General features: G+C 26.4%; 3 protein-coding genes across 6 annotated transcripts; 2 read left to right on the plus strand and 1 right to left on the minus strand.

Annotated features, from left to right (window-relative positions):
* The first annotated feature begins 12,436 nt into the window (after window positions 1-12,436).
* Window positions 12,437-14,122, plus strand: LOC145831940 (uncharacterized). The gene is made up of 3 exons (XM_082939293.1): window positions 12,437-12,946; window positions 13,143-13,236; window positions 13,706-14,122. The coding sequence occupies exons 1-3, from the start codon at window positions 12,547-12,549 to the stop codon at window positions 13,905-13,907; spliced, it is 696 nt and encodes a 231-aa protein (XP_082795419.1). The 5' UTR covers window positions 12,437-12,546; the 3' UTR covers window positions 13,908-14,122.
* Window positions 14,123-27,327: 13,205 nt separating this feature from the next.
* LOC145831631 (uncharacterized) lies at window positions 27,328-43,367 on the minus strand. Its single transcript, XM_082938940.1, has 10 exons — window positions 43,241-43,367; window positions 38,522-38,707; window positions 36,799-36,949; window positions 36,352-36,438; window positions 35,689-35,807; window positions 34,032-34,140; window positions 32,658-32,791; window positions 30,864-30,940; window positions 29,362-29,553; window positions 27,328-27,604 (listed from the first exon to the last, which is right to left on the minus strand). The coding sequence occupies exons 1-10, from the start codon at window positions 43,302-43,304 to the stop codon at window positions 27,554-27,556; spliced, it is 1,170 nt and encodes a 389-aa protein (XP_082795066.1). The 5' UTR covers window positions 43,305-43,367; the 3' UTR covers window positions 27,328-27,553.
* Window positions 43,368-49,199: 5,832 nt separating this feature from the next.
* Window positions 49,200-60,678, plus strand: LOC145831361 (uncharacterized). Of its 4 annotated transcripts, none has more exons than XM_082938599.1 (18): window positions 49,200-49,302; window positions 50,843-51,443; window positions 52,555-53,019; window positions 54,144-54,836; window positions 55,129-55,212; window positions 55,739-55,804; window positions 56,051-56,140; window positions 56,295-56,331; window positions 56,867-57,024; window positions 57,597-57,627; window positions 57,747-57,786; window positions 57,854-57,897; window positions 58,112-58,181; window positions 58,609-58,754; window positions 59,130-59,158; window positions 59,426-59,501; window positions 59,730-59,794; window positions 60,371-60,678. In XM_082938599.1, exons 2-18 carry the CDS (start codon window positions 50,855-50,857, stop codon window positions 60,406-60,408), a joined length of 2,721 nt encoding a protein of 906 aa, XP_082794725.1. In that variant the 5' UTR covers window positions 49,200-49,302; window positions 50,843-50,854; the 3' UTR covers window positions 60,409-60,678. The 4 variants fall into 4 exon arrangements, with proteins under 4 accessions (XP_082794725.1, XP_082794723.1, XP_082794724.1 ...); XM_082938597.1 differs by lacking the exon at window positions 49,200-49,302 and adding an exon at window positions 50,079-50,129; XM_082938598.1 differs by lacking the exon at window positions 49,200-49,302 and adding an exon at window positions 50,079-50,129 and having other exon boundaries at window positions 57,747-57,783.
* Window positions 60,679-60,948: the final 270 nt, after the last annotated feature.

Raw genomic sequence — 60,948 nt, forward strand, 5'->3', positions numbered from 1 at the left:
CTTGTTGGTTCTTTCCGGTATGTTCGCAAACCTCCCGAAATATCTATCATTGTTTACATTGCAATAAATCGCAACAAAGTCGTATTTAATGCTTGGGTACCCGGGCGCCCATCCTTCAATCTCGAACCCGGAATCTAAACCGCTTCCGTCCGCTTTCACCCATTTTCCTCCGCACTTTTTGATTCCGGTCCAAAGATAACCAACTGTAATTTCGTATTTCTTGCACAAAACTCTGTGATAAATATTGTAACTGTTACCGCATTCAATTGATAAACTAACATTGTTAATTAAACGTTTTTTTTTTACTTTACTAAAACACTGTATTTTATGTAAATTAAAAAAAATTGTTGAAAAAGTATAAGTTGCTCAATATTAAATCAAAAAATGAAACTCATGCATAAATAAAAAGTATACTCACTTGAACCTCACATAGACTAATACCTATTTGTGGTAAAAAGTTAAAAAACTATAGTTTAAAATATTTATTTAATAGTTTGATACAACTAACTGTCTTTTCTCAACAGTCTCAATACCGTCAATCAAAAGTTTTCTTCCAAACTCTAAACACTTGTTGTTTGCTGCTTCCCAGGTGGCTCCAAGTAGCTCTGTTGTTTTTAAAAATATTATACTGTAAAGGTGGCAATCAAAGTTTTCAACTTAAAAACAAATTATTCACAATACAATGTTTCACTCGTTCTACTTGAATAAGATTTTAAACAACTGAAAATCTCGTTTTAAAACGAGTGAAATATTGTATTGTTAATAAAACTTATAATTTTTAAAAATATAGTAAAAACTTACTTGGTTTTAAAATGGGTTTTGAAATACTATCAAACAAACCAAAGCTACGTAAATAAGTATTTTGAAAATTAGTATTGATTTTGAAAACTTTTTCTTTTTGAACGTGTGCATTATCGAACTTTTGCTAACGTTCGATTATTTTATATAAGTTTATTAAAATAATTATCAGTATAGTGATTAAAATGACTTTTTAAGTTCTTTAAAAATTTATCGAGTTGCTATTAAAATATAATTTAATAAATTTATTAAAATAAAATATATTTTAGAATAAATATAAAATTATAAATTTATAAATTTTAAAAATTATGCTACAAAAACTTATTATAAACAGCTCGCAACAAGAAACAGTAAATAAGAAAAAATCTTTGAAAATTTACTTACTGATTTTAAACTAACCACACTTGAATGGGTCAGATTTGAAATTTGGAATCCAACTTCCATTCAGACAGTTTCTGCTAACTTCGCCAACCGCAGTGAATGGACCGCACGAAAGTTCAACCGACGAATTGTGGGGTATTTTAACGGGAGTTTTCGGGTGGATGTTTAAAATTGGTGGCACGTTACATTCTGTAAAGTACTTTTTATATTTCTTCAGCACTGTTAGTAAAACCATTTTGTAAAACGTCGGTTTTGAATGTAGATTTCTCAAAAGACTTCAGTAGATAAAAGTTTACTTTATTTGCGAAATTCCTCATCTATATTGAAGCACCTCTTATGCAGTACATTATAGTTTCATGCTAATTTTTTTTAAATGAAAGTTTAAGTAGAATTTCAAGGTATTAATCAAAAATTTTTAACAAACCTGAAAGGTCAGAAACCTCATTTGCTTGCTTGTCCACATTTTTCAAGTGTTTTGCAATCTTTTCTTGGCTTAGAACTGAGCTAGCTACTCGATCTAAAAACAGTTGGCAAACATATTTTGTTTAACTTTGAAAATCTTTGCGACTATTCTAATACTTAATAAAACAAAATCAAACCGTTCAATTGTCCGATGAAACTTTGCAGCTTGTTGACGTTTTCTTCCTGGTTCGACGCGGCCCGGTTAATTTCACGGACCATTTCCTTCAGCTTTGAACTTCCCATCTTCAAAACTTCCACCTGCGTCTCAATTTCGCCCAACATCTCACCCAAGCACCTTTCGCCCTTTTCTCTCTTCAGCCCCCCTGTGACCGGGTTTTTGGGGTCTTGGGGGTCATGATCCTGGTCGCCGCAAATTGAAAGCTGGTGGCAGCTGCCGGCGGAAACGTGGAAAACTTCGATTAAAAATACACAAACCAGTAAAACTACTTTCGTATTCATCGTTTCCCTCAAGTTTTTTAGTGGAGAAATTGGATTGAGCTTGTGCTTATATACTTTTTCTAAAAACTTGCTCGCACGCGATCGCGAATTCGTTAAAAAAACCTCAAAAATATTTTTTTCGGAACAAGTTTCTGTCAAGTCGAATTAGCGATGTCATCGACATTTCTTTAATGCGATGTTATCAGCGAAATTGCCCGAGGGGTTAGATAATATCAAGGACAGTAGAAGCTTTTTAGTCATGAAAAATTTTTATAGTTGAAGTAGAAACATTTCTTTCTAGTCGAAATAATGCGATTGCACTAAAGGATGCAAAAATGTAAAGCTTCTACTTGCGAGAAAGTAATTTCAATTAAATTTATGTCACAACTTGTTTTTGAAATTAGCTGCAAAATTATATACGGAAGACCGGAAACAAAGCTTTGAATAGAAAAAAAAGTTTTGAATCATAAAATAATGATTGATTATTTTTATTACAAAGCATTTGATTTTCAAGTTGTATTCTGTGTTTAAAATTATTAATTTTTAAGTTTCTATACTTATTTTGGAGAAAAAAATGATTTTGTTTAAAGTCAATTATTCACGTTATATGTATGTTAAAAACAAAAATATAATTTAAAAAGTTATGATTCGAGATAAAAACAAACGTACTAAAAAAATGTTTCCGGCAAAACAAATTTCGAAGTCTTAACCGTTTATTACTTTTGGATTTTTATGAATTTATTAAGAAGTAATTTATTTTGTAATTTTCTCTTACTATATGCTTTTCTGGTTACAAATTGTATGGGTTTTTGATTTATTTACTGGAGTATTGCTTTAGATGCTGGACATAAAATAAAACATTTTAACACTTACCAACGATACTTCTATTTTATTTTCATAAAAACAATGTAGCTTATACGACACTAATGTTTTAATTTGATACTACAAGTTATAACTTGAAGTTTGATTTATTTGCAAAGTTGTTTTGTATCAATAAAACTTAATGAAACATAATGCTTTTTAACACGAAATTACTTAATAAATTTTTGAATAATAAAAAAGAAAAATGTTAACACTATGAAATTAACATTAAACTTATCAAAATGCTTACTCACAAAATGATAAATTTGTTGTCAAAAAGTTCAAAAGCTGTAAGTCAGAACAACTCCAAAATAAGTTAATTTATTTTCTCTATAATACATATGTATCTGTTTTACACAATTACTCCTTCGGTTTAAAAACTTTAAATTAAAAAAAAGCTAGACAGTAGCAAAAACTTTTGAAAATTCCGAATTTGTTATATATTTGATTTTTTTTAAAGTAGTAAATTGTTTAACTTTGTAAAAAACTCTGTTATTTGTTTACCACTAAAGTTTTGTTATTCTTAAATAATAAAAAAATTCATTTATTTTTGTTTCAAAAATAATGTTCTTGTTTTAAAAAGCATATAAAATACTTAAACTCTTACTAATTACATTTCTATTTTAACCATTTAAAACTATAATCTACACGATATAAATGTTTTTAATGCAATACATGAAATTTTATTTTAAATATTGACTAATTAAAATGGTGGTTAAATGTTAATAAAATTGTACAATGCATACAGATGTAAACTTGTTTTTCACTATTTTTATACAAACACTTATTTTTTAATATAATTTAATAAACATTTGTCAATTTTTATTGTATTAATTAAAAACTTCTGCATTTAAGTTAAATTTAGTAGTTTTAGTAAGGTTTTGTATAACACAAAATTATACTTTTTAAATTACATAAGTACTTTTTCGTATAAATTTTCTGCCAAGAACATCAAAAACTTTGTGTCAGAAAATTTCAAAAACTATTGAAGTAAATCAAGTTTGTTTTTGCGATTGCAATGTGATTGCAGTAAATCTTGCAAAATTTAAAGCTTTAAGTACAAGAATAGTTCAATTGGAAATCATTTCTTAGCTGATTTTTTAAGTTAAATGCAAAGTTAGTTGTGCATGACCAAAGAAAGAAACTCAATTAATTTTGAAAATAATAACTTTTTTTGTTATCGGTGGACGAACAGGTTAATTGAAAAGTAGAATGTGTTTTAAAATTTTACGAAATTTCACATTTCAAATTAATAAGTTTTATGTACTTTAAAATAAACTTGGCTATATAGTATACTAAAGTAAGTTATTTGTTATTAATCATACAAGTTTTCTATTGTTTTGGCTTATTTTTATAACAACAAAATTTTTGTAAAAACAAAACTCTTTGTTTAAAAACGTTAAAAGTGTATGCAATTTTTCAGTTTAACTTAGATAGTAGTTGATTTTTATAAAAAATTAATTTGTAGTTTATTGACACCACAAAAAATACGCTCAAAATATTTTCGGTTATCGAGTCGTACAACACGGATACCTTTTAATTTCTTGTGTAGGATATAAACAATTTCTATATCTTTTTCAGGACAAAGTACTTTTTAAGTACTTAAGACTTTCAAATTTAAACACAACAGAAATTAGTTTTAGTGATATTTTAAACCGCATTACATACAATTTTTAATGTTAGTTACTTTTGTTAAGTATGTTTGAGTTCTTTTACCTTATTGTTTTATTTTCATTGTAATATTACAAACTAAAATGCAATCTTTTTACCATATTTTGTGTATATGAAGCTAATAAAAATAAACAATGTATAATTTTACTTTGGGTTTGAAAAAAAATAGTTTTTAGCCATATAAGATGAAAAAATCTTCTATAATCAAAACAGTTTACAACTTTTAAGGACTTGTATAAGAATGCAAGTAAAACTTATTTTATTTTCCAATTTTTATGTGTGGTTTTGCTCTCTTTATTTATTAATATTGATTGAATTGCTACAACAATTATCCACTATACTTTAGTTAAAACTACCCAAAAAATTATTGTGGTATAATTTTTTTTCAATGCTGTGCTGCTCGTTTTACAGTAAATCTTGATTTATTTAAAAATTGTTTTGTATTAATATAATTTTTTTTATGTAAAAATTAGTATCAAACACAAAAGTATTAATAAGATTTCAATTATATACAATAAACAAAAAGTTTAACAATAGGAAATTAACAATTATTAAGTTTTTATATACTAATGTTAATTCTTAGTGTAAAAGTAAAACTTAAAATTAAGTACAGTGAAATAATGCAGTAACGTTTCGGTTAAAAATTATATTTTTTAAACTAAGTATATTACAACTTTTTTCAAGTAGTTTTCTGTTTAATTGTATACTTAGCGAGATTCATGTTCATAAACTATAAAATTAATTGCCAAGAGAATCGAATTCTAATTGTTAAAATTTGAATTATAATTAACCTTTACCAAACACATAAACTGTACTTTTGTTTTGTATAGATTAAAAACAATTTTAAACTACAGAAAATAAAACACAATTTTTGAACTAAATATAATTTTGACTAACATTTAAAACAAAACATAAAGTATGTTGGTTGTTTTGAAGTTTTTGCTAGATTTATATTAATCTACATTAATAAAATTAGTGTTTACAATTTTCATACTCTTAATTGTTATCAATTGAATTTTTTTAATTACAAAGACTAAACAGTACATTATATTCAAAACATATTTATATTGTATATCATATATTTATAAATACAAATTTTTATTGTATACCTAAATGCATCGTTACTCAGTGTGTGCATGTATATAAATTTTTCAAAATTTTTACATGTCTCGACCTTTTTTTTTCTTGAATACTTTTAAATATAAAAACGTTTTAAACAATACGAGAACTTTAAAACATACTAAGTTGCAAACTATTAGTTAAACATAAATCATTCTGAAAAACTATACAAAAGTCTGTTGTTTTATTTCAATTTTGTCTTTTAAACATAAAAATTGAAATTTTTCTAAATTTAATTATAAAAGTACCATAAAAACCCAATAAAAGGTTATTCGGTTTTTATAATGACTAATCAAAAGTTTGTCAAAAATTGTAAATTAAGTGTATCAAATTGCTTTCAGATTAGAAACTCAAATACGAGTCACAATAAGTTTAAAACTTGATTAAATAAAATACTTTGAAAAAAAATAGTTATGAAATCATGAGTTTTTTTTTTAAGTTATTTTTAACATGTATGATGTGCTGTATTTAACAATTTAATCATTTTAGTTGTACTTATACTTTTGTAAGGCTTTTAAAACAAACTTTTATTTTATCTTTCCTTAATTTACTTATTGTTATTAAAATTTTTATAAACTTAAGTGCAAAAAACTTAAACTAAGTTAATCTTAATAAAGTTTACAATGAAGTTTAACATAATTTCTGTGAGTTAAAGTTTGACTTAAAAGTTCAACTTCAAGAAAAGTTGTATAAAAACTAAAATCCAAATTGTCAAAAATTTCTTTTAAATTAGTTACCTTGGGTATTTCCCTCATACAATAACATAGTTTTCATTAGTTAATCATCAATTACATAGTTTATAGAAACAAAAATAAAAGCTCAAAATATTCAGCCCTAACACCTTTTGAATGCATGAAGAACCTTTTAGTTATCGAGTTGTACACCGCTTCGATCCTTTTTAACGCCTTTTTTAGGACTATACTTGCGGTAATAAGTACACAATGTCATGGACAAAAATACAAGAAGATTTTTTTTATTCAACTGTGTTCATTTGTACAGGTTCAAGATCTAACAGTTAGTCTTGTCAATTAAGTTTGAATAAACTGCCAGTTTTTAATTTAATTAGAGGTTGGTAACGTAGGTCTGTTAACAATGAACACAAAGTGGAAGCTGACCCACAAAAATTAATACTGCAGCCCATAAGTGAGTAAATCCAAACCTTCTTTATTTGCAGTACATATACTGAACTGAAATAAGAGTAAAAAAGGTTTGAAATTTACCTAATTAAGACCTAATATAGTTTGTAATTTTTTAAAATGAATTGGATAAATGGGTAATTTTTGTAACTACTAAATAGATTGAAATATTTGACACCCCAACAAAATCGACATCTAGGCATGCAAAAAAAAACTGTAATACTGGAAAAAAACTGACTTTTGACAATTTAGGCAAAAAAAAACTAGTGTTTGAGAAAAAAGAAAAAAATTAAATTAAACTAAAATCACTTGTGTAGTTTTGAAAAATTTTTACATGTAAAATGATGAAATTTTGACAAGTACAAAAAATCTATCATATATGATAATTGTTGTATCTTTTATTGTTTTATTTACTATTAAACACATTTATAGTACCACAACGTTATCCTATTAATGCTTTAATAACATTTCGGACAGTTTTTATCATATACTTTATTTCATAATAAAAATGGACAAAAAATCGTGTGTTTTCAAAAACATGGAAAAATTTAGAAAACCTTGTTAAAGTTTCCAAAAACCCTCTGGCAACCCTGATCACTTGGTCTGCTGGCTAAAGTTGTTGCCCCACCCCTTAAAATATCTATTGGAAGTAAGTTATTCAGGGTTGCCAAAAAACTTAAAAGCGTGGAAAAATCTGGAATTTGAGAAATTTTGAAAAAAAAAACTCGAGTTTTGAACAAAAATTACTAAAAAACCTTAAATTTAAAACAATTTTACATGTTGCGTAGAATAATTTTGACTTGACACAAAAAATCTACCATATAGATTACTTTTTTGTCATCACCAAAAACATATTTGAAGTGGCTTTACAGTATCTTTTAAATGTTTTTATACTTTTAACTCAGTTTTTACCTTAAACTTAACTTTAAACTAAAAATAGACCCAGTATGTGTACTTTTAAAAACCTGGAGGAAATTTTGTAAATCTGGAGAAAATTTTTCAAAAACATTTCAATAGTACAATTTCATTTAAACAATTTCATTTAAAGCTAAAAAGATTTGATTTAAATATGATAAATACCCATAAAATTTACTAATTTTCCACTGTAAACAAAAGAAAAAATATTCGCTTCCCTACGCCTCCCCCCTACAAACTATTAGTTTACTTATATATTTTGTAGTTATGAATTTTGTTTTATAAGCCATGATTTTAGACAAACTTCTTTACTGTGTGTAGTAAGTGATATATAAGTTTGAAATTAGTTCATTTGTTTATCATATTGTGTTTAACTTTGTGTTTTCATTTAAATTATGTTTGTATATATATATATAATTTATCTTAAAGTTTTTAATATAAGTTTATTTTCTTTTTCTCTTTTTGTGTGTCCTGTTTAAGTGGCTCAGGTTTTGATGCTTGAGTCCAACATTGCACAATAAACAATATAATAATAATAATAATAATAATAATAAAGTAACTTTACAGTATTTTTTCAATGTTTTTATACTATTTAACACAGTTTGTTATGTATAAATTAACTTAAAACTTAAAATAGACCCAAAAATGTGTACTTTTGAAAAACCTGGAAGAAATTTGGAAAACCTGGAAAAAATTTGGAAAAAACGAGTGGCAACCCTGTTAAGAAAGTAAACATTTTACAAAATTTATCAAAGTTCACTAACAGCATTGATATTTTTTATAGTAATTAGTTTTAAGCTTAATTATAAAAATAGATTAATTATAGCATTCTTTTAAAACCATCTGACTAAGTTGTGTTCATATCTGGTTTTTGATCTTATTTTATATAGTTTTTACTAAGCTACAAGATTCTTTTTACAGATTTTAAAAATTCAAAATAGTTTTTGAGATATAGCCGGTCAAAGTCGGAGCCAACAATAGGTTCCTTATGGGAGGGGCAAAAATAGACTCTTTTACTAAAAATCTATCTTCTCCTACGTTTTTTGAGATAACTACCTCAAACTTTTAGGAAATGTTCCTTGATATATTTAAAAGATTCAGTTGAAAGGAATTTAAAAAAAAATAAAAGATTAAAATTTTATATAAATAAAAAAAAGTTTTTTTTTGTTTTTTTGTTATAAAATTTTTATTTTTTAATTTTTTAAAATTCTGTTCCAACAGAATTTTCTAAATACTGCAAAGAACATTTCCTGAAAATTTGAGGTAGTTATCTCAAAAAATGTAGGAGGAGATAGATTTTTAGTGATTTCTAGTTATTTGCTGTTTTAGTAAATATTTTCTTTTAACATAGTACAAAATTTAGTTGCTTTATTTTACTTAGCAAATAGGTGTTTAATAGCTTACAGCATAGTTGCCAGGTTTTGATTATTTTAAATTTTGAGAGTTTTTTAAGCTTCTATTGTCCAGCGTTTAGTATTGACAAACTAAGGTTTAAAAAGTAGAAGCTTTGAGAGACTATATTTAAATAAAATTTTGTATATAAAGGATGTACTTTGAAAAAAAATATGGAAGAAAATTACAAAACAAATTAAGGGCATAAATGGTCCACCTTGGTTTTTACAAGTTTATCTTATTTTATAGAGTTTTGTCTGAGCTATTATAAGTTTTTCACTGCTTAAAAAAATCAAAGTAACTTTTTAGATATAAGAGATCAAAGTTGGTGTGCTCAATAGGTTCCTAATAAAATAAACAAACAAAAAACGCTAAAAAAGACTATTTCATTGAAAATCTATCTTATACTTCATTTTTAACCAATCTTCTCCAAATTTTCACTGAACTTCCGTTACTAAAATTTAAATAGATTGAATGCAGGATTTTATTTTATTTATAAAAATAGCAAAATAGATATATAAAAATCCACCTACTTTTTTTGTTTTTTATCTATAATTTTAGTATGAGTCATTGTTTATTTTTAAATATTTCTTAATTTGCATCATTCAAAGTCACTATAAAAAAATGATTTCTGATAGTTTAAAGGTTTCTAGTTTAAAACATGAAGGAGAAGATAGATTTTTAATGAAATAGTCTTTTTTAGCGTTTTTTGTATATGTTTGTATCAGAAACTTTTTACAAAAATTAAATTATCTCAACAACTAAAAAATATTTTTTAATTCTATAAAAACTAGCTTGTAGTATGTAGTTGAAAGCTTTCATGTAAAAATTTTTTTTTTAATGTTTGATTTTCCCTATGCCCTTAAGCTTATTTTGTTATTGCAAGTTTGGTAAAAGCTTAAGTTAGATTTTCATTAAGCCTGGGTATCTTGTGTTTAAATTTATTTAAACAAACAAAAAATTGAAATTTTTAGTTCTAACAAATTTAATTTTGAAACCTTGAACTACGAAGGATCATTACTTCTGGCTTACATTTAGAGCTTAGAAAAACATTTTTAGAAAAGCAATTTGATATAGCTCAAAAATCATAAAAATCAAGAAATAACATAGAAATTTGTCTTTTTTGTAAAGTGCTGGGCCAACCTTTAAATTTATATACAATATTTACAAATATATTGGCTTAATGTTTAATAATGAATTCATTATTGTAATTATCTTAGAAGTTCAAGTGTTTGATATAATTTTCAATGAACTGGTTATCATCTTTTTTTGTCCAGTACAACAGATTGCAGTAGTTTTAGCTTTCATACATGCAGTTTTGCAACACACTCAGGATAACTCGGGCTAGTTTGATTTTTTTAACAACTCAAGTTAACTCAAGCAAGTTAAGAATTTAAAAAAAAACTCATGATTTAATTTTCTGGAAATCTTAGGTATAGATCTGAGATCTAGTTTAAGCTTAAATATGTTGATATTTTATAACTAATTTTGTTGATAATCTTGTATTTTATTATTTTTGTTTTTTATATTTGAAAACACTTAGTACGACTTCAGACAGTTTAAGGTCACAAAAGACAGTTTTTTTACTCAAAAAGTGGTAACCCCAAAAAGTGGTTGTATATGATAAAGGAATATAATGACTATGAGTCATTTTTAAACATAAAACTAAAAGTTAGTTTTTAGATCTTAGTTTTTAAATTAAGGTTGCCACACACCAAGGATACTGAGTTATACTCAAGATAACTAAGAACATTTTTTTTAAACTCATACTGACTCAGGATAACTCAGCCTAGTTTTTTATCTCAGGATAACTCATGCCAGTTTGTATTTTTTGTAAAAAACTCAAAATAGTTATAATAATTTTGAATATCTTAGTCATTTTTTAGATCTCTAATGAGATTTTGTGGTTTCAGTTTTGAAATATTTTTGATATTTTAAAATTATATAAGAAACCGCTTGGTTAATGTCATAGCAGTTTTTTGCAACTATGCCTGCATGATGAGTCCTAAAAAAGACGAAACTGGTCGTAGGTTGTCTTGGATGCTGTTATTGTTGGTCGTGCAGTGAAGTCATTGTTTATTATGATATTTTATAACAAATTTCTTATTTGGTTATGACAAGATTTATAAATAATTCTCAAATTGGTCCAGGACACAGTCAATTGTTTTTACTTGTGATTTTTTTTCCTGCGTCAATAGTTACAAAAAAATAAATAAACAATGGTTTAAAAATATTGTTTTTGAATGTTTTACTTAGGTTTTGTTAAAAAAAATAGTTATTTTTATTCATCGATAATACAATTTCTTTAAAATAATAAGTTTGTAAAATACAGTTTCTTATTAATATAGGTTTTTGTAATTACTGTAAGTATTGTTTAAAAAAGTTTTTATTCTTATTTCGCCGATAGCAGTAATAATTTATTAACAATAACTTACATCAAACAGTTCTTTACTTAGACAGTTTTTAATTTAAAGTTTATATCGGTAAAGTGTTTGTTTTTGTATTCATTTCATTTGGATTTAATTTTACATACAAAAATATCATTATAATGTAAAAAATTGTCTAGCTTTAAAAAATTTGATTTTATACACAGTTTTGAACTACTATGTCATAATATATCTTTATTTACTTAGTTGCATGAATGTGTTTTAGTTCTGCTAGTTTAAAGTTCACTTATGAAGGACTGTTGTCCGGAATCGATTTGAACTTGTATGCAATAAACTTGTGGATTTTTAAACCATCGTTTATTTATTTTTTTTGTAATTTTTTGGTTATGAAAAGTTAAATGTAATATTAAAATAATTTATTTAAGACTTTTTTCAGGATTATAAAAAACTCAGGACAACTTAGGACAGTAAAGATCTCTAAGGGTATTTTTTGCCACTTACAACAGGTTTATGCAATTATAATTTTAATTAAACTTTAATATAGTTGCTTAAAATTGGTTTTATCTTATTATTTACATTTCTATTTTCTAATTTTGTTGCACAACTTTGTAAGTATCCTAAAACTAAAGTAACAACCAGATTAACAGAATAATTTAGTAAACTTTGATTCTTACTTTTGCAATATACTTTTCTTATTAATATTAGCACAATTTTTTCAACAATAATTTATTTAAGTAGCTTATATATTTCAAACATTTAGTATATCAAACTAATTTTCTTAACATTTTGAACACATTGGTTGTTTAAAGAAATCTTATATCAAAAACCAAATGTAATTAATATTATTTAATTCTACAGAACTTATTGTTAAGAAGATCAAAAGTAAAAAAATAACTTTGATCAACTGTTGAACCTGAGACACTAACCATTGAAGCTTAAACAAAATTTAATTATCAGTTAATTACCAAACATTTAGAATTTTAAAAATGGCTGACATAAGGCTATCAACTTTTGTTGGAGAAACGCCCACAGGCGAAACTCTCCGATTGCTGACACCTGAAAAATATGCTCAACTTCAAGACCATTGTAAGGAGCTTCAGTTTCTTGTTGGAAAAACACCTCGGTCAACTTCAGGAGCAGAGACACTTCAATTCAGTGCAATTGACAAGCCAGCTCAGCCTTCAGTCCCTGGTCAACTGTTTCAAACAGGGGAATCTCCCCAACTCGCAACTGACAAACAGAACCAGATGATGGAAACAATCACCAAGTTGTCAGACATGGAGGGCCTTGCGGTTTCTGTGGGTAAAACTATGACTGGCACCGTAGTGAGCGGGCTGGGGTTCCTTGCCGGTGGTTTAGTTGGAGGGCGCTATGGAGCAATGCTAGGTTAGATATTAGGTATTGAGAATATTTATTTGAAGATATTACTACACTTTATAATATAACTTGGTTTGTCTTTTACATTATAAAACTCCTAATCTGAATTTTAGAATTAAATTTTTATTTTTGTTTCTATAAGTCTATTTACATTTAACAAAACTATTTCAAATTTTACTAACTTTAGTTTGATAAACTTTACTAGGTAGTGCAGCTGCAGGCTTGGCAATAACAGGTGTTTGGTCGCGTGAAAAACATGAATCACTGATTGATGTCATAAAGAAACTTCCCAGTAAAAAGTTTGTTATTTTACTTTTGTTTAAAATTCAAGTTTTATTAATCTAGATACTATTTGTGCAAATTTTTTAATCTACTTATTGTAAAACATTTCCTTTTTATTTGTATCAAGGCCGTAGTGGGGTCCAAATTTTTTTACATACAAAATTTAGCATTAACTTTTATTTCAAGCTTAATGTATAAGCTATAATTTACTGTTTATAAAATTCGAGATATAGTCTGTTTTGTAAACATTATCATAAACATTATAATGGAAATATCAGTACAATTGAAATAGAAAAAGCATTGTTTTTTTTTTCAAATCTAAATTTAGAAGGACTCAAGTTTAAAATAATTGTTCCTTGCATACTTATAAAAACTATAATGTATACTTTTTAAATAAAAAAGTATTTTTTTCAAAACTAAAACAGCTGTATAACAAATATTTTCTGTTATAACTAAATTCTACTTCACAAACAAACTATATAACAGAAAATCAGAGCTACTCTTCCTATTGTGGGAAGCAATCAGGCCACTGTTAGTTGAATTCGCATTTGAACAAGGAGCCAGAATTGTACATTTGCTGAGTAATTCACAATTCAAACAGAAACTTGTGAAAAGTATTAAGGCTTGTTGTAAGATAGTAGCTAATCTGACAGTTGTTAAAATTAATAACAAAATAAAAGTTTCTTAAAACTGCTGTTTGAAGTCTTTTAGTTGGACTCTAATTTAAATTTGTGTTAAAAAATATTTCTGTCTCGAAAAAATCATTACTATTTTTTCGTTAAACTATATTTTCAATGTCTTTTTTATTTGAGAGAGATTTTTCTGTACTCAAAGTGCTGTAACTTGCTATTTAGTTCCTTTTTCACGTTTTGATTATTAAAACTTTTTATTATTAAAAGTTAGCTGAGCACTTATAAATGCCAAGTTATCTGCCTTTTTTTTAATTTAAATTTTTCCAATCACTAAAAGTTATAATCATTTTAATTGTACCCATTTCTTCAATGAAGTTTGCATTGTTTTAAAAAGATAGACTTTAGATGCATTTTCTCTATATGTTGTTTTTATACTAAGTGCTCTTTGTATTTTAATGTTTTAATCAAATAATACTTTTCTGAAATTTAAGCGTTGTGTTCTGTATCAAAAAAATTGCAAAAATTTTATTTTAATTCGGTCTCATTATTTTGGTATTTTTAGGTACATAAGCTTTTTTTTTTAATTTTGCGTTCATACTAATTTTTTTTAATACCTCCAAAACTCAATGCTAGTTTTATGTAACTCAGGTTAGTTTTTGGTCACTTAGGCAGACTTTTTTGATTTGAAGAGTTGCAACCCTGTTTATCATCTTTATCTTATATTTATTATATATCTTATATTATATGTTGATCTTATATCATCTACATATACTGAATGCATTGAGATTTTTTCAAGTTTAGTTATTAACCCTTACTTTTAAAAAACTAAACATTGAAAAAAATTTAATTTGAAATGTAATATTATATTTTATTAAAATGTTCTTTTTTTTGGTAAAGTTGCAAGGGTCTATATATAAAAGTTTCCAAAAAAACTAAATGAAAATAACATTTTTACTATAAAATTAACCTCACCGTTAATAAATGTTCTATTTTTTAGAACTTTTTGTGCTCACTTTTAAAATACTTTTGTCAAATCGATTATCTAAATATACTAGGGTTGTCAAAAAACTATGTTTACATGTAAAGTAACAAAGTTCCAATTAGATACAATAAATCTATCTTAGAATTAATTGTTTTTTTGTATCACTAATTTTTTTCTTTAAAAGTACCATAAAGTATGTATTTAATGTTTAACTATTTAAGACAGTTTTTTACCTTAAATTTATACTAATAATAAAGCAAAAAATTTGTTCTTTCAAAAACCTGGAAGAAATTTTCGAAAAGTTATTGGCAAACATGATTGAGGTTAATCTGGAACCAGATAGGAACTTTTTCTAAATCAAGTTCCGGTCAGAACCGGATTCAAATATAAATTTTAATCAAAATGTGGTTAGATTCATAGGTTAAAAAATATGGCCGGATCCGGTAGAACACCACCTCAAAACCGTGTAAGCTTGAATATAAAATTTTACAAAATAAAAACTTTTAATGTGTATAGAAAAATAATGTTTTCAATGGAATATTTCCAAAGTGAAAACTGCGTAAAGTGTTACATGTTCAATTGTTTTAATAATTTAATGAAACTGTTGTAAAATATTTTAGTTAACGTGTTATAAATCTTGTTTAAATTTTCAACAAAGGTTTTTTTTGTCGTTTTAACATGCTGAGCTAGCTTTTGTTCTACCTATAATAGTAATAAAGTTTAAATATTTAAATAGTTGTTTAGTGAACGACAAAAAACGCTCGTAAAGTTTGGTCCTAGGACCTGGTGCACGAAGAACCTTTCGGTTATCGAGTCGCACACCGCTTGGATACAGTTTAACGTCTTGTCCAGGACTAAAACTTTTTCAGTGAAGCGTATTAAAGTTATCCGAATTGATACTTATAATAAAGCAGTTAATGAAAGGTAAACAGGTTTTGAAACTATAAACTTAATAGAATAAATGAAATGGTGTTTTGAATACTTTTAACTCTGACTTTATGTTTAATCCGTTTTTATTAAGTATTTATATTGCATGACATGAAAAAAATTGAAATTGTTATTCAATGAAAAGATTTAAACACCTTCAAGTTTTTACAACCAGTTTTAAACAATCTGAGCAAAATTAATTTTAACTTTATTACCGTAGCACTGAAAAAGTTATTTTTACTGACAATTCGAACAACTTCTAACCAGTATTTATAAAAGTTACAAGCAGAGTAAAAACTTTAGAACACAATTATTTTGACTCAACTTAAATTGAGCTGCTAACAACTAAAGTAGAACAGAAACTTTTTCCATCCAGTTTAATTGAGAGTTAAAAAAGTTCCGTAAGTCTTTTTACCATTATTAAAAATATTCTTATCCTGATTATAATAATTAGAATGACTTATTTTATTGTAAAACAACCGTTTTACTAAAAAATGTTATATATTAAATATTCTTACACTTTTAATTAACCTTATACTGTTTATTGAACGACAAAAAAAAATTGCTCAAAATATTTGGTCCTAGGACACGGTGCTCCAAAAATTTTTCGGTTATCGAGTCGCACACCGCTTAGATACAGTTTAACGTATTGTACAGGACAACAACTACTTTGAATTTAACATGTTAGTTTTTACATGAATATTTTTATAAATGTGATAAAAATTCTCTGATTCTCTAAACAGTAAAGGTAAAACAACTCTTTTATACAATAAATTATAACTCTTTTGTATTAGAATTTATACTTAGTATGGACTATGGAATTTATTAACAACATATATCTGTTGAACATTTTTTATTTAATTATTTTCTTTTTTTAATTGTAAAAACTACTTCATTCATTTACACTGTTATAAAAGACTCTTTTATGTACCTAAATACTTTTCATATCTTGTAACTAATTATGTTTTGGTTTGCTCTACTTTATCTTTGTATTTTGGAAAAAAGCCTGTTTTTTTTAATTGAGCTAGTGTTAACTTTTAAAATACAAGCCTTTGTTTGCCCCAGTGTAAGTAAAACAAAACTCTAAGTCAAATTTGTTTGACTTATTTTATTTTTAAAACACTTTTTCATTACTAGATGTAAGTTCACTTACTCGTTTTTTTTTACTAATAATATTGATTCTTTTTAGTTTCAGCTGAAAAAGCTTTTCATATTTTTTAAAATGTATTTCTCAGATTTAACTTACAGTCAATCTGAGTGAAACTTGGTTTTATAAAAATTTATAAATTAACAAATCTCAGATGGGTGCACGACTATTCAAATTCGGACAATTCAAATTCCGACAATTCAAATTCTTAAAAAAAAAATTGAAAGGGCCACAACTAAAAAAGTAATGTATATTTGTCAAATATAAAAAATACATATGTAAGTCCTATTAATATCTTCAAGCAATTTTTTTCTTTTTGCAAAACATTGAATACTTTTTGGTATATGGTTTAAATAAAGTAAAAAACATAGTTATTTTTAGTAGTTTTAAAATATCTTAAAAAGTATTTAAGATTTTGCAAAAAATAAAAAGTGGCTTGTAAATATTAATAAGGTCTACATAAACATTTTTTATTTTTCTCAAATTTCAATTATTTTTTGAGATATAGTCTTCTAATTGTTTTTTTTTAAGAATTTGAGTTGTCGGAATTTGAATTGTCCGAATTTGAATTGTCATGTAACCATCTCAGATTGTTCCTCGTTTACTTTTTAGATTTTATACATAACTGAAAGTTTTGTAAACTGCAACAAATTTCAAAAACTACCTAGTATACAGTTATCACTTATAACAGATTTATTATAGAAAAACAAGCTTAAACACTAAAAACTTGTTTAACTTTATTTTAATCTCTTTTTTAAATTATTTAATTTATGTTACTTAACTTTAGCAATTTCCATTACATAAATAGCTAGAGTTTTATTGTTACAACTTTTTATAATGCATTGCAAGCAGCCTCCTTTTTTTTAGCAACTTCTTTCGAAAATTAACATTAATTTGTTGTATTATTTTTAGTTGTCAAGGTTTATAAATAGTTTTTCATAAATTGTTAATTCAATAAGAGCGTGATAGTTCTTAATTATTTTTTTCTGAAAATCCGTATAACAGTAATAAAAGAACCAACTATTTTTCGTGGAAACATTTTTTCATAGCAGTTTGCCTGTCAAGTGTTTTTTATCAGATAGAGAATTTTGGTTAATTTGTAGAAATCTCATAAGAATGCTAACTGACTAATATACTACACAGTTAAGTTGAAAATATTTGAATTATGCAAAACCTAACATACTTTATTTTACGGCAGTTGATTATTAAACCTGAAAAGGTTCCTATTTGCTACAAAACTAGATTCGTGCTTTTAATTTGTTACTTTTTACAAATTACAATAAACAAAAAAGTGTTAGTTTCTACTTGTGTTTTTTAATAAAGCAGTAAAGTAGAAATCATTCAAATTCAGCACACTATATATTTTTTCAGTTCGCCTATTTACTCTATTTATTGTAGTCTTAAAGTTATTCTGCTATTCACAGCTCTAATAAAACATAAATCGCTTCCATTTCATAATAAACTTTACAATACTTTTTTCTTTGGTACTTATTGTTGAAAACAAATAAGACAGCAAAAATATATCCAAAAAAAATTTTTGTTTTATTAGAAAAAAGAATGTTAACAGAAGCAGTAAAAACAAGTTTAAGTAAGTTTTAAATTTAAACAGACAAAAAGGTATATTTTGAAAAATACAAACCTTATACACGGTTAGCTTCTATTTAAAAACATTTCATTTCGAACCTAAATTGTAAAAACTAAGACTTTTGCTTCTATGTTATTCATGCATTTTTTGAAATAATAATTTTACTTTGTAAAGTTATTTTTTGCAAAAAACTTTTACGGCTTTTATTCAGTTAATTATACTTATTGACACTCTTTTCATAAAAACAAAATCGTAGTTTATTGAAACTTTTAGTTTATAAAATGTACATTCTGTAACTTGTACGTTAATCAACGTGTATTAACAAGTTTTCCAGATCTTACTTAGTATAGCTTTTAATTTATTTTTTTATTAACTTGAATTTTTATAGAATTTAAATTTTGTTGTAATTTTTAGTAAATATTAATAAATTTTCTTTAATAGATTTTTATCAAAAGCATAATATTACAATCTAAATTTTTTTATAGTTTTAAATGTAGTATGTAAATTTAAATTAAGGCTACACTAGTGCTTTTTTAACCTCATAATATAAATAAAATTAAAGTTTTTTCATAACGGAGTATATTAAAAAGCATCTTTGATTATTTATAACTAACCAAAAATATTAAAAAGAATGATTATACGATTTATTTATCTTGCCTAGCTTACATAATGTTACTAAAATACAAAGAAATATTTTTTTTTACTTTTTTTCAGATTTAAATAAGTATAAAAAATGATAATCATTTAGAATCAACATGTTTGCTATTAATAAACTTCTATAAGTATAAACAAAGTATTTCTTTTAAAGTTTTAAATAACACTTACACAAATTAATTTAAGTTTGCCTTTAGAAAAACATTGTTTAAGTATTATTTAAAGCAAAAAGATTAGGCATTTATCCCACTAAGATCTACTTGTTGTATATCAGTCTGTACTATACACTAGGTGTCGACAAACTGTTGCCCATGAAAATATCGGGCCAACGACGTTGTTTATAGCTTGAAAGCAACTTTGGCAAAATACGCAGGTTTGAGCGGTTTTAGAACAATTACTTACAAATATATCCTAACTCAATTTTTTGTAGGTAGACAGTAATGCTTATTAAATATGATTTTTTTACAATTGTTTTTTAGTTCTGTTAGTAGTTCTAAATTGCGCTATGTCGACACACAAACACTTTTTCCAACAAAGCCTTAAAACAAAAGTTTTTTCCAGTAAATCTAGCTGGTTACTCGTTAAAGGCCGCGGACCAGAACTATCACTAACAAACATAAAACTATAAAATTTAGAGGACTTTTACAGAGTTAAACATTAAAACTTTGAAATCAGTTGTCCAATGCATACTGCTTTAAATAAAAAAAGTTCACTAAACTATACAATAACTAGTCAATATTTATAATTATTGCTCACAAAAAAATCTAAAAACACTAACAATGCTTCAATTAGTTGGCGAGTAACTTGAAATAAAAAGAAAGTTTCTAAGTTTTTTGTCGTTTAATCCACCTTTTGTGATCATTTAAGTAATGTTAACTCTAAATTATACATAACTAAGTAAGTTTTTATAAATATACAAAATACTTTATTTTGTTATTCCACAACTGATTTTTAAATTACATATGTGTTATATACAATTTATATTACTTGTTGTACGTATGACTTCGAACTGTTAACACTTTTCCTAAAAAGCTTTTGTAACGATACTTTTGAAGAACAGATACAATAAAAAAGTTTCTATGAATTATTTAAGTTTGGTTATAACATGAAAAGTAAAAGTTAATCTCAAATTAATGAAGGAAAAAGTTTTATTAAATTTAATTATTAAAATATAGTGTACTGGACAAGATGTTAAAAGGCATACAAGTGGTGTGCGACTCGATAACCGAAAGGTTTTTTCGTGCACCAGGTCCTAGGACCAAATATTTTGAGTATTTATTTTGTTGTTCAATAAACATTAGTATTAATTTGTATAAATGTCAAAAAAAAAAAAAACAAGAAAAAAAATTGTGAAAATGATCGTAAACTAGATTCTGATCTTTAAATCGTAAAAATTCAAATAATATTACATAAAATCTTTAAACAGTTTATAGGTTTTAACAATATTTGGTTAATTAAAAAGTACATTAGTTCCTAACTATTCGAATCAAGTAATTTGAAATTATATTTTAGAATATCAAAGTCAGATATTTTTCACCAAATAAGAAACTTTATAAAAAAAATATTTTGTAAGCAAGCAAATCTAAACAAAACCACGGGTACTTTTAACTTCTTATCCAGGACAAATAAATTCTTCAACACTTAGCATTCATTTAACTTTCAACTGATTGTCGAAAAGTTGTATTTTTAAAAGCTGCTATAGCGAGCAGTTATAAAACTGTACTTCTAGTACTGCATTGCTTTTACATCGTGTTAAAGAGATTTTAAATGTACACTTTTAATGTTTTTAAGCAATCAAGCGTATATATCTGTTTATAAAAATAAAACTAATTAACTGGTTTGCTTTTTTCTAATGTGCTTTTGTTCGGGAAACCTTTATTTTTTGTATTTCTCAAAGTTTTCATCTGACTTCCATAAGTCAAGTGTATGAAATTAGGTTGTTGTACGAGGAAATGAAATGAAGTTATCTTTGTGCTTCGCTTATAAACTTTAATTTTTTTATGGTTTTTTTTTCTGCTATATGTATTAACTTTTTTTTACCTGTCTATTCTTAAATTAAAAGTTGTAAGTTTACTATTTTTTAACTGAACGTACAGAGTTTGAAACATAGTTTTATCTCAAAATAAAAAGTAAAATGATAGGTTGGTAACGACGCATCTGTTTCTTTCTTTTGATTAGAATTAAAAATGCAAAAAAGAACCTTAATTTAAGCAACAAAAGAGATGTTTAAAGTTTTTTTGAAAAATAATAGTTATTGCGATTCAAATTATTAAAATTTTAAAATAACACTTTTTTTTTCGTTTTGTGTATGCGTAACAACATTTATCTCGCCATGTAAATATAAATTGTAAAAACATCAATATAAACTTAATATTTCTAAAAAGAAAAAGCTCGCTTAAATTTTTACAAACAGATGATCTTAAAGTATAAAAAGTTACACAATGTATTTATAAAAACTTTACAGATTTAAATAAGAATTCTTTTAATTTAAAAAAAAACAATAGATTAACTTAAATCTTAACATAATATGTAAAAGATCTTTAAAATGCATAAAGTATATATTACTTTATCACCATATTTCAAGTAACTTTGAAAAAAAAAACATTTTAAGGCCAGGAGAAGAAAAAAAATTCAAGTCATCCTACTCATATCTATAATGAGTTAAAATTAAAAATATCTTATGTCTGAAGCCAAAAAACATTTTTTTAATGAAAATTTACATACCATCAAGTTCTATATTGTATAATTCGTTTTGCATACTTGTAAGTAGCTTAAAGGATTAACAAAGATAAAAAATAAAACAAATTAAAGCCTTATTAATGTCAATAACTAGACAACTTTTAAAAAGTTTAATTAAAACTATTTTTTTTTTAAATTACTTCTACTTATAAAAATTTACTACAATGACGTTTTTGATATATATATAACATAAAATAAAATTAACGCTAAGTATAATAGATATAACGGTTCAAAATATAGTTTTAATTGTTTGTTAACAAAAGATCCTAGTGAGGTAACTTCACTGGAATAAAAATAAAAACAAATTATACAGTAATCTTCCTTTATTGTACCAACATATGTTTCTGTGTGTCAACGAATCAACACACTTCAACTGGGTTCTGTAAAAAATAATTACTGTAATGAGAGAATAGAAGCATAGAATAGAATATGTGTATACATATTTTCATTAAAATAAGATATTTTCTACAGATAATAGTTATTAATAGGTAAAATACTTAATATTAAATCCGACTGTTATAAAACTATATAATATTTATGATTATTAAGTCTAAAATAAGTAAAGTAAGCTAAATTAAACAACAAAACAACAAATTATAATATAAACAAACAACTCACGTTAATGGGAAAGATAACTGATTCAAAATTTATTGTCGTTAACTAATGAAAAATATATATTCATTGCAACTAATAATTACGTCACAATGTAAACGAGGTTATTTAAACTATTTAATTTGTATTGCAAAGATCATTAATTTAGTTTTTATGTAATCTATTTTGAACAAAAATAAAACATTAACCATTAGATAGTTGATCAATAAAATTTAATAAAACTTAACGACGGTGAAGGCAGTAAGAGTCACAGAAACTCGATGTAACATGTATATTATATATTGAATGTTTGTAATGATTGAATCAAAGTTATATAGAGTTAGGAAGCAGATTTAGTTCAAATGTAAAAATCAAAATGAAAAAATTAAACTTTAAGAAAAAACCAAAACACAAAAAAACAAAATTGTTATTAGGCTTACGATGTACTGACCGATAATTAATTTACAGCGACATACATAAAATCATAATGAACTAAATTTAATATATATTTTATTTTATAATTAATAAAATAATTAATTGGTAAAGTAGGAGTCGGCTGTTTAATTTAAAATATCAATATTACAATAATATAGCTGTAATAATATTACAGATATTTTAATTAATTAATAAGTAAGTTGTGTTATATATGAAAGTTGAAATGTAAAACAACAAGGTAGTCATATGCTAAGTATAAACCTGCAGTAAAAAACCTACTAGCTCTCTTGGGCGTAGTAGGTAAAAAAGCACGGTTTATCTGTGATTTGAATACAAGCTTCCAATTAAACTTGGAACTTAACATATAAAGGTGTGAAGAATTATGGTCGGAGGGTAAAGTGGATATATGAAATTTCGGAGAATAGAAAGTGACTTGTGTGAAATAGATATAAATTATAAATGAATAAAACTATATTTTACTTAGGATATATAATTATACTGTTAATATATGTTAAGTGAGTGTGTGTGTGTGTGTGTGGAAGTTGAATGAAAAGTATGGAAGGTGAGAAGGCGCCAGGTGTTATTTGAAGAAAAACCGTCGGTTGTGTGCACAGTTGTTTGAAATATCACGTCTTTTATTTAGTAATTGTTTACTATCTTCTGCTAAAATTGCCATTCGTTCAAGGTTGCATATTTGGCAGATCTTGCTTGCGCTACTGATGTTACTGTTGGCGTGGTGGAGGATGCTCCATTCCATTTCTAGATATATTCAGTTATTACTTATTAAAAAACAAAAAAATCCTCAAATTAATTGGTTCCAGGACTTGGTGTACGAAAAAACTTTCTGTTCCAAAACACATATCCTTTTGTAATAACTTTTTTTTTTGTATTAATATTACGTTCAATAAGACCTTTTTTCAAGTGAAATCTGTGATAAAAACCTACGATTTCTTACGAATTGCATTCATAGACAATCAATTTAACGTTATCAAAAAGAAAATTTAGTTTTTTCTTTGGTACAATTTTTAAGTAGAGATCAACCGGGTACATAAAAAGATCATGATAATGGAAGTTCTTTGTAATAAAAAAAGCTAAACTACACTAAGATTTTGTTAATAGTTCATTACTTGTCAATAGATTAAAGCTAATAGGTTTAAATCATACTTAAGTAATTTATCTTGTATGGTTGATTTAAATTTGTTACAAAACATTGAGTTAAGTACCAAAGAATTGGTAACTCTTAAAATTATAAATTACAGCAAAAATTAAATTTTAAGTGTTTTGAAAAAAAATTGAAGCAAAATGCTTATAACTCAATCATTAATATTCATTTATAAAAGAAAACATATTCCCATAAAATGCTTGTTGCAAACTTACCTTTTTACTTTTTATTAAACTTTGTCTAACCTCTGTAGTAACAAAAGAAATTAAAAATATTGGAAAACTTTGCAAAATGTTCCCTTACTGTACAAATGTATCTAAAAGTGTTGGTATATCTGCTCTAGATGGTTTGCTTTAAGGGTTTTTAAAAACATTTTGATTTAATTAATTAGGTTTTAATTTTAGACGCTTTGTTTCACGAAAAAAAATGGTACTTTTTTCAATTTAAAGGATTATGTTTAGGCCGTTTATCACAAATTCAGAGCATGGTCACATCACCATTTTAACTAGCTTTGATCATGGTTGCCACTGATCAAGCTGAGAAAAATTTCCTGACTTTTTATAAAAATTTTCCTGACTTTTCTAAATCAAACTCTTAAATTAAACTTATTCTAAAATACATTTCTAACAACTTGAAAACACTTGAAACTATATAAAGCTGTTCAATATGTTAACAGAAAATTTTTACAGTTTTATAAAGGATATTTTACAAATTTATACCAAATGAAGGCATTGAATAAACATTATTTTGAAAATTTCTAGGAAAATTTTGGAATTTTTTTCTGACTTTAAAGGACTTTTTATTAACATTACCATTTGAAGGCTTTGAAAAACAAGGAGTTTTGTAGATTTAAACTGACAAAATCTGACTTTTTTGTTAAATTTTAACTAATTTTTTTTTTTTTTTCAAAACTCCCCATTTTTTCTCGACTTTTGTCAATTATTTAAATTTTTCCTGACTTTTCCTGACCGAGTGGCAACCCTGTTTGATCTAATTTCTCTGAACGCATAAAAGAATTTCAAAACTGTCTTTTAGACATTTACTTCTTAAACAACTCCAGAAGTCTAAGTTAAGTGATATCATTAAAATGGTGGTAAAATACTTTTGTTAAATTAACTACTAATTTCCGCATAATCCACATTTTCTTGAGTTCGTTACTTGTATATGTTTAGTCAGAAAATCGTTTTACCACTTAATCTTCCTTCAATACTACGTTTATATAAAGTTTCACATACTTCTTTAATTTAAATTTATTTTGACAACAAAATCATGGTTACCACTGTTTTTGAGAAGTTTATTCCTGGTTTTCTAAAAGTAAACGTTTTTTTGCCTATATTTAATATAAAGTCAAGTTTAGGTAAAAATCAATGCAAAACAGTATAAAAACTTTAAAAAGATATTGAAAAGTTATATCTGTTTCTTAATAAAAAAAATCTTTGATGACAAAAACACTAAACATGTAATTTTGCTCAAAATAAGTTTTTTTGCCTAAATTATCAAATTCCAGGTTTAGTGTCCATAAAATTTCTACTAATAACACTTTTATATTTTTCAAAACGATTTGGAATATATAAAATAGGTTGCTAACTTACTTAAAAACTAAACAAGGGTTTATATACATTATGAGTAACTACATCATTGGTACTAATTTGGAAAGCATGTTTAAAATTCATCTAACTTCAGTTTACGGTTTTGAGCTATACAGTTAGTTTTATTTTACCTGCAGTTTTACAAAATTTCTAACCAGCGTTCTTCAACAATGGATATATTTCATTTCAGTCAGCATTGCATCAACTTAGCTCGGCCCAATGCCAACTCTTAATCTGGTGCAGTCAGATCTCAACATCGACAATAACTAGTTCTTGGGTTGAAAATTTATATATCATTCTGTATAGTGCCGTTATCTAATAAAGGGCTCAATCATTTATGTATCTTATGCTAGGTAGGTAGTTGGTAAAACAGTTTAAGAATGTCGTAATAAACTACATGGAACCGCTCAATTCTAAACCGACTAAATCCGAGAACCGCTTACCGAACAAGGATTAGGGGTAACACTGATAGTAAGAAATTAATAAAAACAAGTAAATTTCACACTGAAAAATTTAAACATGGACTGCATATTCAGTTACTTTGATGTTACAAAGAAACTTAATTATTAAAATTAGGCAAGTATACTCGAATTAGTAATATTAAACTTAACCAACTTACAGGATTGGAACACATCACAACATTTAGTGGCTTCTCTTTGGGATTCCGGATTCTTAAGCGCTCTTAATAAAAAAAACTGCAAGATTCTCAAGTGAATTAAAAAATAATTTGCTCTTATGACGAAATCACGCCTCGTGCCGTTAGACCTGGGTTTCCCAAAGTGGGTCATGACAAGTACTCTGGGGGCCAAAGGGGCGCCATGAGCAATAAAGGAGCCACAGGGAGCCATAATATGAAACTTAGACTAAATATTCTGGAGTCGCTGATGAAGGGCAAAAAAGGTCGTACGTTTTTTTTTAATGGTAGTGATCTTCGTACAAGGGGGTCATAGCTTTTTCAATATCTTTAAGGGTGCCAATTGAAAAAAGTTTAGGACACCCTGTGTTAGACTTTCATTAGTAGCTAGGTACTTAAGAAAGCTTCGAGGCTTGATTCTAATCAATTAACTTGTCAATTTTAGCATTACTCAGTATGACCCAGCCTTCTACTAAAGTATAACTATTTTAGTTAAAACTCAGATAAGTTTATGTATGGAAGTTGTTTAGTACCAGTTAAATTGCTTTCAAACAATAATTTTTAAGGTTAGGGTCTAATAGTTAACTTTAATCTATACTTAGATGGTTTTTACCTATGGTCCCTTAAATTTTTTCAGTAGCCCTTAATGATTTTTGTTAAGTTGAAAAATATTATTCTGTACCAATAATAAATGTATTTTCGTTTTACTTCGCGAGTAATCATTAGTTTTGTAAGAAACTAGATGTATTCCGTTCACGCGCTTTCATTTATTGAATTAAAATTTTGGCAAGATTTTGTGGTGTACGTAAACATTTGTGTTCGAAATGCGGCACATAAAGATAATTTATTCCTGGTAAAAGATCTGCAAACTACAAATTGAAAAAAGGATTATTACCTGTCGCATCAGTAAACTTAGGGTTCTACAGGTGGTGGAAACTAAAGCCAGGGAGTTGAAATGTAACTACCAATGTAAGGTCATTAATCAATACCAGGCCAAATTAATTAAATATTTTAAACAAAACAAATAGACATAAAACTCATTATTTTAATATAAGGGCGATGAAACAGAACACGCGAGTAATTTCAAACAAAATGCTTACAAGATAGTCAGGGAAAATTAATCTACATCTAAACTCGTGAAGAGAGGGGTAAGGAGAAATTCAACTACTGAAACAAAATTCTAATGTTACGTCATCGTGTGTGACGTCTTCCTGATCGCTTTCAGGGCATCTTGTGCGACGTGTTATGACGTCACAGTTAGGCGAGGGAAGGGAACTCGCGCTCGTTTCCAACATCGGGGATTTTCACCTGAAAAAAAATAAATTGATGTTGTAGGGAACTATAAAAAGAATAAAATTTATATCATTGTAAATTTAAATCATTGTTGTTAAGGTGATAAAAAATAAAAAGATTAAAAAAATAAAAAGTTATTTTAAATTAGAATACAAAAATATACAGAGGCATAAATTTGGAGTATAATTAATTAATGTATAATAAATACTTTCATTTCATAGTTCATCCGTAAATTTAGTAAAACGTTGAACCCTTATAACGCAAAACAGTCTGGATTATAAATATATATATATATATATTGGTGTTATTAAAAAGTTTAGAAACTTAAATTGAAAACGCTTTTTACCAAATCAAAATAGTAGCAGATAAAATTTTAAATATTAATGGAAACTATTTACATTTACAAGCTCTTAGATATTATTACTCGTATATAAAAAATCTAAATTTTCTGGATCAAATTAAATTAGTGAGAAATAAATAATGATTTATAAATAAATTCAAACACAATTTTATATATTTTTTAGTAAAAAGATAACACTTAAATCTATTTTATGTAAATGAAACTTTAGCTGGTATACAAAATGTTTTTTTTTTTTTTTTACTTTATTTTAGGTATTTTTTTCAAAGTTAAATGTCTCCAATATTTTTCGACTAGCGGTCAGTCTTGTGAGATAATGCAAATATGTTTTCAAAGCAAAATTTAAATACGTGATATGTTGAAAATTAATGATTAACTGATATTTTGCAGCAAACAAAAGCTGCACACACCCAGACAAGCTAGTTCTAATATATTTAATAAATATATATAAAATTAAGTTTAGTGGTTGCATGTTATCTACGTATTTTAACCAAAAATTTGGCCCTTGGCATTATACAATATAAAAACTAAACTAATTATCTGCAAGATTCTTATCAAGTATTTTGTTGTTTAAGTAAATTAAACTATTTATTTTTCAAATGCATATATAAAAATATTGTTTTATTTATTGTTCGTTATCACAATTAAAACTGATTTCTAACACAATACTTCTAATATATTATTTATTAAGTTAAATAAGCTCATATTTCAATTATACATTTTTACTTTAAATCTAATATTTTTCATAGCTTTAGTAATTCTTAATGACAGCTTAAATAAATTATTTTCCTAATAACTTAATAATTCTTAATATAATGTTAATAACTAAAAACATAATGACTATGATATGATTAAATATTGATAAAACACAAAACTTTTTAATAATTTAAAAGTTAAATGAGTTTATAACTACATGTACTTAAGCAATTGCTCAAATTGATTTATTTTTATTGATTTAGTTGTGAAGTATTCAATCATACATAATTGATTGCTTTAAAGCTTTACTAATTTCATTTAACTTTTACGACCCTAATCGATAACTAAAATGATATGCTACAAGTCAAATAGAAATTATATAGTTTATTGAAAGAAAATTTACAAATAAATATTCTACTTATAGAAATAAATCCTTATAACGCTGCAATTTCAACACTAAATATATACAAAATACTTACAAAAATATTTCTTATATTTAACTTTCATGTTTGCCACCTTGAAACTAACTTTATTTCAGAGTGAGAATCAATCAACTATACAACCATACAGAGCTAATTAAAATATTTTTGAAATAAAACAAACTCTTTGAAGCATATCGTATTATGATTAAAGAGAACTATTTAGTGAAAATTTATAATCTTGATTTTAACTTATCAAGTAAAAAGTAATCTTAATATACACTTATTCTACAACAAACCTTCTTCTGGTAAGCGCCCTTGTTGCCCTCATTTCTCCTTCCCTGGTTGAACCTTCCCCCCCTCCTGTCGCCCCTGCCGCCCCTGCTGTCCTCGTACCTTCCCCTGCCGCCGCGCTTCGCCTGCGTGTTGAACTGGAACCTGAAGTCCTTCGACACGTCCTTCTTCCTTCCCTGCTTCTCCTCCGCGTGAGCCTGTTCGGTGCGAATTAGTTGGTTTTAAAAATAATATATAATTAGTTGGATTTAATTAGAGTTATAAGTTTTAAAGTGTCTGGGTATGCACTAAAAATTCATGTTGAAAAACGTCAATTTTACACTTCTGTTGTAAATTCAAATATCAGATTAAATGTAAATGAGTTAAATGAACATAAAAAAGTTGAATATAAATAAGTTGGATTTAAATAATCTAGATTCAAATAAAACTGGTTTCGTAACTGACTTTAGGTTTAAGTGAACAAACATCAAGCATTAAAAATTACAGCCCAGGTACAAAATTAAAGGCATAAAATTGGATAGTTTCAGGTGATGGCTGTAAGAGGTTAGATAACTTTGATATTTTGATGATAGGTTAAATGGTTGAAGATCTGTTTTTTACATGGCTAATTGAGAAACCATGAACATAAATGAAACTTAAAAACTTGCTGTTAGATTTTGTTTCATAATTGAATGTCAACACCATGTTTGAAAGTTTAGACAGTAAAAATAAGATTTGGTGTTGTAACATATTGTACTATAGGCTAAATTTAGAAAATAAGTATTTAATGAAATGGTAAGTTTTCAAGTTTCTAATACTTGCAGCTGTAATATTAAGTTGTAAAGTTTAATAACCTACACCTGTATTTGAATAAAAAAATATTCAAGTGGTACTGAATCACTGTTTACATAGCAAGTTTAACACATGATGTTTTACAAGAAATAATTTTCAAAGAACTATCCGCTTAATTTATCCGAGTATTAGCAAACAGTACCAGAGAAAGCACTTTAGAACAATGAATCGAAAACACTTGAAAATTTTAAAAGGCTTCTTTCCAAGTAGAGAATTTAAACCGTTTTGTTAGATGAGATTTTTCAAAGTGCATGTTGTTTTAAAATGCTGCATGCATTGAAATTGCAGCAATCAACACAGAGCACCCACGGCAATAACTAATCAATAAACACAAACTGTTTATGTTTTCAAAAACCGCAGTTAAACAATGTTGTCGATGAAAAGCAAGCTTATTTTTCAACTTAATCTTACAGCAAATCAAATTTTAAAACAGTAGAAAGCATTTATTCCTATATTTCTTAATTTTACGGTATGTAAGCCCTTGGGAGAATGATCATTAATGAAACGGAGGTTGTTTAAGCCTACATGTTGTTTTTGTTAAACTATACATTATTCTTACATAAGGTATAACATAACTGGTAACTACTAACTTTAATTTTTTCTTTTTTTTTCGGACTCTCATATATTTTAATATCTCATACTTTTAAATTGTAATTATTACTTTACTTTCACTAACTTCAACTTCCTCTTCTTCTTCATTCTTTTCTTCAGCAAATTTTTCCAACTTCTTGTAATTGGCATATTTGTCATCCTCTGCGTAATAAACCAATAGTAACAAAATAAAAATATAATATACACATATACAATAATAAACTTATTTGGTAAATAAATACACTGGAAACCATGCTATATTTTATAAATTATCTCTTTCAATTAAATTACATTAAAATATGTATAAGGTATACACTTAGTCTTAATAAGATATTACTTTGTTTTCAATACAGTTTTGTATGTTTTAACAGGAAAGGCTACTGCTAACAATAGCTATTTTATTACTTTTACAATAAAAGCTCTTATATTTTTATAACTGCTTTTAAATTGAATAATTTTGTTTTTATAACACAAAGGTACTTATGAAAACAAGTTTAAAACTTTTACTGTTATTACTAGTTTTAATACCTGTAATTCATTTTTATTACAACTTTTCTAATAACATTCACTGTATTAACTATCTCTTAATACTAGTAAACTTTTATACAACCTCATTTTAAAAAGTTTACTGTATAAACTATTTCTATAAATATTGTTGTAAAACTTTAGTTAAAACAATCATAAAATTAAAAATATAAATTACTACAGCTGAAAGCAGTAAATATTTATTGTTTAAAATGATAAAAGTTTCTTTAACAATTTATAAGTAGTAAAACGACCTTACAGTGAGGAAAGTCAAGTGTTGCTGTATTTTTACGACTAGCTTGCAATGTTTACAATAAGAACAACATTTTACATACAATTTGACATTAGTCATAACAATGTTGACATTATACTTTTACAGTTAAATAGAATACTTGAAGTTTTATATTTGCCAATAGTGATATTTATAATATCATGAATAATACGAACTATTGTTTAACAAAAAAATTATATATGGACTTCCATTCAATCTGTTAGCACTAAAAAATCTTCATACCAACTTAGATTTTATTTAAACACAAATCTAGTTTTAGTTTGAAAGTCAACACAAATTGCTTACGGAATTTAAGCAAATTATTAAATGATTAAATAAATACATTTACAAACAACTTTTTATATCAACAGTTTAACTTATGCTTAAATAGTTAAATGCTTAAATGACAAAAACCTATTGAAATACTAGTTAATCAAGTTATAATACTAACAGAACAACTTCATGATTTTTCACAACAGTAGATTAGTAGATACCACAACAAATTAATATAAATTAACCGCACCTACTTACAAAACAAACGTATGTCATGAGTTTCAACTGTTAAATATAAAAACAAAATTGTTATGTTAATTGAGCAGTTATTTTTGTTTTATTTTTTTTAATGAAAATACATGAAAAAAAAATTCAAGTAACCTCTATTTTTTAATATTTTTATAACTTTAAATGTCATATGTTTTGGTAATTTAAAATAACTTACAATGCAGCTCTTTTAGCTTATTACTTTTCAAAGCATATAAATAATTTATAAGTTGATAATTTATCTTATAATTTTAGCCACTCTAATTTCCAAATTTTAGTCTCGAACTCATAACTACCAACCACATCAGTCTAAATTTTAAAAAAACTTTTATTTGTTCATGTTGAAAACAAGATATGTTTATCACTTTAATATAATTGAAAACAAAACAATTACCAGTAACAGTCCTAATAATTCTCCCTTACACCAAACTTTTTATCATAATGTCTATGTTATACAATAAATAAAATAAATAAATACCAGTAACAGTTTTTTTAATTATCTGAGCTTTTTTTTTTAATTAAATATGTAAAACAAACAATAACCAGCAACGGTCCTGATGTTGAACTGAGCCTTCTCCCTCACCCCGAACTTCTTGTTGTACTCGTCGAGTGTGTACGTCACCGGTTCCGGTTCCTCTTCGTTCTCCTTGTTCTCCTCTTCAACTGCCGGCTTCTCACTGTTGATGGATTGGTTATAATTTATTATGAGTATTGCAGTAAAACAAAACATGCTTTATAGATACACGAATATACAAGGTTGTCTGACATGTTGATTTAAAATTAGTATTCATTATTTTATTATATATTATTATTCATTATATCATTATATCTATATATATCATTATATTATATAAGATGTAACACTGCTTGTGTCGATACTCTAAAAATAGAATCTTTTAAAATTTATGATGGCCTTCGGCTGTTCACTTATACAGTGCAGATATTTTAAATACAATTTTGATACTACCATAGCAGATATTCACACAAAGCATCCATCTTATCTTGGGTAAATTAAATATATGAATATGTTGTATTTACAAAACATACCCTTAGAGTTAATTTACATTAATCTTTATACTAATTAATGTAAACATGTTTAAAAATTATGAATAAAAAAGAATTAAAAAAATTTCAAGTGTTTTAAATATTCTATCGTTAATACTTTTTACTGTCCATTGCTTTAATTTCTTATAAAAACAAATTACATGACCTTGATTAATTTTTTTTAAATATGAGTAATTGATTTTTTAACTGTAAATAAACAACACATTGGTTTTTTTTTAATAATCAATATCCATCACTTAAAATTTTATGGTCTTTATCGATACAAACAGTCAATAAAAATATGAAATTAATTATTAACTGCACTGAATTTTGTTTTCATAGCTAACCAATACTGTTGGCTAAAGACTTCTTAAAAGGATTACTTCAGTTTTAATTTTGTATCAACTCTTATAAACTTACTTACAATAAATATAGTTTATTTTTGAAAACCCTTACCACCACCTACTACTACTAGTAAATCCTATTCAGCAACATACTCAAACAAGACTTAACTAACTTATTATTGCTAGTTTGCGTAAAATACATACTATAAATTACAATATCATTATTCTACAATCGTAGCCCTTAATTTCTCAAGCAGTTTTTTTAATGTAGTTCAGACATTTATACTAAAATTTATATATCTATGTGCTCGAAACAACTGATGTGCTCGAAATTCTTCAACCTTTCTTCTAGTAATTAGAATAAAATAAAATAATTAAAACAAAATTTATTGTTTTTACTATATTAATATTTCTCAACTCAACAACCCCTTCGACATTTTCAGCCTGAACTTTTTCAGCCTGGTCCTTCTTCACATAATAAATTTATTATATCTTAGTTATTACTTACTAATTATATACAAATACAAACCCTTCAACAGCTTGCACCTCATCAGCCTGGTCCTTCTTCACGTCGCTTTCAATTTGTTCGACCTGTTGCTCGATGTCGGCGGGCACGGCTTCACCCCAGTTGTGTGCGCCTGTGAATACAAAATGTATAATAAATAATAATGTGTGTGCGCCTGTAAATACAAAAATTTATAAGAAATCATAATGTGTGTGCGCCTGTAAATACAAAAATGTTATAAGAAATAATAATGTGTGTGCGCCTGTGAATACAAAAATGTTTTAAGAAATAATACTTTGTGTGCTCCTAAAATTAAATAAATGTTTAATAAATAATAATGTGTGTGCTCCTAAAGTTAAATAATTGTTATACTAATGCAGGGGTTGGCAAATGTGGCCCTCAAAGCCAAAATCTGGACCCGCAAGGTACTTTAAAAAAAGGTTTGCGATAATTATCAACTCTTGACTAGTGTTATTTTACTGCTTATTTTGTAATATTTTGGTTTGAAATAGTATTTTTCTACCATTTACTATGATTATTTTTGAATAATTGCGGCCTTCAGAAACGTTTTTTAAATAGTTTGGCCCGCGAGCAATTTTTTCTGGGAAAATTGGCCGGCGAGTTACAAATGGCTGCCAACCCCTGTACTAATGTATATAGTTATTGCTCCTAAAAATAGATTAATATGTTCTATATACACAAGATCCACACGCAACCAAAATAAGCAATAACAATGATATTTTTACTTTTCTATTTTAATACACACATCATGATACAATATCCTTTTTACTTTTTTTTCTTACGTTTTCAGGGTTTATTTCTCTACGGTGCGTTATTTAGTAATGACTGAGTCAAATAAAAACAAATTCTCTCAAATCTCGTAAAATAAATGATTTGTAACAAATCTCTGTTGCAGCTAAAAAATTTACTTTGCGGCATACTTTCCTGCAAAATCACTTTCCCTATTGAGCTCATAATTTATTTATGGAATAGAAGCATTATGTTCTGGAAAGATTGTAAAAACGATGCGTCAATCACAGATGTTCACTTAGTTAATTTATCTCAGATCTTTGAGCTCATTATATCTAACTTTTTTTTGTCTTAATTAAGAGAATATTCATGAGACTCACTTCGTTTATTTACAGGACTAAAATTTATTTGTCTATTAAGTTTATATATTTTTTAGCTGTCCTAACTTAGTTTTTAAAATACTTGAATATTCTTATTTCTTAAGGTGAAATTTAAAATGTTACCTGTTGTCAATAAGTCAAAATAAACATAAGTCAACTTACAGCAGGGATATTCAAAATACTTATAGACGATACTAAAACGAATGCAGATAGTTCTGTACATAAATTTTCTTTATACGCATGTGATTTTTAAGATATCACAAGACTAAAACTATTTTATAAACTAGTTTGTCGACAGTTATATTAAATAAACAACGCTATCAACACAATAAAACTCAAAACATTTATCACAAGCCCCATTCCTCTCAGCTGAATCAATTATTAACGCTTCAATTTATTAATAAAAAAACGTTGTCATTATCTTACCAGCGCCTTCTTTTTTATCGTGTCCCTCCTACTGATCGTTTAACATATACAAAACAATTATCAAAACTAGCTACCGATCTATCATCTAATTATTATATTTTAGTAATGATATTTATTCATCTTACCAGCGCCTTCTTTCTTATCGTGTCCCCTCCTCGACGTCTGATCGTTCCCGCTTCTCCTGTCGAATTCCCTCTTTCCTCTGTATCCTCCCCTTCCGCCTCCGCGACCTCCGCGTGGTCTTCTGTTTAAAATTATAATTGTTTTATGCCATTTTATACAACAACTTACACCTCCGCATTGTTGATAGATGAATGTATAAGTATTTTATATTTGCTTATACTACAAACATATTTTTAATTATTAGATACTTGGCAGACATTCGAATATTGCAACTAAGTTCAATTTGGAACACTAATTCCCAAAGTTTTATGCTAGTTAGATAATTGTACGGGTGTTACTAATGCATGTGCACATGTGTCACTATATCACATACTAACTATGCACAGACTACCATACAAACCATTATGCCTATACAGCAACATGTAAATATATACACTTTCACTTGTTAAACACAACTTATTACGTAAAACTTCATTATAAAACTTCTCATACAAACCTATCAACTCTCCCTTAACAAGTACAAACATATCAATTTTGTAATTGCACATAACTTGTCAATATTTATTTTCTCACCTACCAACACTTCCTCAAGAGTATCAACAAGTACAACCACAAATATATAAATTTTAATTTTGCACATAATTTGTCAATATTTATTTTCTCACCTATCAACCCTTCCTTCACCATCACCGCCTTCTTCTTTGTTGAACCTCCTCGGGGGACGATCACCGAACTTGCGCTCTCCGTCAAATCTGTATGTGTGAGGTAATTGATGATTAAGAGTGCTTATGTTAGTACTTGTTTGAACACTGATAAATAATTGCACTGGTACTTAGAGGTTTGTCATGGTTTAAATGGATAAATTTATGGCATTTAATGATAGTCTATTTAATTCAGTACTAATGTAACTTTTATTAACCAATACTTATAAAAAAAATCCTCAAAAACTGCTTATAAATGCAATTAAAAACTATTCTTGAAATGAAAACATTAAAACAAATAAAAAATATCAAACAATCTTAAAATTTTAAACTCACGAAACACCAACTTCCCATGAGGCTTACATAAAACTACAAAACTAAAAGTTTACACTTTTACAAAATAACACGAACCTTCTAGGAGGCCTTTCTCCATCAAACTTCCTCGGGGGTCTTTCTCCGTCAAATTTCCTCATTCTCCTGTCTCCACCCTGTTCGTTCCTGTTGTCACGGCGATTTCTGTTGTCCTGGCGACGGGGTGCTGGCTTGTCTCCCGATGATGGTTCTGTTTGTGGAAAGATACTTTTATTATAGATACAAATGTGCTAAAATAAAGAACTATATTACAGAACATATACAAGGTTGTGTAGTGTGTAGTATATATTCAGTCATTGCATACAGTTTACAGTTAAATAACAAGTATTAGTCAAGAAACAAGTCAAATAACGAATTTCATCAATTAATCATATCTTAACAGTTACTTAAAGAATTATTAAGCGGTGAAGTGTGTCTATTAATCTTGAAAAGACAAGCGGAGCAAGATGTTATACTTTTGTTTTTTATTTCTAAATAAAGTTTAATTAAAATCAGTTAGTTGTATAACTAAGAAACCATTCTTAAGAGATTTCTATATTAGTAAATAACCTGCTGTTTTAGTAACTGAAAAAATAAAACTTTATAACTTTACACGTGATTTTCTACTTTACTTTAAAAAGCACATGACTGTATTCAAGAAAATATTGAGTTTGTAAAAACACTGTTTTTAAATTTGTAAAAGTAATTATGAATTTTCAAAATGTACTTATATGCTCTAACTATGATCAATTCATTTAGCTTACTACGATTATAATACTTTGCTGAATTTAAATTTAACTTTTAAATAATCAAATGATACTAAAGGAAACATTACAGTATAACCACACAATAAGTAAACAGGATGCTAAACACAACACATTTCAACTTGTTTTAAAATGTATGTGGGAGTTTTGTTTTTGTTTACAGTCAGTTTATTGTTTTCTTTATAAAAAAATAAACAATTTATACTTTTGTTTTAATGTATGAATCCATGAATTTTATCAGAAGTTTTAAAAATTTTCAAGAAGCATTTATTAATAACGTTGTAATTATTTTAGTATTGTGCTAAGTAATGTTATTCTTTAAGAGTTATTTGATCAATATAAACCTACACAAGTATATCAAAAATTAATGGTCCTTATACTTAAGCTTTAAAATTTGGTGCATACAAAAAGTTTTCAATAGTGTCAATTTCAAAACCATACACTAAGAAGTACTATCTAAGATCAATATATCAGGTACTTAATAGCCAAAACATAATATTAATAGAAACATAAAACTATCAAACAAATTTTTAAAATATAAAGCTATGAAACTTAAATTATAAAACCTAAAATTTAATTATTTTTATTTAAAGGTATTTATAATTATTATTTCATTACAGGGACAAATTTAAAACTTTAATTTGAAATTAATTTACGCAAGCATATTCAATTGAAACATTACATTACTTTAATATAAGGAACTAAACTTTACATCAATTAAGTTAACCAAAAAGCATATGATAAAATACAATATAATTTAGTGGGAAATATGTTTATCATAACTAAATTCAAAGCTTAAGTGTTTACAGCATACTTTTTTTATTTATGGTAAAATCAACCAATCAAATACAAAATAGATATATATAAACAAAACAATTTATAAGTATCTACCTTGAAACTTGGCACCTTTTATCTTCTGTAACAGGACTATATAACCAAACACATAATAGAATAAATAAAAATATACAACAACAGAATTTTACCTTGAACATAAAAACAAATTGATAAAAACAACCCACCTTGAACCTTCTGTACCTCCTTCTTCTGCGGGGGGTTCTTCTTCTGGTTCATCTTCTTCCTCGCCTCCAGCTGCTTCTGCTTCTTCTTCTCCTCCCTCTCCCTCGCCTGCTGCTCCTCCAGCTTCTGGATCTGCTCGAACGGGTCTATGGTCTCCTCGGCCGACTCGTTTCCGTCTGACTCATTGTCTGTTTGTGATTGTTAAGTTAAATTAGTGAAATGAGATTTAAATAGTTTTGTACAATAAAGCCATAATTTTTATTTTCTTTCATGAAAAAATATAACTCATACAAGTTTATAACAGGAAAACTTAAACCTATTTGTTTTCATCTGAATTGTTGCCGGATTGAAATAAAATAATCATTTATTACACCAATAAGTGAGTGTTGTATTTGTTTATTGGCATCAAAAGGTTTAGTTTCAATTTAGTTTACCATACTTAAGAAAAATATTCTGACAGAAATTATTTTTATATTGCAAGGAACATTTCCTGAAAGTTTGAGGTAGTTATCACAAAAAACGTAGAAGATACATTTTTAGTGAAATAGTCTTTTTCTGCAGTTATAGTTTTTGCCTCCCATAAGGAACCTATTGTTGCCTTGGACTTCCTATATCTTAAAAATTAAAATATGTAGAAAGCATCTTGCAGCTCAGTCAAAGCTTTATAAAATAAGATCAAATTGTGAAAATAGTGATTCATCCCCCTATGCTCTTAAAACTTGAAAACAAAACAAATTGATAAAATTCAATGACATTATAGATTAGTTTGTCATATTTTTTGTGGTAAAAATATACATATATATATACTTATATAACCTTGTTGTATACACTAAGGTCATAGGGGGAATTTTTCTTTAAAATATATAATTAAGCTATTAATTTCTTTTACTATATATATTTTTTGAATTTTAAATTATTCTTTAAATACAAACCATCAAAGTTGGAAAGTTTCATAGGTTTTTTTATTGTAGGTGCAAAAAAAAGGCAGAAAATACTATTTACTAAAAATATAACTCATCTTTGTTTTATAGTAGTTATTTCATTTTTGCTACTTTTTGGGAAAAGTTCTAGCAGCAGTGATCAAAAATTAGCCTGAGTTTGTTAAGCTAGAATTTACAAGTATGTTGTGGTAAAAGTCAAAGTACTCAGCCTTATGTTTTAGAATTTAAAAAGTTTTGTATCAAAAATATACACATAAATTTTTTAAAAAAAAATAGCCATGTGTGACAAAGCTGATTTTTCTATTGTCTTATGTTGATAACATATTAAAAACTAGTAAAGGTATTTTTTCAACTCAAATTTTTTTTACATATGCAAATAAAATATTCATTTAATTTTGAAGTTTATTACTTTAACTATTTAGCTATATTTCTACTTGGCTTAGTTTAGTAAGCATTGCAAAATAGATGCTTTTAATATTTTAAGCATGGACCTTAATTAATAAAAATTGAGATTGGCCTTAAGTATATTTTCATTTTGTTTTCAAATTTCAAAAAAAATTTAGGTCCATAGGTGTGTACAATTAACTTATTAAAAATTAGTTTATCTTAAAATTTAACAAATTTTGGTCTTCCTAACTCTTTCCGACTGTTATAAAACAATTTAAGGGAGCGTGGTACAATAATTTTTTGAACAGAATAAATGTTGGCTCTTAAATAAAAACTTGAATATGGTCTACAACTATTCAATTTACAGTAGAAAAATATTTTAGAGAATACTACAAGAGAATACTGCTTAAGAGTCAAGCAACAATAATTTTTCTTCATGTTGTACCCCTTGTGATCTTAAATAGCTTTTAACAGTTAAAAAAAATTCAACTAATTTCACAGCAATAAATCATTTACGATTATTTAACTATAAATATACATTTTTATCACTTGTACATATTAATAAAAATAAATTTATGTATTTTTACAAAAAATTTAATTTAACTATACATATTTCAAAATAATTTAAGTTAGAAACTTTTTAATAATATGTTATAGATTTAATTAAAGGTTTTAACTAAGTTGATAGAAAATGATTAATACTTAAAAAATACTAATTAATATAGCGTTTAATATATCGTGGGTAACAATTTCTGTTTATTTAATTTGCTCATAACATTATTCATATTACCACATATACTTACTTTATTGTATATTATAAAACTTTTTCAGTATTAGTTGTTGTAAAATCAATGAGCATAGCTAAGATAAAATGGAAAGAAATTTAAACATAATTTGTTAAACATACAATGATAACTTTTTCAAAGATTATATGATTAGAATGTTTAAAAAAATGGGCTTGAGTATTTAAAAAAATGCTAGTTATGTTTGTTGACAAATATGATTAAATTATTTTTCATTAATTTAAGTAGTGGTTGTAGCCAAAAATAAGGATATATAAACTAATATTAGCTATAATATTAAAGCTAAAGGTATTTACTAAAACATTGTTAGACAAGAAAATTGTTAACATTTCAAATCTAGTCATTATTGTAAAAACTTTATGGAACAAATGTTTGGATCATAATTATTTTACATTCAATTTACTCCAAAATTAAAAATTTCATTACATATTTATTTTCTTCTTTATTTTTTAAACTATTGATCACAAATTTTCATGTAATGTATCTTGCTTTATAAGACAAAATCATATTGTTACGATTTTTAAAAAGTTAAAAATAAAGTATTACAAACAACATAAAGATTTTCTTGATTTTTTCAATAAAAGTGTATCTTATTCAAAAAGTTAAAAATTCCTATTATAACTCTATTTATTATTTAGTTGAAATAAAACTTTGAAAATTTGATCAAGATTGTTTACAAACTGTTTGAGTTAGATATTTTTTCTATCATTGCAATATAATTTTTTTGCATAGACAAGATTCTTAAAAATTTGAGGACAGTTGCTTTAAATATGTAAAGATAGATATAACTTGCCAAAAATCTGACATAAAAATATGAGGTTCATGCCTTAGTACCAGAAAAATTTTACCAAGTAACTTTAATTCAAAAATTGATTTAATTTGTTTACTCAATACAAATTGAACTATAATTTGTAAATGAGCTATATTAATTTTTATAAACAAAATCTTTACCCCCCCTAAATAATTTGGTTATTACCTAGCATGGTGTTGCACTAATATCAAGCTGAAATTTTATTATATTCAAAGTCTTTTTTAAATATAACTTTGGGCTGAAAATCTGTTTTTTTATAAATAAACAAGTAGAATTAATCTAATTTATCATTAAGTAATAAAACTTATATATTTAATTGCTTTTAATTTACAGTAAATAAGGCAAACTAAACTATTAAATACCTAATATTTATTACAATATTGTTAAGTAAAGGAATTAAATATTTAAGTTTTATTAATTTCTGATAAATATATTTAATTTTATTAATCAATTTATATAGCTTGATTAAAACAAAGTATCTATTTAGACTAAACATATTAGGCTTTTAACATTAGTTTTTAGCTTAAAGTTATAATTAAAAAAGTCATCAAATATAATATAATTTCAATTTGATATTGGTGCGACATCATCTTAGATAATCACCAAAAATTAATTAACACAAATAGTAACAACTACATAAAAACTTGGTGTAATAAGGTGTATTCCTGCACAATTAGCAGTGTTATATTTTAGTCTTACAGTAGGGCTTAAAGCTTGATATCTTTTAAAACTGATTTTTCCATATCAACTACTGACATTTTATCAAATACACATACATATTTATAATGAAAAATCTATTTTTTAATCTAACTAACATTTTGTAGATAAAATTATTTCAAAACTAATATGGGTAGAACATAAAATATTTGTATTTATTCTAGTTTACAGTTTGTTTCATGTAAACTAAAAGTTATTATTCAAAATCATAATTTAATTACTTAGTAATTTTTAAATTAATCACTAAAATATTCCAAAATATTATACTGCAACCTGAAAACTTCTATACTTAAAATTTGTTAACTTCGTTAAAATGAAAAATTTTAGAATATGAAGTCAAAAACTTGTGCTTTTGATCAAATCTTTTCAAAAAGTTTGTTTATATTACTTAACACTAGATTGAGTTAGTGGCAATTAAGTCTTATTTACTGTATTTTAGATACTTTTACATAAATTGCACAAGAAAAGTAAAATACACATTGACCAAATAAAAATTAAACAATTTGTAAGTTTAACTACATTATTTATTTTTCTGATATTTATTGATCAATTTATGTGTGATTCAAAATGAGAGTGAATAGACTGATATGAGTAGCTAAATTTAATTCAAAAATAAATAAATAATTTAATATTAAACATAATAAAAGGCTTTGCAAAATTAGCTGAGTTTAGATCTGATGAGTTATATTATCAAAAATGAATAATTAATTATTTCTAGAAATGAAAAACCTAATAATGTTTAAAAATTATCTATAAATACCAATTAATTGTGACTTAAGTACTTCAATTAAAAAACTAAAATACAATTTAAATATGAGATTTTAAGCAATTAAATAGTATAATTTTCACAGCATACTCTTTACTTATTTAAGCAACAAAAATTGAAAAATTAAATTAATGGATATTAACAAAGTTTAAATTTGTGGTTTAATGAATCATAAGCTTGCAAATCAATTTTAATTACCATTTAGTTAAAAATTAATAATCCTTGTACAGTTTATCACAAATATAACTCATAATACATCTGAAAAATTCCAAATCAACATATTAAAATAAACTAACCAGAGATAGCCAGCTGGTATCTATTCTTTATGTCTACTGTGTAAGATTCTTCTATAGAAGGCATGATTGTCTATTAAATTTACTAAATACTACTAACAAGCATGAAAGCTACAATAACTTACAAGAGAATGCGCCAAACCTTTGACCTAGAATATTCTAGCTGTTTTAAAATGCGCTCCTACCATTTTGGAAGCACTTCCTGTAGTATGAGGGAACATTGAAAAATATTTTTTTGACTTAAAAATTAAAGTTTAGTATTCTACAAAAAATATTGATTTTAAATTTTAAATATTAAACTTTCAATGTTTTTTTTTCAGATTTCTATTTATAATATCTTTTTTTACACTACGAAAAATAGTGCGTATCCTAATCAATAATTAGCAATGATACTATTCCGATTAAAATTTTATTTTAATTTTGTTTTTAATTTAAAAGAAAATAAACAAAAATTAATTAAAACACAAAATAAACTACTATTGCTTTTTTGTCTGATTTTGGTTTCACACATCAAAAATTGAGCCCTTTAAATAAAAAACGACAAAATAGCAATGGAATAAAAGCGTGAATGTATTATATAACAAAACCTTTTTAATCATAAGTAGTTATTAATTTTAAAATAAAACTCTGGTCGATGTAAAAGTTTTAACTTGGTATATAAAATGATAAACACTTTAAAATATATTGTTATTCATTATTAGTACGACTACAAACATATAAACGCAATTTTTAGTAAACTAACGTCTTTTTAAAACTTTAAGATAAAACAAACAACTTTCAAAAATAAGGAGTAATTTTTAGGAAAAGGTATGTTATTGTAAGAAAAAAATTAACAAGCATAAGTAAACATCAGTACTTCAGTAGTACGGTTGTCAAAACTACAAAATTTAAGAATTATAAATTAATGTTTTTTATTAAGTTTCAAAAATTATACTAAAGCAAATATTTGTGGCGATTTGAACATATAATCGTGGAAGATATGTTCAAAAATAGCTGGTTTGGATTTAAAGTTTCAATTACTTAAGTTTTTTTAATGTTTTTTTATCAGCAGACTGTATTTGCGGTTAACGTATTTCAAACTAGTTTGTATTGAATGAAACTTAGCTTAAAATTAAATAACTAAAATTTATAAAATAAATAATATTGTCTAACGTTTTTAAATCTTTGAACAACAATCAGTTAACAATATGTAAAACATATATATGTATATAAAACTTAACATTTATTATAAACTTTCTGCAAAATTAACTACTGCACATATCAAAACATTTGATTTATAAAATTAAACTTTTTTAGCTACACAAAAATAAAAAGTACTTTTTGATTAAATTAAATAACAGAATAAAAAAACATTATATCGACATTACATTATAAATTTATACTTGACGGCTTTCTTTAACTTTTAGGTAGGTAGCAGATATATTTTTTTAACTATAATATTAGATAAAAATTGTTTTGCATGAATATTAAAGCTTACTTTAAGTTTTTTACTCATAAAAACAAAAGTACATCTACTTCAAACTTTGCTTTTAAAAGTATTTGACTTATTTTAGTTTTTCTTGTCGCATAACAAAGGCATTTTTGACTACGTTTAGTTAAAAATTAAGCGGCCTTATGGCGTAAGAGTCCTCCTAACGACAACTTTGAAAAGTTTCAGAGTTTCTAAAAAAATTTAGTCAAAAAACCTAGTGTACGAAAAAACATTCATTTATCGAGTCGTACACTACTTGGGTTCAGTTAAATGTTTTGTCCAGGACTAGATGCAGGATAGAAACCCCATGAGCGACACATATACAAAACTAATATGTACTGATTATAATTTTTTTTGCTTTGAAAAACAGATTTTTTTAGTTTTTAAGCTATTTTAAATAGAGAACCTATAATTTTCATAATTTACCAGTCAGTAAATATGCTAGCAATAAGTTTTGTTATTTTTATACATGTTGCACGTTTACGAAAAAAATACCGAATCTTTTGAACAATTTATTTTATAGATGTTATTTTTACAAACGTAATTTTTGTAATATAACTTAAACGTTTTTCACAATATTGAGTAAATTTCCTCTTAAAAACTAAATTATAGTTCATTTTTAAATAGCAGCTGAAAACAAAAACAAACTTTATCATTAAACTGAATCAAACATTTTACATGAATGTTCTTTAGATTTTTATACTTTGAATGCAGTTAAAAAAAAAACTGCTGTTTTTTGTAGTTTAATTCAAAAAGACAAAAAAAGAAGATAGTTAGTTTAAAGATTATATTCACAGTACTATAGCTGCCATAGTTTTCGGTTTTTTTGCGAAGAATTTGTTTCTTTTGTTGTAACATTTTATAGTTTTGGACTTGTTTGGTTATTTTTGAGTACTAACGAAGGTATAGCTAAATTTTTATACTAAAATATTAATTAAAAAAATTGTCTATCAGGACTATTACTGCCATAACTTTTAAATTTTTGCTTTCCTTTTGTCTGTTTTATTGTAATCTATTATTAAGTTTGACTTATTTGGTTATTTTTGACAACTTAGTCAGTACCAATAAAGTTTTATATTATAACAAAATTAGTCATACACAAAGAGCTTGAACTTAAACAAAGATATTTGACTGTGCACATATACACAGTAGCTTTGTTATTAGGAAATATAAATATGAAATGTTATCCATTATTTTACAGTTTCTTTAAGCTTTATGTAACAAAATTTGAGGTATAGATGTGTTGATTAAGTCAACAAACTACAGCTGCAAAAAAGTTGTTAACAAACAACCTAAAAAAAAAACAGAATTTAAAATTTAAATTTGTGAAAACTTACAAAAACGCTTTTTTTTTGCCTTTGAGTAAAATGGTGCCATAAAGTTTTATTCTAGTTTCTAATACAATGTATAATAGATTTGTTAATTAACTTATATCGGTTTATTTAAAAACTAATAAACTTATTTACAAACAATAATAGAAACCACAGAACTTTTTGTTTTGCAAAAGTATACTTTCAAAGGTCAATTTTAGTAATTAACAAAACTTGTTTGATTTGTTATCACGCTTTTTGTTAAGAGTTTTGTATGCAATTTAAAACTAAAAAAGTCTAATTTCCCTTCCAAATCCTAGCATATAACAACTAAAAACTTGAAAACTAAGCCTCTAAAATCAACCGTATAGAAGTAGTTAATTTTTTCTTTTATTTAAACATTAGTATATAAAGTATCTATAATTTGACTTTTAATCAATCTACTTAATAGTATTAACAACTTTGTTAGTTATACAGCTCTTATTTATACTATTCCTAAGCTTTTCATTATTAATCGGTGTACCACTCGATAACCGAAAGGTTCCTTTGTACACCAGGTCCTTAGACCAAACTTTTTGAGCATTTGTTTTTGTTCAATAAACAATATATAACAATATATTTATAATATTATTGTACCATTAATACAAAAACAAACAATATATAATATCAGGCGACGAAAATCCGTTACCGAAAAGTTATAGCAAAAATACATTTACGTTAAATTTACTATCTAACCCAGGAATAGGCAAAGTAATATCCGAACTTTGCCTGCAAATATTTTGTCTGTGGCCTACAACATACATTTTGTTTGAAAAAGACATTTTTACAAACACCCAAACTAGTTTTAATAATAAGTTTTAAATCTAATTCTAAGTAAAGACTTATGCTTAGTTACCAAATACTTCATTGAAGTTTAGATTTTAACAGTATCTTAATTTTCTTACGGTTTTAAAAAATTACTATGGTCTTTATAGAAAAAAACGAAAAACGTTTTCTAAAATACATGCATAATCACTTTTTTTATTAAGAGTTATCTTTTACTGATAAAATACTCTCTTGTAGTTGAAACCTGTTATAAATTTTAAGCACACACTCAGTACCAAAAACAGCTAAAGCATAAAAGTAAGTTCGCATGTTTGCACTACTAGTTTATACTATTTGTAAGTTTTTTGAGTACGGTTTAACTAAAGTAAGAGTTGATACTTATAAGTAGCAACCGATTGTTTTAGACAAATTATTTCTTGATTAGTAACATATTTATAAAACTTAACAGTAACAGTATACTAAACAAATAATTTTCTCACTACTAAATTAGTAGCACATTTATAAACTTTATTTAAAGTAAATAGCTTGTTTTGCACAAGTTGTTTTACCTAAAAAATGCAAGCCTGTTATAGCTGCTTGAAATATTTGCAAAACCCTGATACAATGTCTAAAATATATATGTAGTGTTTTTAAAAAGACTAAACTAAAATAAAACTTTAAATTCAATACTCAATTTATTTTTTAGAAAGATTGTCTTTAAACTTAAACAAGATAATTAATACTTTAAACATCAACAAAACCTACGTTTTATTCAAGCTTAGAATGATATATTAAAAAACTTAATTTAAAAAAAACTTTGTTCAGAAAAATGGTTGTAAAGATAATTTAACTTCTAAAAAAACTTGTAACTAATTCTTACTTAAATACTTTAAGTTGCATCTAAACAATGCAATATTTATTCTATATTTATATATTAGGTAGTTACATAAGTTTTGTATAAGTTCTAAATAGTTAGACAATATAAATTAGTACGCACTTGTTTATAACTTGAAGCAACTAAGCTTGTAACAACAGCTTTCTATGTTTAGAAAGAACGCATGTAATTAAACTCCCTAAAGAAAAATATTTTTTGTTTAAATTGAAGTAAAAAATAGACTATCTAACATCGTTACAACAAAAAGGTTATTACACTTCGATAATCAGACCCCAAGCTTTCGAAAGACTAAAACCCGGTTTTCGTTTTTTGTATGATCAGTTCATTATCTTGATTTGTCTTACGGCATTTGTAAGTCTACTGCAGGCTTAGGCTCTCCTTAGCATTTAGCAAGTCTTTCCTTTGAAAAAAAAAACAAGAGTATTACAATTATAAAAATAGGTGACAAAAGTAGCTTAACAACACCTTAAAATATCCGTAAGCAAACATATGAATAAGATAAAATTCATAAAATAAGAAAAAACCTTTCAAGTTTCAAAGGTTTCGTTATTGATTTGACGTATTTTGAGTATGATTAATAAAATTAAGCAGTTAAACTCATTTCACTTTTACAAGCTTCCGTGTTAAATATAGTTTTTATACAGCTGCTATAAATTTAAAAACTGTTATTCCATAAACTTAGGAAAAATAAACTGATGAACGAGCTCCACAAAAAAAAATATTTTTCTAGAGTTAATACGCTAAAATTTAGTTTTTTCATTACTCTAAAAACTAAACTAACAGAAGCTCAGAAATTTATTGCAGCAGATGATTCATTCTTTAATTTGTTCTTATGGTCTTAAAGAATTACTAAACATTTTTAAGTTGATTTACTTGATAAATGCAGTTGTTGATTAAATGTTGTCATTTTTTTTTAGTGAGGTTAAATGCTGACGAAGACTATGTGTTTAATTATTTACAAACAAAGATTTATACACATTTTAAAACTTTTTATAGAACTGATATCTTGTATTTAAAGTTTTTAAAATAATTTATTTATCAAAACTTTCTACTATGTATGTTAATTTTTATTTTGTTTTATCGTAACTAAAAAGCAACTTAAGATTAATCTAGACTAGTTTGATGTGCTTTTATAGAATTTTCAAGTCATGTTTTTTATTGATAAATTGTTGTGTAGGAAAAAAAAATAGTTAAAAAACAAGTTAAAACTTTATTTTTGTCGTAATTAGACAGAAACTGTAATTATTAAAGGTGATTATCGACTTTCCCTTAAATTTCAAAACGTAAAACCAATATGACGTAATTTCCTTAACTCACATAAAGTGAACATTTTTACGCAACTTGCTCAAAACTTGCATAGTTTTTAAAGCTTTTATTCAAAAAAATATCTTTTGTTTTAAAAGTTTTAACTTTTGTTTTGATTTTGGTTAAAAGTTAATATAACTCAAATGAAATAAAGTAATTTTAAATTATTTGTTTTTAGACTATTGACTTTTAAATACTTATGAAGCTTTTAAAATAAAAGTTTTTAAGTTTTAGTGAATAATTTTCTACTTTAGTTAAGTTTCAGTTTCAAATTAAAGAGGTTGGTTAACAATATATACTTAGTGAAATGTTAAAAAGGAGGTTTATAAAAAAGTTTTGTTTAATAAATATTTATTTTTGAGTATAGTTTATACTAGATAAATAGTATTTATAACTTCATTTAAATTATAAAAACCTATGAATATTGTTTTTGAACTAGAACAAAAACAATTTAGTTTAAAAGTGTTGAGTAAAGTAGCTGTTTATTTATGTTTTTTGTTTTATCAGTATAAAATAATAAAAAAAGCATAGAACAACAAGTTTTTCTGAAATGTTGTACAAAATGTATGAAAATACTTCATATAAAATTTAATACTATTTTTTTGTATGTAGATGTTGTTATATAAGTTTTCAATGATCTGCTTTTCTTCATCTTAAAATTTCGGAAGTAGACCAATAAGCAAACAAGTTAAACAAATAGTAGCATGTGTTCAATAGTAACTAGTTATTTGGTATACAGATAACTAAAACAACACTGCTTTAGTTTTATTGAGCTGAAAACAAAACTGAACATGATTTTAGTTAAGATTTATATGCTGTTTTGTTTAGAACAAACACGGTTTTTATTCGTCTTGAAAATTCTGAGCTTGTTTTGTCAACAACTTTTATGCTAATTAAATGTCATAATTTTAATGAAAGCAGTTGAAAACTTTTCGAATTGCGTTTCAAGAAGTATACAAAATATGTTATGATAAATCAGTATAAACTAAAATCTATTAAAAGTAAATGTTATTGTCATCAAAAAAAATCTTCAAACACTAAAGTTTATGTTTTACAGAATTATAATATAAGTACATAAGAATAAAAACAGTTCTAAAGATGAGTGGAGTAAGTTTGCAACAGTTTTTTTTTAAAGTCGTAAAACAAAAATTTGAAACAAATATTTTCTTGATAATTTGTATAATTGGTATTGTCAGTGAAACATTTGTAATTAATAAAAAATTTTTGACCTAAACTAATTTTAAGAAGCTTAACTCATTTACATACTATGTCAGTATTGTTGTTTTGTATAACTGATTTTTATCTAAATAAAGTTGAATATTTACTGTTGCATGTGCTTAATAAATAATTTATGTTAGATTTTTTGACACTATTATTTAAACTACACAAATAATTTGTTAATTAGATTAGTTAATGTTTACAATACTTCAGAACCAATTTGTTAAAAACAATTTTTTTTTCGAGTTTTGTGCCCTTTAATATCTAAATATGTCTAAATAGTTTTTTATCTACTTAATGTATATTAGAATACTATATTGCTTAATACTGTAAATATTACTATATTGTTTTTACTATAAAAAAATTGTTTAAGTTAATACAAACTTAATAACAAATTCTAGCAAAAATTCTTGAGAATCCAGTACGATAGGAAACTCAAATGTTTGCAAAACAAAATGTAAAAATAGGATCTTATTCAAAAATAGTCAATTTTATTATTTTATGTTAATTACAGCAGTGAAGGTTTAAAATCATTTTAAGGTTTTATAGTTTATATAAAAAACTAGCTCATCTCATTTATTTCTATTTAAACGTATACACAGCGACCACAATGGATGATCGAACTCGAAGAAAGGAAAAAGTCGAAATTGACTGAAAACAAAACTGCTCCCAGAGACCAGGGGCGCCCCCAAGCGAACAAACCCTCTCACCTCCACTCGAAACCCGCCAACTTCAGGCCTTCGAACGTGCGACCCTTGAGCCCCAAGCCCCCTCTCAGCCCAAATCTTCCGCACAGCCCGAAACCAATTTCAAAAGAGCCGGAAGCAAAACAGCCACATTGGCGGAAGAACACGTGGGAAAAACCCCAACCCGAGACTCCGAAAGAAGAACCGCCAAACAACTACTTGACCAAAAACCCGCCAAATATGAAAAGCGCGCCAAAAGCTCGATCAAATTCCTCGTGGCTTCATAACGCTAGCCCGAAATCGGCCACTTTGCCGAAATCACCCAACAAGAGCATCGCCCCGCCCCAAAGGCCCCCGAAAACCGCGTCCGTTGCCACGCCGCCACCAACGCGACCCGCGAAAACCAATCAAGCGAGAGGTTCGTTCCAAACGAACGAGAAACCAATGATGCGGAACTCGTCGCTTCATTCGCAGAGGTTCGGAACGAAAGAAGTGCAGCCCGCTCCTGAGATGCCAAGTTAGTTTTTATGAGAAAATATTTTCGCTACTTTATACAGCAGTTACCACAATTACCGAAACTTAAAGCCAAATACTTTTTTTTTAGCTTTGTGAGAAATTTTTAACAAGCCGGCTGTATTTAGGAATACTATAAAACCTCATAAAACTTAAAATGTAAATTTTATACTGAAACAAAGCTTTTTATTTTTACCATTAGTTTTGTGCAACAAACTGTTTTTTAACGCATGCAGCAGTTACGTTAGTTGTCTTTAAGCACCATACTTAGTTTTGTTTTGTTTATTTAATTTAAAAGTTTGGAAACGAGTCTGTTCAAAAATCATTTAAAAGCTACTCAGCAAATAAGACTTTTATAAAAAATTTATATTTTAACATTTATGTTGTGTATGTATTACAAGCTGAACTTTTTATGATTGCACAAGAAACTTTATTTGCATGTTGTACTTTTTAGTTTAATTTAAATATAAAAAGTATAATTTTTGCTTTTACTTTTACAAAACACTTTGTTTATTCTTAAATTAATGTAATGAAGTTTGAATAGTTCAAGTTAAAGTTAAAAGTTGAAGTATATCAAAGAAAAAAAAAACAGACCTGTTTAGCCACACATACATACATAAATTCATTTGACTGAAAAAATTTATGTCTAGGTACAATTGAATTGGATCACATTGGCCAAATTTACAATGTGTTGTAATTAAATAATTTAAACTTTGTTCGACATATTTAATCGAAACTTAATTCACGTATTGATTTGTTCTTATTTTTATTTTACATTACAAATAAAATAATTGAAATATGTTTGTTTCGAAAACTAAAATAAAAAGAAGACATTGATTTAATGTTAATCAATGATGAAAATCAAGTGACAAAAAATCTTGAATTAGTAAAAAATTTGAAAAAGTAAAAAAATTAGTAAAAAAATTATAATTTATATAATGACATTGTATAAATAATAACTCAAAAAAAAACATTCATTAATTATATCAGGCAAACTTGTAATTTATACTAATCGTCATCAATAAGAAATTATAAATTCCGTTCTTCATCATAATTCATCGTTTTACTGGCATCAAACTCCATCGTCACTCTAACAAAAACAAATTAAAAAATAGAACTTCAAATTGAGAATAACTTCGACCTGCCGCCGCCTCCCGAGGAGTTTATGACGTCACAAAACGTTGGGCGGGAAAAGTTCTCTCATAGCAGGATGAGAGAAAACAGTTTCAGCAACAAAACTTATGGTGGGTTGGAGCCTCCGACCCCTCCGGTGAGAAACCGCTCCATTAGCCCGCTGCCCGAAGCCACTATGACGTCACAAAACGAAAATGAAGAGATTTATGACGACACAGAAGTGGATCAGGAGATTTATGACGACGCGGAAACCGAGGAGCTGTACGACGACACCGAAATGACGTCACAGGTTTACGATGACGTTGAAAATCAAGCAGCTGAAGTTGTTACGTCACAATCAAAAAGAAAGTCGACTATATGCATGGCCGAACTGATGCGAAAACACGAAGAAAGGAATTCTGCAGTGGATAAACTGCATACAAGGAAGCTACATGGAATATATGAAAGTATTTAAATGTTTTTGATGCTTGTTAATCAATGAAAAACTGTGATTTTGTTTATCATAGAAATTCAGTTCTAATTGGTATTTGTAATTATGAAATTGTGAAAAAATTAAAATTCGACTGGAAATAGTGAAAGTGTTTAATGTTTGTTGATTCTTATTAATCAAATTATAAGCATTTGTGATTCTGTTTTTAAGTTGTTTTACATCTTACAAATCTAATTCAAGTGTAAAAAGTATGAAAACATTGAAAGTGTATTATGATTTTTTATCAGATCTGTACAGTGTATTTTGTATATTTTTTTATATTGTACAACATTTTTTAATATTTTATTAAAATAAAATCATTACCATAAAGCAGAAAAGTATTGATGAAATAGCAAAATAGTGATTTAGCAATAGAAATTAATCAATTTGAAAATTTATCATTGACGTGGACAGTCTGTTGCTGTAAAGTTTATCAAATGTATCGTCGTAGTTTTTGGTTGAACTACCGTAGTTATTTATGAACCGGCGTAGTTATTTATCGACTATTTTTCCTTCAATGATTAAATTTAAGTAAAAGAAAAATTTGAAGTTTTGTACAGACTTTTTATAAAAATACTACTGTTCACTTTTTGATTTTATTACAAGAGCATGATACTCATTTTAGAAAGTAATTACTTTTTCTGTAATTATTTTTTTTAATTAGCATGTTGTTTGAAAAGCAATAGGCACACTTGAAATCTAATTTACTGCGTCAAAACATAGGAACCTAGTAAAAACCTTTTTAAAGAAAAACAAACAACTAAACCACATAAATAACATTCTCATTGCACGATACAGATTTTCACAAGCTCACCAATAAATGTTACTTTATTTCAAAGTTTAAAAGAGAAGCGCAGTTTTGCATGCAAACATTAAAAGAATAGAAAAGGTTTAAAATTTGTTAGACATTTCAAACAAACAGTGTCATGGCGTTGCATGAAGCCAAACTAATGCTGCATCATAAAATGTTCTGTATTTTGTACTTTATTGTCACAATAAAGTTCTGTCGCTGCAGCAAATTTTCAAAGTATCTTGCACGAGTCGTAATTTGAATTGGCACTAAGTTTATTAAGTTCTCATAAACCTAATATTTTATAAAAGAAAAGGAAATTCCGAAACTTCCAAAAAAACCCCAAAAGTACCGACCCAAGGCGATGACGATGCAGCGTCAGAATATGACGTCACAAAACAACTTTGAACAACCGCCGCCAAACCTCCCGAAGAGAAACTCTACTCCATTTATGACTACACAAAACGATACTATTACGTCACAAATTCAAAACAATCTGGAGCAGCCGCCGACTCTGCCAAAGAGAAACTCTTCTCCGTTTTTGACGTCGAAAAACGAAGTTATGACGTCACAATTAAACGAGCGGTCGCCCATGCTACCCGAAAGAAACTTGCCTTTCTCCACATTGCAAAAGACAATGACGTCACAATTTGACGATAAACCACCCTCCCTGCCGCAGAGAAACTCCACATCAAATGCGAAACCAGATTTAAGTTTTATTACGTCACACGATCCGGAATTATTTTACGACGAGGCGATGTGCAATGATGACGTCATTGATGACAATATTATGACGTCAGAGGAAATCTACGACGAAGCGGACATGACGACGTACCCAGCCGAAAAGACCAGGAAGTCCCCTGACGTTTTAGGGAAATCCCCTAGTATGGGGATGGCAGAAATGTTGAAGGCACAGCTTCAGGAGAACAAGAGACGATTGAGCCAGAAAAACCTCGAAGTTGAAAATAAAAAAGCTGGAATGCCGAAGAAGAACCGCCATAAAAGTAGTGTTGTTTATTTTCTGTTTTTTTTTAAAGTGTTTTCTTTATGAATTGTAAAAATTTTATTTTAGTTGTTTTTCAAAACCAGCACCAAAAGTTTGGTACGAGCTGAGTATTTACTTTAAGTTAATCCATAATAGACTTTCTGTGATAAGAAAAAAAAAATTGCCTTTTTAAATCTAATAACTTAAGCAACATCTTTCGGTGATTTTTGATTTCGGTGATAATTTTTTTTATTAAATAACTTGTTGTTTATTTAAAACTGCTAAATTTTACTAACAAGCACACACTTCAGGCACACCAAACAGGTTGTATCTTCCTCAAGACATCAGTTCGAGACCAAAACCTGAAAAACCAATAAAACCACCGATAATCAAAGGTACACAAATAATAAGTTTATTAATAGTTGTAGGTATACTAGTTTGTGTTAAGTTTTTTTGAACTGTTAGAATAATATTATTAACATTTCACTAATGAATTAATAAAATTATAAATGATTTGTCTTTTTCTATCTAGTCGACACAATTGAGAAGTCAGCTAAAAAAAGTTTAAAACTTTAATGAATTTTGTACTAATGTAACATAATTTCGGTAAAAAGCTTCCTGAAACTGCATTATAGTTAAATGATTATCAAAAAACTTAAAGTGTTAAGCTGAAACTTTAAAGTAGCACAAACGAGCAAAATCGTTTCATGAGTCATACTACGTTGTCATTAAAAAAAAACACAGTGAATTTATAAAGTTGTAGCAAGTATTATTGAAAACTCAGTTACAAAATTAAAAGTTGGTTTCTAAATAGATTCACATACAATTAGCTAGAATTTTATACAAAGAATTACCAAACAATTAATATTATCAGGTAGAAGTTTGAATAAAATTTACCAAATAATAAATATTTATTATCAGGTAGAAGTTTGCATAAGAAATTACCAAGTGTACCTCCCCCACCACCTTCTAAAAAGAATCAACAAGGTTTGAGAATTATTTATTTTGTAAAAAATAAAAACAAAAATACAATTGTAATGTACACCCAGTTTTCTAACTTTTCTTTATCGTGTAAAAGTTTAAACATTTTATACACTGCTAAACATGGTCAAAAAAAAAACAGTCTAAAGAAATATAGAGTTATAATTTTTCACTATAACATTTTTTTCTAAGTTAAGTTAAAACTCAATATGTACTATTAGATAACCATAAACATATTTGAATTTTTTACAGTACCTTCTTTGCCACAAAGGCCGGAAAACAATACTTCTAATCTTCCGTCTTTGCCATCCCGACCATTTGGTAAGAACAAAGGACTGTCAGGTACGTTGTTTTACTGAGGGTGTAGAAAAAATAATTAAATACAAAGTAAACTTTTTAGTGTTTCGAAATTATAATTGAATAAACTGGAAAACATATACGTCGCTATACTCCAATGAAATATGTTTTTGAACTTTAACACAAAACTAACTTTCAGGTATGAACGTTCCGCAACAAGCTCAAGAAGAAATGATGTTTGTTGTTTTGTTGTTACGTCATAACTAGTTTCTATGCTTGTGTTAAACTTAGGATCTTGACTTACTTTAGATTATCTTTGCAGTTGAGTTATACAACTAGTTTGCTGTAGAGTTGACCTGTCTTATACCTATATGTTGAGATAAAGTAATTTTTTGACTTAAAACACATAGTTTAATTACTTTATATTTTAAAGATGAGTAAGGCTAATTTTGATAAAACAGTATCCTAAAAAATCAATAATACTTTCAACAAATGTTATTATAATCAACTTTGTTGATTATTGGTATGTATAAACTGCAAAACAGATAGCTTTTTTCTCAAGAACCTTTGCTGCTAAGGCCTTCTTAGGGTCAGGTGTTTGTAAGTTCAAGTTTAGTGGCTTAATTTACAAGTGAGAAAGAGAGGCGTGGTGCAAAAACGTCTCTACTTCATCCTTATCAATTGTTAACAGTCCTTTTAAAATTAACACATCATATCACCTATAAAAATAACTTCTCATAATGACGTCGTCTTACAATTATGACGTCACAGAGAGACGTGGGACGACGAAGAGGAAGTTTCCCAGCAACAGTTTCCTCCCAGGATACCGTCGCAACCACCGAGGGTTCCATCACAACCATCAAGGGTACCAAATCAACCTCCCATGCGACCAACGAGAGCTCCGTCCATTCCCAACCGAGCGCCTTCAAGTGAGTGAAACTTTTGAGAACTATTTCAGTTTAAAGTTAGTTTGCAAAATTTCTATAAAAATAGCAATTGCCCAGCTGTTTAGTATTTAAACTTTATATTTAAGTTTTACTTTGGATATGTTTTCAAAAATTACCTAGATAGAGTTTATGGTATTTTATACCTTTTTATATCTAATTTTACACAAACTAAGAAAATAGTACCACCACTTAAAAATTTTAAATACTTCAATGCATTTGTTGCAACTGTGATTAAAAGTTGTTAAAATTAACTTTTGCATCAATAAAATCATCAAAATTTCTTACTTTTAACTTAATAACTCATTTTTTAACTATGTATGTATATAAGTCAAAGTATACAATTTCTTAAATAGAAATTTGAAAAATTTAACTTTACTTAACCGTTTCAAATATTCACACACGTATAAACTGAGTTTATCGTACCCTTTTAAATTAGGTATAGTCTTAGTGGAGTAGTAGTAAACAGTAAAAATGTTATTGATTTTAAAGTATTGAATACTTAAGAAAATATTTTAAATTTGGTCGTTTTAAAATATTTATAAAATATTTTACAGTGCCAAAAAGACCGTCTCCACCTTCTGTTAGGTCAGTTTAACAAGTTTTCATAAATTTTGTAAAATTTATTTCTATTGATAATAAAAAAGAAACTTACTTAATTAGATAAACCGTAAAACTTTATGGTTAAAATTTATAAACAAAAACAGTGTCGCAGATGATGAACTCTACTTGGACACAATCGAGGTGGTTTGTTTAAGTATTTAGAATATTGTAAATAGAAACAATTTAAAATAAAAACAAACAAATTGTATAGGGTGAGGAGCCCGAGGACACCTATGAAACGTTCAACCAGGCTGAGTTTGTTTTTCGTTTGTTTGGTGTACATGAAACATAGAGAGTTTGTTAATAACTATTTTTACTTTCGTTAAAAGTGTTATGAGAACTTGCAAGTTGTGCAAAAAGAAACCCTTCAAGTTTAAGAAGTAAACGTAACTTGATATAAACTAATTTGTCTGGTTTTACTAAGTTTACTGTAGTTTTATTCGAGTAATAACATAATTACTTTTTAAAGTTTCGGATCGAACAACACGCAAGCACCGGAGCTGTCCAAGAAAGAGAAAGACATCAGGAAAAAGTTTAAGGTAATTTGAAAAAAAAAGTTTAACAGAATGTTTTAATGTTATAAGGAATAAAATTTTAAGTTTTATAAACTAAACTTGTATGATGATTTCACAATAAAATTTGTTTGAAATTTAATATAAAAACTAGATTAAACTACTAAATTAAATAAATAATAAAACTATGGTAGTGCTAAGCACTCTTGTAAAGTACTTTAAATTTAGCTGGCTTTAAAGTTTTAAACTAGCTTTAAGGAAACTTGTAAGTAACAAAAATGTTACAAGGAAATAAAAAATTTATAAAAAAGACAATCTAAGGCAAACAACATTGTTACGTTTTGCAAAAATTGGGAATAATAATCCATCCAACTATTACAGACTACTAGATTATAAAACTACCTTTCCATTAATATTTAATTTAATTAAAAAAAAGTAACTTTTACATTTCAAGCTACAACAATACGGATTGATAATACCGATGCAGTCAGGAATAGTATTGGAAGACGACAGGGGATCCTTCATAACTAAAACAGATCTGAAAGTGGTATCAGGAGAAACCGTTGACATTATCAGGATGACCGAATGCCCCAGGGGAAAGTAAGATAGTTTGTATTTGTCGTAAATAGACGTAAAATTAACTTAACTCAAATAAGTTATTGTTATTAACTTAATTTACACATATGTATTGAACTTTGCCCGTATAACTTTCAGTATATTTATATTTTTCTAAATTATAAATCAAACTAACCTTTTTAATTACTTCTTACTGACAGACTGTTTTAAGAGGATCTTAAATACTTAAATAAATGTTAAATCGAATTAAAAGTTAAAAATTTTGATAAAAATTATCAACACAAAGCTTTTAGACTAGTTTAATCGGCTTACCTAATAAGTTTATGAATTAAAAAAAACGAAATATAACTTAGTTGTTTAAAGTAATTTTCAAACAAGCAAAAGTGATACTTATTACAGATGGCTGGTGAGAAACATGCAAGGAACAAGTGAGAAACTTTGTGTAAAATAAATGGTCAAAAAGTATTAGTAAAACTTAAAGTTCCAAAGCTTTCAAGAGCGTAGTACATATTATAGTTTAAACTAAATTTTAGCTTAAAAAGAAATAAGTTAACTTCGAAAATCCTGTTTGGAACTTAGGATGACTTTCAAAAAAAAATTTAAACTTGTTTATGCATATATTAACCTATTAAGTTGAATTAATTTATTTTGTTTATGTAAGTAAAAAAGTTTTTATATAGTTATAAAAAATACAGTTGGATATGTTGAATCTTCCAATATTCAGATAGACAATAATTCTCTTCAAGATGTTTCTAATAGTTTTTCGCCAAAGTTAGTGTTAAACTTTGTAGTTTAAATCACTACTACTTTATACTTAACACCAAGAAAAATACTTTAAAAATATAAGAGTGTACTATTATAATACAAAACATAATAATGTTTATTGTCCTGATGTGTCATTGATTTTCGTGAACTAAGATTTTTTTTGCGTTCAGCATATTTTTACTTACCAAAGAAACGAAACTGTTTGATATAAACCATTAAATTTTTCTCCATTAGTGGGAGCACTTTACCAAGAGGTTACCCGGAAGAATCCGAAGAACTTTATTTGGACGCATCTACTGGTTTGTTTATTATATAAACAAAATTAGAAACTTTGGTATTAAATTTAGTTTAGTTAAAAAACTTATTATTAATAAAAGTGTCCAAAATTAAATCTTAAAAAAAATATCGTATTAGCTAGTTAAGTCAGTTACTAATCTTCTATGGTTGAATTTAAGTATTAGAGTTTAGGAAACGTAATCTAAACGTAATAAAACTGTAATCTAAAGCTTTGTTAATTCTAACTAAATTATCTTAATAAAAACTACCAAAGCTTTTATTTAAAGTACTAAAGTTTCTCTTTGTAACCAGTAGAGATTTTATAGTAAGATGAAATCACTAAGTACATGAACATTATTTTTGCTTTTTAAATACCATTCAAAAATCATTAAGTTTAAAAAAAGCAACTGAACTAAACACAATTTTTAAAATAAAACTTTATAAAAATCAAATGGGTGTATTGAATAATCTTGGTGTAAAAGTAGATAAATAAAATATATCAATCAACCTTTTTACAAATGTAAATTAGCAGCAAAATGTTTTATTAAAACTGTTGTCTGTTTATAAAAGAATAACAACATTTGATTTTTATTCTGCAGCGATACCGGAGCCAGAGGACCTTTATGAAGAATTTTAAGTTGATATTTGATGGAAAACAAATAGTTTGTTGTCGTTATCTTAATAAACCGCTTAATATTGTTTTGTGACGTACTATTTTAAATTTCTTTTTTATGCATGTACTTTTACGTTATATTAAAAAAAGGTTGTAGTCGTATAACTACGTTTGCTTATTGTGTAAATTTAATAAACTATACGGTTTATCTTTTAAAATTAAAAGATAAATAGTAGACCATTAGCTAAACTTAGCAGTTTTGAAAAATATCGTTACAACTTTTGTATAATTAAATTGTTAAAACATTATAGATTCAAAAGAAGCATAAATTTGTACAAGAAATTCATATACAGACCATTAGAATTTTACTTTTTCTTAAAAACTGACAGATAAAAAACTAAATTGTTATTTGTTTTATGCTGATCAATTAACTTAAAACGAATAGATATAACAAAAAAATTAAAAAGAATTAATTGTGTTTACTTTCTCCATTCAAAATGAGAAAACTTGACTGTTATAAATGAAGCAAAAATTCTTTTTAGCTGCCAATAAACTTAAAACAAA

The sequence above is a fragment of the Thalia democratica genome, chromosome 3, assembly GCF_965202585.1.
Source record: "Thalia democratica chromosome 3, ktThaDemo2.hap1.1, whole genome shotgun sequence".
Classification (NCBI taxonomy): Eukaryota; Metazoa; Chordata; class Thaliacea; order Salpida; family Salpidae; genus Thalia; species Thalia democratica.

Excerpts from the sequence above, each read along its gene's own strand:
- LOC145831940 (XM_082939293.1), top strand. The coding sequence starts at position 12,547 with ATGGCTGACATAAGGCTATCAACTTTTGTTGGAGAAACGCCCACAGGC. Across the intron at positions 12,947-13,142 it reads GCGCTATGGAGCAATGCTAG|GTAGTGCAGCTGCAGGCTTG; the intron begins GTTAGATATTAG and ends AAACTTTACTAG. Across the intron at positions 13,237-13,705 it reads AAGAAACTTCCCAGTAAAAA|AAAATCAGAGCTACTCTTCC; the intron begins GTTTGTTATTTT and ends ACTATATAACAG.
- LOC145831631 (XM_082938940.1), bottom strand. The coding sequence starts at position 43,304 with ATGCCTTCTATAGAAGAATCTTACACAGTAGACATAAAGAATAGATAC. Across the intron at positions 35,808-36,351 it reads GGTGAAGGAAGGGTTGATAG|AAGACCACGCGGAGGTCGCG; the intron begins GTGAGAAAATAA and ends AATTTTAAACAG. Across the intron at positions 34,141-35,688 it reads CGATAAGAAAGAAGGCGCTG|GCGCACACAACTGGGGTGAA; the intron begins GTAAGATGAATA and ends TTGTATTCACAG.
- LOC145831361 (XM_082938597.1), top strand. Across the intron at positions 53,020-54,143 it reads GCTACATGGAATATATGAAA|AAAAGGAAATTCCGAAACTT; the intron begins GTATTTAAATGT and ends ATTTTATAAAAG. Across the intron at positions 57,787-57,853 it reads ACTTGGACACAATCGAGGTG|GGTGAGGAGCCCGAGGACAC; the intron begins GTTTGTTTAAGT and ends CAAATTGTATAG.